At 37.5% G+C, this 72089-nt stretch overlaps 3 protein-coding genes across 3 annotated transcripts; 1 reads left to right on the top strand and 2 right to left on the bottom strand.

Annotated features, from left to right (window-relative positions):
* The first annotated feature begins 43260 nt into the window (after positions 1 to 43260).
* On the top strand, positions 43261 to 45153 carry LOC141648842 (uncharacterized). Its single transcript, XM_074457554.1, has one exon. The coding sequence runs from the start codon at positions 43261 to 43263 to the stop codon at positions 45151 to 45153; it is 1893 nt and encodes a 630-aa protein (XP_074313655.1).
* Positions 45154 to 53829: 8676 nt separating this feature from the next.
* LOC141647410 (4,5-DOPA dioxygenase extradiol-like) lies at positions 53830 to 68594 on the bottom strand. Its single transcript, XM_074455562.1, has 3 exons — positions 68309 to 68594; positions 54331 to 54701; positions 53830 to 54245 (listed from the first exon to the last, which is right to left on the bottom strand). Exons 1-3 carry the CDS (start codon positions 68543 to 68545, stop codon positions 54050 to 54052), a joined length of 804 nt encoding a protein of 267 aa, XP_074311663.1. The 5' UTR covers positions 68546 to 68594; the 3' UTR covers positions 53830 to 54049.
* Positions 68595 to 69619: 1025 nt separating this feature from the next.
* On the bottom strand, positions 69620 to 71287 carry LOC141647411 (4,5-DOPA dioxygenase extradiol-like). Its single transcript, XM_074455564.1, has 3 exons — positions 71027 to 71287; positions 70410 to 70780; positions 69620 to 70322 (listed from the first exon to the last, which is right to left on the bottom strand). Exons 1-3 carry the CDS (start codon positions 71261 to 71263, stop codon positions 70127 to 70129), a joined length of 804 nt encoding a protein of 267 aa, XP_074311665.1. The 5' UTR covers positions 71264 to 71287; the 3' UTR covers positions 69620 to 70126.
* Between the last annotated feature and the right edge of the window lie 802 nt (positions 71288 to 72089).

The following is a 72089-nucleotide window of genomic DNA, read 5'->3' as shown; positions in this document are numbered from 1 at the left end:
AATATCAACATAGGTTGAGGAGGTTATTCATTTAGATGAAAGTGGAATTACTGTGATAGAGTCATAGTCATTCACTGAACCCCATGAGTTGTTGATCACATGAAATCAATTGCTAATGTTTTCGCCATTAGAACGATCATGTATGCCAATGTATTCACATGCCATGATGAATAATATCCTTGGAGCATAATGAGTCAATGAGAAGTTATTTCGTATTAAAAGTCATTTGAAAGCCTTCAAGAACATCCACTATAATTCCTGAGAAGAACCGAGGATCCGTTCTTGTGTTTGGAAGACATACTAAGTTGTGTGTTAAAGGGTTACACAAACATTAGTTTTCAAACCTATAAGAATTTAACGAAATCCTAGGCTATTTTTATTGACTCAGGAGTAAGTTACTAGAAAAATGTTTTAGAATCAATCATTGCAAATTTTACAAATGAAGTCTGAGTACATTGTGATAAGGTGGTTCATAAAGGGACTATAGGTAGCTCCTTCCACAAAGTAGTTTATCACAAGTTATATGATGACAGTGGAAGCATCTTTCAAGTTAAAGAGCTCAAGTCTAAGAAGAAGTCTAGACATGTACTTAAAAAAGTTCATGATATTAGAAATGACATTGAATAGAAAGAAATAGCAATTCATAAAGTTGGAATGAATGGATACATGATATATCCACTAACCAAGCTTCTATTTCACCTTGACAAGTGTAAAAGGTATACTTTAGATTATAAAATGTGAAGTAGTAATATGGTATTGACTATTTATATGTGATAATCGCATTTATCGTTTGAGTTTCTTAAACTCATCTATTACCTTGTTATATCCAAATAGGTTGTTGAGACAACATTGAACCCTGTTAAAGTGAACTGGATTAACATATTAATTGCCCCTGGTCACTCATATGAGGTGAAGTCTCTAAGTGACTAGATTGTGAGTTGATTGGTGGCAAGTTCAAGTGCCATAGGGTCATAAGAGATGACCAGTCAATCACATAGACAGACTGTAAGAGATACTTTGTCGGGCTGTGACCAATTATAGAGTTCTGGTAATTCATATAGCCTGGTCGTGGCGAGAGCTACTATAATATTCTTTTGAGTCAATTCTATGACTAAAGACTATTCACCCAAGTTGGCACAGTTTCTGAGTGACTTTAAATTGTGCTCTACGATTTTCGTAAATGAGGTCTAATGGGCATCTTTTGGGTCATGATGAGCTATGGCTAAACAAAGAGAATAGTGTGATAGGAATTGTCCACCCCCTTGTCAGGGTTATTTAATAATCTCAGGGCCACTCGAGGAGTAGTTAACTGAAAATGTGTGACCACACTTGAAAGGTATCTATGGTAGATAATTCCGGTCAGATAGTTACTCTCCAGATCGAGGAAACCACTCTTGATATGATCACTCGCAAGAACGATCTGAAAGACACCTTGTATTGAGTGGGAGATTGTAATAGGACAAGAGAATTAGTGACGCACACTTGTCTCGGACATGTGGGAGATTGTTGGAGTATGTGTCCTCGACAATAGTGGGATCACATTATTAAAACTCATAATAAGAATACATAAAGGGATGATTCATTTTTATACGTCAATTCATCAATATTAATCGATAATGACTGGCTAACTAGAGTTTGATATTACTGTCGTTTGACGGTGGTGATCAGTTGATCCCTTAAGGTCACACCTAAAGGACAATTCCCTTATTAGATAAATTAATTAATTGTATAATGATACAGATTAATTAATTCCTTAAAATTGAATAATTTACATATGTGAGTAAGAATATGAATCTTGTTGTAATTCTATTAAATGAGATTCGTTTTAGTAATTAAGATGTTATATTACTAAAACTTTGTTTTATGAAACAGTTAAATTAAGAATGAACTGTTATTTATAATTGCAATATGTTGTAGATTATATTAACATGGACCATTTTATATACTTGTAATTGTGAATTACTAGTCAATTGTTGTATATAATTAAATTAATATATGTAATGATATTTAATTGTTAAATATGCATTGATATTATTAATAACATGTTATATGTCACATGTCACACATTAAATGACATAATGACAAAAATAAAATGGACTCAATATTACATGAGGTAACAGTTTTATGAGAGGTAATGGGTGATTTGTTTAAATTGTTTTATTAAATGGAAAACATAATGATTACAGTTTATAACATATCTACACCCTAGCATCTTTGAGAAGAACAATTGAAAAAGCATTTTTGCATGCATTGGCTCTCTTCCCTCCTCCTCTCTTCACCGTTTTTTCCACCCCCATATGATAATAATTGTTATTATTTTTTTGTACATTCATTCTTACACATTCTCACTTTTTACTCTTTTCTCTCTTTCTTTCTAAAATTAAGTTTTAGAAAAGAAAATAAAATTGTTCAAAATCTTATATTACTAAAAGTAGCAATAGAAATAATAATAATAAGATTAATTTTAAGGTCACTAATTATATATATCTAGCTAATATGTTAATTAGTATTAAGGGTTTTGTCTTGGTGCAATTGAAAGGGGGTTCTCACAATATTGAGACAAGGAGGATCATCCATTTACTTTGAGCTCAAGAACAAGTAAGAAAGGTGTTCTTACTTGTGCCCTTAAACCAATTTCATCAATGTAAGGCGCATTTTCTATATTTATTTATTTATATTTTGTTATGCATGCATAAGATCATCATATTTAATTAATGAGTATTTAGATATAAAATTAAAGAGTTTAATTTAAGGGTTAACGAATCCTTTCATTGGTGGTGCAGAAAAGTTATGTCCTACACCATTAACTATGCAATATTCTATAAAGGCTTGATTATCAAATTCGGTGCCATGATTCGTACGATTAGAAACAAGGTTAGTCTTATATTTATTTTGAACAAGTTTCATAAGATAAACAAACTCATCAAAAGTCTCATCTTTTGAATGAAGAAAGATAAGCCATACATACCTTGAGTAGTCATCTACAAGGACAAAGATGTACTTGGATCCTTCTCTACTCCTTACCTTCAGGGGACCACATAAGTCTATGTGTATCAATTCCAAGGCTTGATTCGTGCTTACCACTCTTTTAGTTTTGAATGATGACCTTACATGCTTGCAACGTGCACAAGTGTCACACATCTTCTCTTGATCGAACCTTATTTTGGGTAGTCCTTCAACCAAGTCCCATCTTTTGAGTTTATTCAAAATAGGTGAGCTAAATGTGACCAAAACGTTTGAGCCACAAACAAGAATCATCAAGTGTAACTTTCATGCACGAAAAGGAGTTAGTAGGCACAACATTTAAATTAACCATATAAATGTTTCTTTTCCTATGGCCTTCAAGAATGACACTACTAGTACCTTCAATTATAATGCGACAAACATCTGAGTGAAACACAACCTTGTTACCTTTGTCGCATAGTTGTGATATGCTAAGTAGATTATGCTTGAGACCATCCACTAGATAAACACCACTGATTTCATGGGATTTAGAGATTCCAACTTTGCCCACACTAATCACTTTACCCTTCTTGTCGTCCCCAAAAGTCACCTTTCCTCCATTGAAAGGTTTGAGTGAAAGAAACATATTCTCATCTCCAGTCATGTGTCTTGATCATCCACTATCAAGATACCATTGGATGTTTTCTTTCACCATTACCTGCAAAAGAATTAGATACAGTTTTTAGGTACCCAAGCTAAGTTGGGTCCTTTATGGTTAGTTACTCTATATACCATATCCTTACGTACCCAAACTTGTCTAATACTTGTATTTCTAAATCTTCGGTAGTTTCTTTTAGGAGGAGTTCTAGGTCTAGGGAACTCCCTGGGTCTCACATATCTAGTCTCCTTGTGTTTAGGTTTACTTTGATTAGGTTGACGAGGAGTTTGTGAGGTACTGGGCCTTTTAGTATAGTCAAAGGCCATGTCATAAAACCAGCGAAAGTTGTTATTTTTTTCTTCCTTAGGTTCATCTATAGGGGATTCATCATCATCAACTACTGCGTCAACCGTTTTAACAAATTGAGTACTCTTTCGTATATCTTGTACACGTTTAACACAATTGTGTTGGATGTGACCCGTATGACCACAATAATTGCAAATTAGATATTCAGGAAGATCAACATATTTTCTTTTTTCTGAACTCGTGATCAGAAGGTGTTGATTTGCAATTAGAGTGATCTCTACGGCTGTAGCACTCATGTCCTAAACCCATCTTCATATTATTGTCAGATTATTCGGTTAGGAAGTTTAGAACTTTTGTGCTACCTTCCCACTTATCATGGACTTTCCCTGCGTGTAGGAGTAAGTCCTTTAGGGTTTTAATTTCCTCAAGACATTTCGTGTGATCTACGTTATTATCCTTTTTGAAAGTGTCACGAAAGTCTTGACTTGGAACCTTTTGTTAAGAATAAATACAACATCCGAGTGTTGTTTCTTAACATTGATCATGTCAGTTTTAGATTCCTTCAATTTATTTGTGAGAGAATCTATTTCTTTCTTTTGATCTAAAATCAATGCTTCATTAGATGTGACTTTAGACTCTAAAAGTTCTTTGGTTTTTTGAAATTCTAAAGTTATAGCTTCATTAGCTATAACTTTGGCTTGAAAGTGCTTAATATTAAGCTTTAAGTCTGAGGTTATAGCATTATTAGCTATAACTGTAGACTCTAGTTCCTTCTTATCAGCATTAGCAGTATCTAATGTTGTGGCTTTATCAGCCGTAACTTTAGATTTCAACTTCCTAGCTTCCGCCTTTAAAATATGATTCTCCTCAACAATATCAAGAATCTGTTCTAATACCGTCGTCAGGTACCAAAAATAAATACCTAAGTATAACTAACAGAAGGTAGTGATAAGTAGGGTCGATCTCCACAGGGAGGCTAAGTATATATCTGTAAGTCCATCTATCTAGTCACATTTGGGTGGGGGGGGGGGGGTGGTTAATTTGTTTACTAAACTACTGAAGGCAAAGGTCAAGAGAAGTAAATATAAGAGCAATAAAGCGAGAAAATAAAAGATATGTGATCAGATAAAAGAGATATGTCAGGATTTCGGTTCACCATGGCAGTTTATCGACTCAGTCATAAATAGTCTAGACAATTTACTGTGAGAAGGGCAAGGGAAAGGTCCTTCCGGTCTGCTATCCACCCTAGATTACAACTAACTTAACTTCCGTCCTCATTAGGGTAGTCTATTGTTCATAGTAGGTATGTTCATTCCAATCTTCCGATCCAAGAACGAAATTAACCAGATTAAAGTTATTTAGAAGCGTGCACTCAACTAAACATGTTACAATTATATTGCTATGGTCACAGATTCTCACAGTTAATCATCTAGCCTATTCACAACATCGTCACTTTACTACCATGGCTCCCCTAGTCCTAACATAAGGAGATTAGCTACTCATGCTATCGATGCAATCAACAACAATAAACATAAACATGCTAAGAGAAGATATAATAGAGAGAATTAAAGGATGAATTATACTAGCAATAATTAAGAGACAATGAAATAAGAATAGAACAATAATTAAAGCAAGCAAAAGATTAGATTGAGATTAAGAGTAGAGAAAGATTACAATCAAGCGAATCCGGCGTAAATAAAAAGTAGCAACCGTAATTAAGAGCAAAGTTCTAGATCTAAAGTGTAATTCAGAGAGTAAAAAGAGATGATAAGAGATGATCCGAGATATTTATGACCTAATCTCGACTTTCCTTATATAGGGAAGTGAAAATTAACAAAAGATAAACCTAAACACAGATTAATTAACCCGTGTACTATAGCTAGTTACTCGATCGAGGCTTTTTATTCCTCTCGATCGAGTACTTCTCCAGCAAAACCGTTCGATCGAGCAACTGAGGCTCTCAATCGAACACTTCCAAATTAGCCACCTTCGATCGAGTATAGAAACTACTCGATCGAACTCCTGCATTTGCCAAACTACTCGATCGACCATCAAATCTCCTCGATCGAGTGTCTTCCACAGAGAACAACATCAAACTCGTTTGGTTAGCCTTTCAAGGACCTCCCTTCACGCTTCCCGAGGTATGACTCCTGCTCTAAATCTCCGTCTCCTTATAATGCATGCAAAGTGGGACGACTAAAGCACGATTCCACTACTTTTAAGTCCATTTCTGCAATTAAGACAAAACAAACAAAAGTAGCCAATTCGGGGCATTTTGCAATACAAAGCAATGAAAATGGCATATAAATGCGTGCAATAAGAGGCTAAAAAGTCTATATAAATTGCACGTATCATGTTCTTTTAGATCCTTTAGTTCTATATCCTGTTCATGACATTTGTCGAGGGATTGCTCAAAGAATTCAATTAGGGCATTTCTAGATAGTTTCTTAACGCGCTTTTTGAGTTCAAGATAACTAACCTCATCATCGTCATCTTCATCTGATTCTCCTAGGAAGCAGTAATTTGAGTGAGAATCCATGTTATCATCGTCGCTGTCAAAGATTAGGTCAAGACCGACGTTGCTGAGACAAAGATTTGCTACTTCGTCATCTTCAGATCCTTCATCATCTTCTGAGTCAAGATCTCCCTAACACGAAGCCATCATTACTTGCTTGAACTCCTTCTTTGTCTTCTTACGTTTTGTCTTGTCTTTAGACTCCGTTGCTTTCTTATTGAAAGACTTATTGTTATTAGCAGAAGATTTTGTTTGCCTGTTTTGAAAGATTTTATTTTTAAAGCGACGAGCAAAGAGTACGGTTTCATCCTCTATGTCGGAGCTGACATCCTCGCTTTTCAAAGCCATATTTTTTACCTCTACTCGGTTCTGCTTCATCAGCATTTAAAGTGAGTTCATGGGCCATGAGGGCACCAATGAGTTCTTAATAGAATAGGTTCGCAAGATCTCTCGATTCCTCCATTACAGTGACCTTGGCACGCCACTTTTTAGTTAGGCTCCTAAGAACCTTTCTTGCAATGTCCCTGGTATCGAATTTTCTTCCTAGGTTTTTCAATTCGTTTATGATGCTTTAAAAACGTGCAGACATACTATCCAAGGACTCATTTGGCTCCATACCGAATAGCTCGTATTTCTGTATTAACAGATGTATGCGGTCCTTCCTAACAATGGAAGTACCTTGATAAGATAGTTCAAGGCTGTCCCATATTTCCTTGGACGTTGAGTAAGAAGAGAAGCGATCAAATTCCGTAGTAGTCATGCCATTCTGCAATAGACTTTTTGCTTTAGAATTCTTTTTGGCCTTCTTGTAGTCAGCCTCGACATAATCCTCTTCCTTTTTCTCATAGGTAGTGTCTTCAGCGGATGCAACCGGAATTTTATGCGGCCAGTTTTGGATAATCCTCCAGCACTCCCAATCATGACCTTCACATAGTGAGTCATCATGTTTTTCCATAACCCATAATTCTTCCCATCAAAGACGAGACACTTGAGGTATTTGGAATCCATTTATCACGTGATAGGTAGCGGAATATAAAATGATAAGATAAATAAAGATAGACAGATCAGCCTCTTTGCGGTTAGGTAATCAAGAGCACGAGGCTCTGATCCCAATTGAAGAGTCTATCAATAGCCGAAATACTTAGGGGGGGGGGGTGAATTGAGGATTAAATATAAAAAACTTAACCAACTTTTTGGATTGTATGTAATTAATTATTTAAAGTTTTTTAATTAAACTTTAACTAATAAACTAACTAACGAATAAAAACAAGGCGTAAATAAAAACTAAACAAACGAAAGGGAAGAGAGACAGACACGAATTTTGAAGTGGTTCAATTTCACAAATCGAAACCTACGTCCGCTATTCTCGATTAATAAATTTAGTACCTTTCTACGGATTACAAATTTACTAACGCAACTCGTACAACTAACCCTAGTTGTAACTCAAATGGTATCGTTAAATACTCGAGTGACTAACGAAAGAACGAATGCACAAGTTTATAAAAAGAAAGCACTAATGATTCTTCTAAAAGTTCACGTTAATGAACGAGTAAGAAATCAATAAAGCACTATTATCTTATATCGATAACGAAAGAACGAATGTACAAATTTATAAAACACACGACCTTTTTCGAAAAATAACAAAACGGTTTTCTAGCTTGAAAAACACGGTTTTTGCTTTTGAAAAATATATCAAAGTTATGCTCAAATGTCTTACTTTTAAATGTTTCAAAGTGCAAAGTATCTATAGTACAAGAGAAGGCAAGGCACACGGTTTCATCAAAACCCTAGTGGCCGAAATATAAGATATGTAAACAAATCATATCTTATTATTTCTATCCTTAAAATCATAGGAAATGATAGAGAATAACTAAAAGATAATTTTATCAATTATTCTTCTATTATCGTTTTCTTAAATCTTAAGCTATGATAGGTTTTCCGTAATAAAAATATCTTATCGTATATAACCATATCATGCTAAATATAAAAGATATGTTAAGATAATCCTAGAGAATAAAATCTTAACAATAATCAACTTATAGTATTAGGTTTTCACGAGAGCAACACGGCTCATACACTACGCCAAATAATCGGTGCAACAACAATTAGATAAGGTGATATACCGTTGTAATACAAAATACGAAACCGTTATTACATCAACCGTTGTTATTTCGTGACCACGGTTGTTAAAAAGGCGGAACCGTTATGAAATGTAAATAACGGGTTCAGATAACCGTATTACAATATTAAGAACGGTTCAAAAACCGTTGTCTATAATATTGAAACCGTGATAGTATTAGTCTGAATGCTCTACGAAAACTTATGACAACGGTTTTACTGAAACACAACCGTTGTAAAATAGTAAATATGACAACGGTTTATACTTATTAAACCGTTTTAAATGTCATGAATTCGACATCGGTTTGTGATTATTAAACCGTTATATTATGGATGAATATGTCAACGGGTTTCTATTTAAATGCGACCGTTTTCAACAGATTTATTGACCACGGTTTTATTTTTAACCGTAATCGAATTTATAAATATTTTTTTAAAAAAATTGTTTTAGCAGGTTTTAGCAGCTGATGAAATGCTAATTTTTGCAGTAGCAGGTTCCGCTGAAATGCTACTGCAAAATATCATTTCAGCAGCTGCGCATTGCAAAATTTTAATCGTGCAATATCAGAATATTACACAGATTGATCTATTCAACCCAGCATCAAAATATTATAAAGAGGGTAACCGAAACTAATTACACATGGCTTTATATACACACACATAAATAATGAGCAAACTATTGACCATCCGCTAATGAAAGAAAATAAGTGGCCCACTTATTTTTCATGTCGGCGATGTCTTTCTTTGAATAGGTTGGGTCTTTGTTGTTGAGTGAAGGTGGGAACTACAAATCAAAATATACTTAATCAAAATAGACAGAATAAGTGGAATATTACACAAAATTAAACCCAAGTTACGTTTGAAATAGTTATTAAAACACACTAACCGGTGACTCTATGTTGATATACTTTCGGGTGATAATCTTCCACATGGACCGACAACAGAAAAAGGCGCATTGGAGACTGTTTGGTTGTATTGGAGACTATTATATAAATTACATATAAATAAGCTAAATTAGATCAACCTCTCGCATAAACATAAATTAAATTATAGGAGTAATTATTAAGAATACACTTACTTTTATCGTGAAAAAAGTTGGACTTGATGCTCCAATTGTTTGAAACACACTAATTCATAAATATATACAGGAAATTATAATTAGGATTTGGCTCAGTAATACTGATGTGACATTAAAAGGAGCCTAGTCTTCAAATGTCATACACTAACAATTGACATTATAATGTTAGGTTGTAAACTTACTTTGTCATCATCTTTACAAATTTCTCAGTGGGAGTATGTCCGCAAGAGTCAATCCAGTACACTATGCCTTCTTTCACACTGATTGCCGTTAGCAGCCAATGCTTGCTATGAAATATTGAAAATTGAACTGTTAGTTCATATACATGCATGTAAGTGTGTAATAAATGAATAGAATCGTGATTCATTATAATAAACTACTATACATACTGATTCTCATTGTAAGGAGCAAACCATAGGCTTTTGGACGTCATCAATCGTTCAGCAATTCTACCGTTGTACTCTTTGTATGTGTATCCAAAGGACTTATGAGAGAACAATTCAGGTGACACGAATCTGTAGTCATGAGAAACATAGTTCCTCTCAGCCATGTGTGTACACAGGTACCTATTACGTCAAATTGAACGAAGAATGTTATTTTCATTGATGACTTAAATACATCAGTATTCGTAAAATCAAATGCCAAGTTTTAATTAAAAAACTTACTTCATCCAAATTACAATGTGCATAGCATCTAACTCGTCAAGGTCGAGAAACTGACACAGTGATTCTCCATCCATATAAATAGTTGTACCGAAACCCATAACATCATCTTCGATGTCAATCATGAGTACTTCCCCGACAGCTAGCTTTCTTTCAGCCAACTGGTGCAAAGCTACGAACGTTGGAGTATTCAATTTTTTCTTATAAATACCGGTCTGATATCTAGGTTTAAGAGGAACACCAACGTTGTGTGCAGCAAGAGTAGATTTAACTCCGGTCTACAATTTAGGAAAAAAAATATATACATTACACGAGACGTTATATATAATTTAAATAACCAAAAAAAAGGAAAAACTCACAATCTATTTTTCAAATTATTACTACCTCTTGAATTTTGGGTGGAGAGGCAGTCGAATCAGTGACTTTGGGTGTTGACGTAGTAGTCCTAATTTCAGCCATAATGGCTTCGTGTAACTCCTGAAAATGTAAAAATTCAAATACTTACTATATGTTAGATAAGGTTACCCTAATAAATTTAAAGGCGTTCATTATATAAAATGCGTTCCCTTTAGCATAACTACCACTGAGATGTCAACAGTAATGAATGCTTCAGACCATTGCACAATAGAACCCACAACATCTTGTAAAAGCCAATTTTCACTACATGGTACTATTGGAGTACCATACTTCTCCAGATATAACTTGGCCACTTCCACTTACCTCCATCCCTCACAGAGGGCAATGCCTTGATTGCCTTCAACCTCAACTCCCCTAGCAACAACAATTCTGCCCGATGCCACTGTAGGGGTTTTGTAGTATAGAACACAAGGCTTCTTGCAAACGACCTTCACATTTTTAATTAATTAGTATATATACATGCACTACTTTAAATAATAAATTTAATTAATTAGTATATATACAACAATTATAAACTAATCGTAGTAGCTAATACCTCGTCAAAAGCCGGAATTGGAGATGATAAGATCGTGTCTTCGGCTCCCCCCTCCACCTCCTTCTCCCCTGCCTTCATGGCTTCCTCTTCATCTACTCCATCTTGATCCTTTGCCATGTCTTTCTCACTTCACATGCCCGCTTTTTTCTTCTTCTCCCCTGCTTCCTTTATGACTTGCCGAACCATAACCAACTCCTCTTCAGATGGCTTATCCCCTATTTTCACTATTCTGAGTATCAACCTGGCCATTGTTTGTATCTCTGTAGCAGAAACGAATATGATTAAAATTAGTATAATTTCAGCATATATATATAAATTATGTTGAATAAAATACAGTATTTATATACCCTATCATCACCACTCATTGTCCTTCGAGTATTTTTCCCAAAATACTTAGTGATACCAACATGCGTCGATACCCCTCTCACACGACTTGGATGCTCTGCTTTGCCGATTACCCTAGCAAGAATGTCATCGCGTCCTTCAGGCTTTCATTTTCCTTCATGTACCTCCTTCTCACAGATCCTCTACATACACATAAAACCATTATGCAACTAAATTTTATTTAAAATCACAATTATATAACCGACCACCCACTACTACAAATACAGGCTATAAAAACGGTCAAAAACCGTTGTTATATAAAAAAGCGGACATTGTTAAAGCGTCCGTTGTAAAAGGTTTTAACAACGGTTGGTTTTCTTAAGGAAACCGTTGTTAAAAATATTAACAACGGTTTTGAAGTATAAAAACCCGTTGTGGAAAGTGTGACTCAATTTTGGGGGGAAAGTTAACAACGGGTTTTAATATACAAAACCGCTGTTATAACTAAAGACAACGGGTTGTTTGTAAATAACCGTTGTTGTTTGTTCTTAAAAAATAAAAAAAAATTAAATTAAATATTACTAGATGCATGCATAATTACGGCCCGTTATAATTCCGATGCATGCATTATTACTGACATCACTGTGCATATGAACGGACAATATGGAATGAGAAGGGTTAATAATAAGATTTGAAGCAGCATTGAGAGATATGATGATGATGATTATGCATGGCACAACTTCCTAACATATATATTAATTAAAAAACAACTCAACCCACACATTGCTTAGTATAAATACATTGCATTATCTCAACTAACATTTCCATTATCTCAATATATACATCTCCAAACCCTAACTGCTAAAACAAACTCCAAATAGATAACCCTACTTAATCTTTCAAAACAAACTCCAAACTCCAAACTCCAACAAAATGAATGATTTCATCCTTAAGACTCTTACTATGATCGAGAACAACAAAAGTTTCATCCGCCGGTTGCTCCATATTGAGGAAATTTTCAAGAGCTACCTTGCGGATGCTCGATCCGTACTGAAGGACGCCAAAGAAGATGGCTTGACGGAGCAGCAGCAGTGGCAGCTATATGACGATATAACAACTGCTGAACAGAATCTCCAAATAGCCAAGGAGGAGAGGAACGATATGATAGAGGAGAATAAGATCCTCTATGAAAATATAAGAATTGCATTTTCATTAATGTAATTTTTTTTTAATTTATGTATTTATAAATAATTATGTTTATCTTGCTTCTTCATCTTGCTTCTTCATTGTTTTACTAACTAATTATGCGAACAATACTTAAACAAATAACATAATGTTCGATAAAAACACATACATGCAAAAGAAATAATTAGAAAAAGAAAATAATGATGATGAAACTAACAGTGACGGCGAGATTTACCTGATAAATACAGAACGTAAGAGACGATGAAATCAACAGTGACGGCGAGAAGATAAAGCGACGATGAGAAAGAGAGAAAGAGAGAAAGAGACGATGAGAAAGTGTGTGTTTTGTGTTTGTGTTTGTCTGCTGTGTTTGTGTTTGTGTTTGTGTATTAAGGGTTGTGTTTTGTGGTTGCAGCAGACTTGTGTTTGTGTGGTTTATAGTATGGAAGGTATTGACAACGGTTATTAAACAACAACCGTTGTCAAATATGTTTTAACAACGGTTGTAAAAAACACCCGTTGTCAAATATATTTTAACAACGGGTTACAAAAGTAACCGTTGTGATTACTTTTCACTAACTTTGCGCCAAATTATTAACAACGGTTGTGCATGTGTGACCCGTTGTTAAAACTAATAACAACGATTTTTATAACCATACCCGTTGTAATTAAGTTTAGTAAAATTCGCGCCATACATTCTACAACGTCTATTGTGATTTTCGTGAATAATCGTTGTTAAAGGGGCGTTGTAGTTGCCTGGATTTGTAGTAGTGACCAGTGATAGGAGTGACATATTTATTCAAACTTACAATTTTCTCTTTGATGGCCTTATCATATGGAATTTCTAACTTTCCATTCTTAGGAGTGTGACCGGCCACCCAAGCGTCGTGACGATTAACAGTTCCAAGCTTCTTCTTAATCAATCTATAACCACCTCTGGAACCATGAAAGACGCTCTCTTTCTTTGAAATATTCTCTTGGTTCTACCTACTTATAGTCTTCATAAAATGAATTGTATCGAGTAACGTAAGCATATTTCATTACTGATTAAGTGTTTACTAATAAAGTGATCCCAATGAGTTGCAGATAAATTACCTTAAACTTGCCAGGCTGCCTATAAGCAACAAAGTCATACCAATCTTGCTGGCTGACACGCCGATAGTTCTTCGATGGTGATTTCTTGTTTATCGCCCCGGTCTTCTTGTCGAACAAGTGGTTCTGAGCAACCTTTAAATTCCATGCTCTGAAGGAATCTCCTATCTATTTTTTAGGTAACCATCATGTTCTTGGGGGACAGTATAAGCTGTCTCGTGAGCATATTTGGTTAGTTTCGGCTTATAGCACATATCGAATACTAAGATAATTTCATCTCACTGCATTTATTATTTTATATACATACCTTTATTCTCCCCCATAGCTTTTCCTCCTTGTCTTTACTCAACTGATCGATACGCGGTAAACCGAGAGGCACGTACTCTCTTACACAACAACCAATCCAAGTCGCGAATTTTGAACCAAAGAAACCATCTGGTAGCCCCGTTGATTTATCCCATTCAAGTTTATTAGGTATCCCTCTATCTATTGCTTCTAGGGAAACCCTATGGGTCCTTCACTCAGTATCCGATTCCAAATTATTCTTATCACCTGAATCTTCTTCGTTTGACCTTTTCCCATCATTTCTTTTCTGCTTTCCACCCGTATCTAAACCAGAAATTAACAAACTACTAACTTTAAGCATTAAGTCGACATAGCAGGAGCACCGTCTCAAATAAATGATCACACTATATACCTAAAAATATAGATTTGTTTAACACACAATATACATAAAACGGAAAATTCACATGGTACCCTTGAACTTTGCCATTTTTCACGTGGTACCTAACTTTTTAAGTTTGTGCACATGATATACTTGAAATTTGATTTTTAAGCACAACATGTCCTTTTTATTGTTTTTAAAATTTTCAATTGAGCATAAATTATAGACCAGATTCCGTAATTGACTAATTTTTTTTTCCAAATTGATTAACTCTTCGAGATCTATAAATTGATAAAACAAAATTGGTCATTCGGAAATTTATGATCGAAGATATGTTTGATTTGAGGTTTTCGTTAAAAAAAACCCTATAAAATGTCAGTCAGCAATTTTTTTCCTTAAATCGTAGATTATGACGAGATAATCATTAAACGAAAAAAAAATTGGCCGATTTTGAATTCCTATCTAGGAGTTATGCGCAATTGAGTTTTCTTACAGCGACAAAAAGGATATGTTGTGCATGAAAATCAAACATGGAGGGTATAATGTACACAAAATTAAAAAATTGGGTACCATGTGCAAAATGGCAAAGTTCAAGGGTACCACGTGAATTTTCCGTACATAAAATAATAGGTGTTGTTTAACACACAATAAACCTAAGATAATTAGGGGATAATATCACAACTAAGAAAATAAAGAAATGAAGTTAATGAGACGAAAGAGTAGGGTTTATTATTACTTCTTTAAAGAGGAGAAGCCGGCCCCGGTATGGCAATGGCGGAAGGTACGCCAGAGGCAATGGGGATGGCAACGGTAGAGGCGACGATGACGGCGACGACGAATGCAAAGACGTCGGCGACGGAGAATAGTAGTGGTTCTAGGGAAACTCAGTGTTCAAGGGTTTTAAGTGAGCAAGGAGAAGCTTTGCATGTGTTTGTTTGAATATTTGATTGAAACTAATAAACACGGGTTAAGCGAAACCATATTATGTATTTTGCAATATGACCACGGCTGACTATGAACCCGTAATTGTTTTCATTATATTACATCGGTTGGTGCCTAACTGTTGTCATTTATCTTTCATCGTGTCAAGTTTTTCCCGCAAAAAAAGCATCTTCCATATTTGGTAATCCGTATTAAGTTAGTACAAACTTCTTTCCTGAATTAGGCAACTGGGATAACAAGTGGGGGAAAATGGAAATTCAAGACTAAATTATACACAACCCAATGTAACTTCTTTCCTCAATTAGTTTCCTAAATACAACCCAATGAGCAATTAATAAACATATATTGTTCCTTTAACTTTTCTCATAACGCATCCATTTTCTTCTCGCTTTCAATATAGGTCGGTTGACGCCGCAATTCCCTTAATCTTTTATTTTCTGCTTCTTCTGACAACTTACGATCCCTCTGCACCCATGAACTCACAATATTTGTATCTTGGTTCAATAAAAAATAACTGAACCGTTTGTGCATTGGTCAAATCAAGAATAATGAGAAATATTAGCCACTGGCACACGACATAAAAAATACCGTATAGTCAAACAATTAATTATTTTTTAATATAATGAGTTGTATCGTCCTATCTTACATTTATTTATTTTTTAATATATTGGGTCGTATGGTCAAACAATTAATAAATGGTGCACGTTGAAGTTATAACGTCACGATTGACAACGGTTGTAGGTGAACCGTTGTTAATGAACAAATTCACAACGGTTGTAGTTGTAGGTTAACCGTTTTTAATGAACCAATTTAGAGCTGTTGTAGGTGAACTGTTGTTGATGAACCAATTGACAATGGTTGCAGGTGAACCGTTGTTGATGAGTATTACGTAGCAGCAATCTGGATTTTGATTACTGACTGATCTATGGAGTTAAAAAAATGGAAGCAAATCAAAGAAGCATAACTCAACACTTTCAAAATGATCATTTCATTTAATTTTAAACCAAATACATTACAACATTTATCAGAAATAAAAGGTGTATAATAAGCCGGAATAACCCCGGTTAAGCGTAAAAAGCGCTTCTTAACTTGCCACCAATCACGCCACTCTGGTATACCGTTAACTTCCGGGTCATTGGCTTCATATTTTGCAATAACAGATTGAATATATGCAAGGACACGACTTGCATGTGGAGATAAGGTTGGAAGAGTACAATTCAACATATCTCTGGCTGCAGCCAAGTTGCGAGTAACAAGCCGACGAGGGCATGAAGATGATGATGATGATGATGATGAGGCTTTGTTGACAAGCCAGACTGCTTCACGCCTCTTAATCCAATAATTTCGTTGATGTTCAAGGGATGCTTTGATTAATGGGTGTTGATCGGCGGGAAGCCCGGCGAAAACCTTCCCATCATCTTCAATCATTTGTGTAAGCCATTTTTCGTTGTTAATAAAATTAGGGTTCATTGCCATGTTGTTTCAAATTTGTGTAATGGGGATGAAATATTGTGATTTGATTAATGAATGTTAGTAAAGGATGCTTTAACATTTATAGTCACATTTATATGTTTTTTCAAAACTGTTGGTAATTAATTTAATATAAAAGTTGACTTATTAATAAATATTTTAAACCTACGTAACTTGCAATAAATAATTAGAAAATAAAATACTCTACCGCGCATATATTATTCAAGAAAAACACATACATAACAAGAAATTAAAAGACGTGCGGTTTTAAAACCATTAATTAGAATAATAATAATAATTAATTAACATAATCATCTTGTAATTCCCCTGGGATTGCGATAAATATTGGGAATTTAATATGTGGATTATTAAGAGGCACTTGTTCTGCCTCTTAGAACGAGGCATAGTGTCAATATAGTGCTGCTATGTTATTAATAGATTAATGTCACAATCGGTTGCAATTCATAAATATTGCGCTTTTAACACATCATACGTATAATAATTTTTCTCTCCAGCATCATGATCTTTGTATCTTGCCTGGAGTTTTCTCGCTTGACGAAAATATTCAAGCTTCTTCCCAAAACCTTCAAACTCGATCATTGCGTAACCAAGAAAACCATGAACTTTAGTCCAAGCTGAGTAGACCTTTTTAACGTTCGTATAACCACCTTGACGAAGCATATCTCTCATCCAAGTAAAAATTCTAGAAAAAGCCTTGTCATTGTCATCATATTTGATTGGAAGGTTGTGCATAATACATGTAATAGGATGGACATAGCGCGTATTTGATTGTGATTCGGCGGGTGTAGAAGACGACGATGACATGGTGATCGAAGTGTAATATTTTTAATTAAATTATAGGCTATGATTAATTGAACTTTGAATTGGTGAATATGGTTAATTGATCACATTATAAGTGATATTTATAGGAAAATATGTATGCATATGTGGATATAATAATGCACGGATAGTAAATAATGGTCAAACAAAACAATGCATGCAACGGTTCATTATTTATCATACATGCATCGGTTGAATATTTTACATTGAAAAGAGTATATAACGGTTATTTTTTACCCGTAAATGATAAATGACAACGGGTACAGAGGAACCGTTATATCATAATAGCAAATGATAACGGTTATAAGAAACACGTAGCTATAACATTACAACGGGTACCAAAAACCGTTGCTAGTGTTAATTTAGTAACGGTTTTCGAAACGCCGTTTTCTTAAACTGATAACGGTTGTCTAATAATCATTGATAAGGGTGATTATATAACAAGTATATGGAAACCGTTAAACGTTTTTTATAACGGTTTGTTAAACAACCGTTGTCACATTATAATAAGAACGATTTTTGACGGAAACCGTTATTCTTATTAGCGCGGTCTAGGTTTCCGCCAATATTTGAAAACGGTAATCTAAGTGTCGTTATTAAATGCATTAAACCGTTGTGATACGCTCCTTATTGATGGTCCGATTTGGCGTAGTGATAGACCTCGTTTTTCGTGAAAATCCTAGCTTGACATTAGGTTAGATTTAGGGTTTAAGAGTGTGTAGTATTAGAAACCCTAATTAGTAATATGACTCAACTCATAAGTTGATTCAACATAATTACTAATTATAAGCTTAAAATAAAACCACACTCAATATAAAAATAAGTTCCCTTGTAAAATAAACACTTCTAGTAAAAACATTTAAAAGAATAAAAACAGTTTTTTTTTTTTTTTAAAAAAAACTATTTTTATCGTGTATTATATAAACTTCACATATCAATGTTATAGTAGAAGAGCTATAATATTGAGGTCTTATATAAGCAATGTTATAGCTGTGAGGCTATTACTTTACCAATCTAAGAAGTGTATTCTTACGTTACCATTACGAGATAATCACCTACACTATTCTAATCTTCTTAGGAGATCTTCGAATGTAGTTTTCTTCGTTATTCAAGCTTTATCAATCTTTAAATGAGCTTCATCTTCTCATGAATGCTTGAATAATACTTCAATAGCTTGTAGAATCTTGATCCTTGATTGAGAACTTGATCATAATATGTTCTTATACATTTCCATCACAATTCTTTAATGCTTGCATTTAATAAGTCCAATCTAAAAGACTAAACAAACAATTACGCGCAACGAGTATATAAAATATTAAGTACTCTTGACATCATCAAAACATAAACGTATATATCTATATGGTTCAACAAATTCCCCCCTTTTGATGATGGCAAGTTTCCTAAAATTATGACTAAGTGTATAGTTCCCCCTCTATATATAATACCGGCATCTTTATAGATAAAGATTAACGCAAGATCAAACAATTATGTACTAGACCGAAACTTTAAGGATTTTAAGAGACAACTGGTCTTAACAAGGAGCAAGCTTAGGAAAATGCTTACCATGGTCGTTCTTTCCCCATCTTGACATCATCGAAAAGATAAGAACAAACACAAAATGACTAGAATAATATATGATGAGACAAGAGATAAGAACGATTAATAAAAACAGATAAACTGTAAATAGCCATAAGCACTTACGAAATTATAGTAGCATACAAACCAAAAGAACATGTTTTAAAGCCAAATGGACCGAATGAGATAACATGTTTAGAACTACCGGGCCGAACGACAAATAGTATGCCAAAATGAGCCGAATAGCAAGCTAGTTTATAAAGGCAAAATACACCAAAGGAAAACAAAATAATGCAAGGAAAATAATGAAGGGCGAAAACAGGGGAGAGGCATGACTGGACTAAGGGTGGCGGATTTTGTGAGGATTAACATAGTCGGGACGAGTACGGAATTCCAAAGAATCAAGACGATCAAAACAACTCCGAACATGAGTATCTTGGGCGTTAAGGCTTGTCTCAAAGTTGAGAACCATCAAAGACAAAGTCTTTGTAGCCGCCAATGTCATTGCTTGATCCACCTTCATACCTTTCCTGTCTTTTACCAAAGCACCTCCTTGACTAGTAAGAAAAGAAAGACGATCGCCATGTTGAAAGACTTCCTCACAGATGATCACTAATCCCCTTTCTAAACCCTTAAGCCTTTTGTTGATATCCTCCATCTAAGCACAAACCCGACCATCCTTCTCACCTCCAACCGAGGACCCCGACTGCCCAACACTAGACACAACCGTAGCTAAAGCCGTGGTTTGCTGCTCTAACTTGGCCATAATAGACCCCATAAATGCTTCGACCTTTGCTTCTATAACCGACATCACAACCTCATTGACACCCTTATCATTACCCTTAGCAAACACGAACTCGGGTCCTTCAAAACCGAGCCCCATTAACTTCATAACACGGTCACACATACCGTCCTTAGCACTCACACCATAACTTTCCCGACTCACAACCCGCTTAATTTCCAATAACCTTGAAATCCACATTCCATAAGGAAGATCAAGAGTAGTACAATACTTCTCTTTTGTGATGGTAATGCTTGTTTGAACAATACGATTAAACACAAGACTAGCCAAACTTACTTTCCGACTATATAACCAGAAATACAAGATAATAGCTTCATAGCTTGACACCTTGTCCTGTCCTCCCCTCTTGGAACAATTGTGTTCCATAAAAAGTTAAAAAGAACTTGAGTTTCGGGGAGAGAGGACGAACCAAGACGTTGCTATTTTCGGAAGCTACCTCATCAAAATACCTCTTAATTATCAATTGTTGATCATCACCCACATTAGACCATTCTTTACTCGGGTTGATCTCGGCTCCATCATAAGGAACCTTGAAAGCAGAGCAAAAGTCGGCAATTGTGACAGTGATGTCGACACCATTAACGACTGCATGCAACAATCCCTCTTTAGCTTTAACCTAAGCAAAAAACTGAATAACTTCAATCGGGTATGTAGGACCCGAGAACCGACTAACATAATTCCACCCTTGGAAATCAAGAAAATCCACAAAGAATTTTAATGACGGAATTTGAGACAACCAATATTTTGGATAATACCTTCCACCATGAATAGAGTATTGTAAGACACGAGAAACTAAGATGCTCTCATTCTTTGTCATGTGAACACGGTTTAAACCGGCTTTGGTTGCGCTCTTTGAAGGCTCGCGAAACAGAGTCCTTGAAATCCCGTCTCGTATAACAACCTCGGGTTCACTATATTCCCCAATGTCTGGTACAACCTTATTTTTCCCTTTATTCAACCGTCTTCGTTTTCCCTCGGAGACCGGCTCATCCCGGGGATGAAACAAGGAGGATGGTGATGATGGATGTTGGTTAGTTGGAGTGAAAGTAGAGAAAACGAGTTGATGGGACGATGGTGGTTGTGGTGGATTGCATGGTCATGGTTGGTGTTGGTTTCGGGTGGAGGAGCGAGTATTTGCATGTGGATGGGACATGGTTTGAGAGATGAATGATGATGATGGAGATGGAGTTTTGAATTCGGAAAGTTAAAAAGCAAAAGAGCAAGTGGGACATTGACCAAGCACACGGTTTGGGGGTAGCTATATAGGATATATGCGGGAATCTAGGGTAAGGTTTAGAGGTAGATGTTTACACAAATTAGGAAAGTAGTTTGGTAAAAGATTTATGTTAAGATTTAGAAAATAAAAGATGCTTTGCATATGGTAACTAGGATATGGACGAGATATTGGCACAAAAGAATTATAGAAAAGATTTTGGATAGAATTTGGTAAATAAGAAATTTGGTGTATCTTAATTGTTAAGAAAATAAGTTTGTATGGACCATAAAAACTGAAATACAGACAGAATATATACGATAAATTTTTATAAACCAAAAATATTCATGCAACGAAATATACGGACGCAGTCATACAATCTTATCTCATACTAATCAATCATTGAGAGATTTTGTTTATGGGTTGAACTTCGGAGACGAAGTTCTTTTTAAGGAGGGAAGACTGTAATACTACGATTTTATGTGTCTATGGGTACTTTATCGATTGGGGCTTACTCTGTCGAGTATGTAGTTTTTGACGCAAAACAGTAGACTGCCTGTAGGGTACTCGATCGAGTAAGCGTGGCACTCGATCGAGTAAGGATCACTCGATCGAGTTAGTGAGTTTTACGGGCTGAGTTTGACGCGTTTTGTTAATGACGCGAGATTAATTATGGAACATATGAGAAGTATCATTATTATTATTATTATTATTATTATTATTATTATTATTATTATTATTATTATTATTATTATTATTATTATTATTATTATTATTATTATTATTATTATTATTATTATTATTATTATTATTATTATTATTATTATTATTATTATTATTATTATTATTATTATTATTATTATTATTATTATTATTATTATTATTATTATTATTATTATTATTATTATTATTATTATTATTATTATTATTATTATTATTATTATTATTATTATTATTATTATTATTATTATTATTATTATTATTATTATTATTATTATTATTATTATTATTATTATTATTATTATTATTATTATTATTATTATTATTATTATTATTATTATTATTATTATTATTATTATTATTATTATTATTATTATTATTATTATTATTATTATTATTATTATTATTATTATTATTATTATTATTATTATTATTATTATTATTTTAAAAGAAGGATGCGCGCAGCTTTCATTAAAATAAAAATAAAAGTTTACATGAAATTTGTGGGGAGCCGAGAAACAATCTGGGCTCCCACACCCTTAGCAATAGCAAAGCTAAGTCTAGTAAAAATGTAAGCGGCTACCCGAGCCCCCGCATCCTGAGATACCGAGAATTTCTGGATCCGCTTGAGCAAGGAAACAGCATCCGAACCCAGCTCCCCAAGTGAAGAGAAAGAGAAAGGATGGAAACCATAACCCGCTACCGCGCACAAATCCCCATACTTAGCACACTTTCGCTGAGCAGCATCAGCGACAACCCGGCCATGCACAAAATCCGTCATCCCAGTCTGAGTCAAAGGAGAAGAACTGTCAAGTCAACGCACACATCACGCCCCCTGTCCCAAGAATAAAGCAATAAATCCGCAGGACGAAGATAGCCGCCATATCCATCAACCAAACCGATATGAACCTCCTTTCCCGCAGTAATACCAGATCTATAGCAGATGTCGAAAAGAGTGTCCCGGACAAGGTTATGTCGATGTTTAACGCTCACAGTACCAGTACAAGAAACAGCGTGGTCCCCAAAAACATCCTCAGCAAAAACCCGAGAGCAAGCCGGACAGGGCCTAGAGATCGTGAATAACGGAACACCAAGACGATACCCCAGCACACTACGGTAAGTCCTCCCGTTCATAGTCTGGCCCAACCCCGAGATAGAAACCGCACGTAACCAATCAGAGGAGTGAGAACCCTGCTGGGACTGCCATAAAGCAAGCTGGCGTGGTGTCAAAGAGAAAACATACTGAGGCGGCGAAAAGAACCGTCAAAATAAATGTCGCCAATTTCTTCATAAGTTTGGGGCGGCAATTTCACTAGGGTTACCTAAAATACCGGATCATGTAGTCCCGATAAACACCGCGCGACATCATCAAAAGCGGGGCCAGCAGCTACAATACCGGAAGGGCGAGGAGCTTAGCTCCGCAAAAACCAAATAGACGCAAACGGGACGCAATAAAAGCATAAAATAAAACATCTCCCGCCGCATAAACACCAAGACCACCAAGCTGAAAAGGGAATGTAGCAAGGCGCCACTGCCAATCCCCAAAACCCGGCCCTGACGCTGTGACAATACGTTCCAAGCTAGAACGAAGAGCGGCATCAAAAGGAAGATGGATAGATCCAAAAACATTAGGAGAGCAAGTACGAAGTGAGAAGTAGAGCTTGGAAATACCAGTACAAGCTCGAAGAAGAAGCAACTCACATTGCGGGTCCTCAATCCTCGCAACCAACTCCATTAACTCAATGGTCTTGGTAACTCTCTTCGCCACAATCCCACTGCTAAAATCCGAACAAGCACTGACAGGTCCACCCAAAACCGTAACACCACGCAATGGCCGAGAAATAGAAGAGGGGAAAATCCCAGGAAGCCAACTCCGAGGATCCTCAACAGGCCAAAAGACCTCCGTCTTGGAGACATTAAGATGCAATCCAAAACGTGGACCATCCACCATAATCAAATCCAAGACCTTCCCCACCTCCAAAGTATCACCCACGATGGTGCCATCATCTAAGTACCATACCTGCAAAGTGAGGTCAAAAGTGTCCCGGATCTTGCAAACTAATGGATGCAAAACCAAAGCGAAAAGCAAAGGGCCCAACGGATCACCCTACTGAACACCCTGACAAGACCACAAGCAGTGCTCCCCATAAAAAAGACGGGCCGGGCTGGAATAACAAAACCCCACCCAACGGGAGAGAGCCAGGCAACGACGGCGGACCTCCTGATGCATGGTCGAACGATCAACAAGGTGGAACGCATTCTGGAAATCAACCAGCAACATAGAAAGCCCCACCTGATCCCCCCGATCCTCAATGAGCAGGTTCAAGGCATGCAAGATAGCCTCTCCTCCACCGGACACACCCACCCCGAACTGAAGCCCATCAAAATAAGAAGATAAAGATGGACCAACCATAGAAGCACCAACCTTAGAGACAAGCCGTCTCCAAACCGTACCAACAGCAATAGGACGAACCCCACCACCCGGTTTAACGAGTAACGTGAGAGGGGCGCTGGCAATGTACTCACCCAGAGGAAGAGGACACCGGCCCTCAAGAAAAAGATTAACCACCCTAGTAATAGAAGTGATAAAATCGTCAGAGATAGCCACAACAGCGCCACTAAAACAGTCCATAAGGTGCTGGGCACGAAAACCATCCCTTCCACAAGAAGTACCACGTGGGAAACTCCGAATCATATCTAAGACCACCGTCGAAGAGGCAACCAGAGGATGATGATCCCCAGACAACGGAGGCAATATAGGAGGCGGGGCGACAGGATGCTTCTCACGCAGGGCCACAAGAGTGGCATCGGAGTAGGGGGCAACCCCAGAGGAAGAAAGCACCCAGACAGCAGCAGTATAGTGGCCATCACAAATCTTCCGCCGACATTGGCGGAGGTTAAGCTCACTCAGATCCAGATCCTCATCTACAGAAAAAGAAGAAGGACCCTCATCAAAACACTCCCGTGTAAAAAAACTCGCAACCCCCCCCCCCCGCCCCCAAGCAAGGATAGCCTTGGCAATACTCTTCTCCTGTTGCTGACGCCGAATAGCAGACCGACATTCATGATTACTCCGAGGAGCAAATGCCCGAAGCAAACAAAGAGGTAGAACAAGCAAACGAACCCAGCGGGAGAGATCACTAGGGGCATCAAATACCGCATCCAAGGCCTCCTTCACAGCCCTAGCAAACCCAAGACGACACTTAGGAGGGATGGATTTCACTGGGCGAAGGCCTAAAGACAATAAACGATCCAGCGAAGATATAGACCATTGAACGAGCTTGACACTATCATCAGAAGAAACCGAAGTAGAAGGAGCCAAGGGTCTCGGAATACCATGAATACTGAAGGTGTAGAGGCCATCAACACACTCCGGATGCATCACAAAATCACCCCGACTATGCCGACATCTAGCTCTAATAGTACGGGTTTTAAAACACACCCCACACAACCAGAGCCCCATCCGTCTCAAAGAACTCTCGGCATTGGAATAAACAGTCAAACTATCAGTAAGAGTCTGACGCGTAAGGTCCAACGCACCGTCATGACAATGTCGGACCTGGAAATGTTTATGCCAAGCTGCCTTAGTAAGGCCCTTACCAAAACCATCCCGACACCCATGAAGACCCAAAAAAGGACAATGGTACCGCACAAGTTCAGGCATGAAGGAAGAAGCAACCCCACACCCAACCTGCACAAAAACCAATATAGCCACCAAAACAACCACCCGCACGAAAACCACCACACAGTCAACCGCTTGAGCAAAGAGAGGCAGGATCCACTCCTGGTCGAGTTAACCACCAACACATCACCCACTCCGGCGATGGTCAACGATCAACACAAACGACCCTAGTATCCACACGACACTAGCAAACCGCAACACCCACTATATACCACAACCACAATCTGGCAGCGGCAGCATAAAGTGGCCGGATACAGTACCAGCAAACACCACGGTCACAACCAGCAGAAACTACGTAGAAAAAAAACGCAGCAGAAAACCGAACCCGAAAAACGCACAAGAAACAAAGAAAAACGCAACAGACAAGGAACTCACCGGAGGGAAACACAGGGTTGGGCCGTCAGCCACCACAGTCTTGACAGGCGACTTGAGGTCTAAAAGCCAAAGGGTGGTGGTGTTGGTGTTCACCAGCTGCAAGGAGATGGCAGTGACCCTCAATTACAGCCGCAACATAAAATCCCTGCAAACAGCAGCACTACCGCACACACAGCCACCAACAATCACCCCTGACCGGCGACGTGAGGTCGAAAAGTCGATGTGGGTGGTGGTTGGCTGTCAACGGTGGCTGCAAGACTGGAAAAGCCGATGCCCTAACAGAACCCGATATGAAAAACCACACGCAACTCCCCAGCCAATTGAACCCGACCCAACACTGAAACGGCCGTCAACAAAATGTCGGAGAAGGCGTGATCGGCGGTGAAGGGGCGGCAGGGATGAGAGTAACGGCAGGAATTGCAGGCAGTGCAATGGCGATCGGTGCAAATCGCACGTTCAAACACCACAACCTAGAAAACCGACACCCACAACCACAACCGTTGCCGACGAGGTGATGGCCGGCCTGAGACGACGGTGGTGAAAATGTAGGTGACGGAGAAACAGTGGTGGCAGCCGGCAGACCTGAGATCGCACCATAATCGCACTCCCCTCTCCCTCTCATTATTATTATTATTATTATTATTATTATTATTATTATTATTATTATTATTATTATTATTATTATTATTATTATTATTATTATTATTATTATTATTATTATTATTATTATTATTATTATTATTATTATTATTATTGTTATTATTGTTGTTATTATTATTATTATTATTATTATTATTATTATTATTATTATTATTATTATTATTATTATTGTTGTTGTTGTTGTTATTATTGTTATTATTATTATTATTATTATTATTATTATTATTATTATTATTATTATTATTATTATTATTATTATTATTATTATTATTATTATTATTATTATTATTATTATTATTATTATTATTATTATTATTATTATTATTACTATTATTATTACTATTATTATTATTACTATTATTATTATTACTATTATTATTATTATTATTATTATTATTATTATTATTATTATTATTATTATTATTATTATTATTATTATTATTATTATTATTATTATTATTATTATTATTACTCCACCAACTCGAGCCATGTAGCCGACCCAACACCTTTATGGCACACGACCCAATGCCCTTATCACATAATCCAATTTCCCGTCGTCACTTATCTATTTATTATTTTAATTACCGTATCAATTGCAATTATTATTATAAATGCTATTAAATTAATTATGAATTACATAATTATTCCTATAAATACTTATCAAATTACAAGGTATTACATAAAGGGCGTTTAAGAGATCTGTCAGCCATCTACAAGGTCATGTTAGTAATACGTAGTTGACCAATATTTAACTTTTGACAAATTGAATACGGCATAACACTAACGCTATCCTCAAAATCGCAAAGGGCTTTGTAGATACCCAATACCTGCACCTTCCAAAAACCACCCGATGATGATCGGACTATAACGTGTTTTTGGTATGCGTGCGTGGATTGGCTATTCATGAGACAGTTTAATGCACTACTCGAATATGAAAAATAATTTCATAAAAAGTTTTCTAACTTCATTTTCATTAAAACAACACTATTTAGAGTTAAAACCGTCTTCGGACCCAAAACCGACTCAAAAACCCGCAACTCGAGTCAATCTGAGTCAACCCGAGTCAACCAAAATCTCGAATGTCGGAAATAATGCCATGAATGTCTTTATCATGTCATCTCCATTAAAATGACCCTATTTAGAGTCTAAACCGACACCGGGCCAAAAACTGACTCGAATTTCAAATCCCGACTCACACGGATCAAAGTCGAGTCAAGAGCACAAAATACCTACCCCAAATAACACCCAAGAGCATGCTTACACGGCTAAGCAACCATCAAAGACCACAAATCATGACCAACAAAACATTGGTTAGAACAAATGGAAAATCCAAATTTCTGAAAGGGAAAGTACTCCCCTTTCAGTCACTAGGTGCCTCGCCCCTCAATGGGGTGTCTGCTTAGCCTCCAAGTAAACTCAACCGACCTACCATCCCACATTTCTCTATAAATACCAACCTTCACACACCATAATCTCCACGCGAGCGCCGCCCCCTTACATCTCTCTTAAACTTTTAGACTCGACTTCCTAAGTCAAAAAAGAGACACGTGTTTTCGACCTACCGATCGAAAACACAAGCCTTACACATTTTGTTTGGTACCGTCGCCGTGCATTTGACCGACCTATTTGAACAACTCAATTCATCAATCAACATGTTTTAATTAACATATTTTCAAAACAAAATCCTTTTTAAGGCACTCTTTTAAACTTCTTTGATCGTGAGTAGTCGCTACGAGAAAACCGTCTCTAAAGTCGTCTACCTTGCAAACATAAATACACGTAAGTTTGAGGGTGTAAATATCTCACTTATTTCATGACTCTTTTGTTTTTATGAGTTTATGAGCATGAACAATGCATAACACGATTCAAACATAGGTTAGACGAGCCAAAATCGAGTTTTGGCCTGAGACAGAAGCTCCTTGCTATGCAAGGAGGCTCGCGCCTCTTGTGGGTGTCCAGGTCCGACTCAAATGTGTTTGAGTTCGCCTTCCTTCAACACTTTCTTTTATTTTTACTTCTTTTCTTTTACGGTTTTTACCATTCTAATTCATTTTTATGACAAATGTTTTGACCATTACAAAAATCATCCTTGGTTCCTTATATCATGACGGGTTATTCCGTGACTCGATGATATTATTGGTTAATTACATTTTAATGGGTATTTTAACACCCTTTTCTTTTATTTTTCATTTTTCTCATTTATTTACACTTGCAAACATATTAGTCATAATTCTTAATCATCCTTGGTTCTACATACCATGTCGGATTTTAACCCGAGTACGATGTTAAACTTGACTAATTATAAAGAAATGAACTTAACATAATTAGTTCAAATCAATTTCACTTTTATTTCATTTTATTTCATCTTTGTCTTGATCATATCATAAGTTATCCTTGGCTAATATATATGCCATGTCGATTTAATTCGATTGCGGTGGCAAAACGGTTAAGCACACACATTTTACATTTTTATTTGTAAACTATGCTTTTCAAACTTGCAAATCCGACAACGAATATTACTAACATAATAGTAATTATTCCGAGTCATGCAAACAATATTTGCAAATCTTTAAACACAAATACGGTTTTAAACAACCTTTTTAACAACCAAGAGGAACCTCTTGGCTCGCCCCATGGCTCGCTCCTCAAGAGCCTGCCTATTTCCATCTTTCAAAACCTGGGCAGAGTTGTTTCCCTCGCCAATAAGCTCGCGCCCCAATGGGGCTGCCTGGCACTGTTCTGTCCCGTTTTTAGCACTTGTCTAAGACGGTCCCGACTACGGTTAATCCATATACATGATGGATCAGATTGACAATTTTACGTGTTTTTACACTTTGTCATTCAACACCCCTTTTCAAATAAATGGATCGTGTTAAACATCATGAACCGAATTTGGTAAATGGATGTTTAATTTCCGTTTTCACATGAAAATCAATCTAAATCCAACTTTGACATCAGTTTCATGCTATGTGGATAAACAAACTGGCTTAGCAAACTTTCACACGTTAGGTTAAACTTTTGGATGCGCATTCATGCATTTAAACCGTTTTATCAACTCTTACACTTAAACAACTACGATTGGTCAGTAGAGGCTGCTAACGTGGGCGGGATTGGGTGTCCGATTAAAGGGCTTCCCAATACATACCCTCACCCCTTACTCGGAACCTTTGGATAGTGGATGGCCTTATCCAGGGCGTACGAGAGTCATTTAAGGCATAAAATACTAAAAGGGGACGAGTCCTTATCTTTAGTACCTATGTCAAGCACCGCTTTTTGCCTTGATTGACCTAGGTATAAAGTAGATTCGAACGTGTTTTAGGCATCCCATAATTGCTTGGTGGAGACTCTTAACATCTTAAACATCGTTTCGAGACCTTTGCCGAGACGAAACCGACCGATTTAAAGCGATCCGGTCGAAAGCATTTTTACGTCACCGAGCGTGGTTTTCAAAAGACCGCTGCATGTCCACAATTTGGCTTAGCGTTCAGGCCCGTGACTACGGACCAGTAGGCGGCTCTCACCCACAGACCGGCTTGTGGGCCATGTCCACAGGCTTTACCAATAATAACACTACCAATATGATAAGGAGTAGAGAAACTCCCTCGATCCTTAAGTTTAGGAGGTAAATTTGCTTGCAATGCTGCGTTGCACTCTGCAGTGAACGCGACTGTCTTCACTTCATTGAAAGTCCTCTTCTTTGTCAATATCACTTTTAAAAACTTTGCATAAACTGGCGCTTGAGTGACCAATTCAGAAAAGGGTTATTTAATGAGAATACTCCAAACTATTAGAGCGCTTCTCAAAATACTCTAACCTATAACTTAACTACCAATATACCCAATTATTACACCCCTTCTCTTTTTACAAAATTAACCCTTTATTAACCTGTAATAACAGGAAAAATCAAGTATGGGTCCCACCCTTTATAATATTTTCATCTTCTTCCTCTTCTCTTCTATAACTGCAACTTTTAAACAAAAAAAAAAGTAACAAAATGAAATGTAGCTTTCCCTGCCATTTGAATGCTCCTCTCCTCCAACATAAACTAATAAGCCTAAACCTTCTTATTCCCCAAACTTCCCCTAATCACAAATCTTTAAACCAACTAATTTCAAAACCCTAATTTCTCCATTTTCCCCAAATTCGTAGGAAATGTCACCGTCGGCGGCTTCTGTAGATACCCGATCCTATTTTTCGTCTGCAATTTCAATCACGAGCGTTGCAGGTTTAACTATGGCGCTAAATCATATTTTCCTACTATTAATTAAATTGTATAGTGATTTCGGGGTAAACCCGTTTCGTTCAATGTTATTGTGCTCCTCTAATGCTCACCTGAATGATTTTTGTTAATTGTTGATACGTGCAATTTATATTGTCTTTTTAGTCTATTATTGCACACATTTCTATGCCTTTTATATCGTTATGTATTGCAAAATGCACCGAATTTGCTACTTAGGTTTGTTTTGTCTAATTTTCAGAGATGAACCTGAAAGTGGTGGAACCGTGCTCTATTCGTCCTATTTAACATGCATAATAAGGCGATGGAAATGTTAGAGCGAGATTTATCCCTTGGAGTGCGTGAAGGAAGGTCAAGGAAGCGGTCGAAGACGAGTTAGAGGCTGACTTGAAGGAGAAGCACTCGATCGAGAAGATTTATGGTTCGATCGAGTGGTTTGGCTGACACGAGAGGTCGATCGAGTAACTCTGTATGCTCGATCGAAATGCTGATTTGGAGCGTTCCTCGATCGAGAAGGTTATTTACTCGATCGACAGGAAATGTTGTAGAAGACCTCGATCGAGTGGTCTGAATTCACTCGATCGAGTGATTTGCTTTTCTATGTGGGCTTTAGTGACCCGTGCTAGTTTTATTTTGCTAAGTTTTTATTTCCCTATTTAAGCAAACGTTAATTAGGTCATTAGTACGTTTTGAATACTTAGCGACTCTTATAATCTTTTACACTTTTCACTGCAAAACTCTTAATTACTCTTCCTCTTTCCTTTAATCTCTTGCTTTGCTTTAGTGGATTGATCTTTACGCCGGATTGCTATAGATTGTAATCATTCTTTCTTCCTTAATCTAATACTATTTACTTTGTTTGCTTTAATCTTAGTTTTCTCTCTATTATTTCTGCCCTAATCTCTTTATGCTTATTTGTTATTATTTCATCATGTCTTTCACCAGTTTACTTAATATTATTATTGTTGACACCATTAATATTATGAGTAGCTAATACCTTTTATGTCGGGATTAGGGAATCCATGGTAGGATTGTCGAGATAACAATTTAACTATGACGTCAATTTAGTTGAGTGCATGCTTCTAAATTACATTAATCCGGTTAACTTTAGTCCTAGATCGGAAGATTGGATTAAATAGACCTGCTATAAACAGTAGACTACCCTAATGAGGACGGAAGTTAAATTAGTGGAATTCTTTGCTAGAAAGTGGACCGGAAGGACCTTTCCTGTATCCTTCTCACAGTATATTGTCTAGGCTATTTGCAGATGACTCGATAGACTGTCATGGTGAACCGAAATCCTGGCATACTTTCTCTATTTGATCATCTTTATCACATTTTCTACTATTATTGCTCTTACTTAATTTCTCTTTCTCTTAAGCCTTTAGTAGTTTAGAAATTAAATAAAAAACCCCATATTGTGACCTAGATAGACGGACCTCTAGACAGATATCTTGCCTCTCTGTGGAGATCGACCCTGCTTATCACTAGCTTCTTTGTTAGTTTTAATTAGGTTTATTTTTGGTACACAAAGGACAATATCAAATTTTACCTCTGTCTCTCGCTAAGAGACTTGGTTTGACCAAATTTAATTGCACTAACATGACCGTTCAGATGGCCGACCGTAGTATATCACGGCCACTAGGAGTCATAGAGGACATACCTATCAAGATCAGGAGATTCTTTATTCCCGTAGACTTTGTAGTGCTTGACATCCCCGAGGACGCTCACACCCCTATTATTTTAGGGAGACCATTTTTATTCACTGCTCGTGCAGTGATCGATGTCGGGGGTAAGACACTTACATTTCAGGTAGGAGATGAAGAATTGATTTTTCATCAATCTAAATCTCGTAGGGATCCCATGCAAGCTCAACCTTGCAATGCCCTATCCTCTACTGACTCAGATATAGACACTCCAGCTGAGAGTGTTGAATTTTGTGCTGCTATTGTAACCCCTCCGCCTCAGACTGAGAGCGAAAAGGAGGAACATTCTTCTGTTTTCCTTGTTGCAGGTACAAATAGAATAGATGCTGGCGTTGCCAATGGTCAAAGTGTGGTTGAAGTCAATCAAAGCGGTAGTGATGTTAAAGCTGATGGGAGAGACAGAAGGACGAGGAAAGTTCGTGTATATGTAGATATCAACTACTCTCCCTCTACCATTTCAAACTCAAGCTTATGGAGATCGAAAAGGACGGTCCGAGATGCTGAAGGGACCTCCTCTAGTCACAAGCCCTCCTTTGGGCTACTGAAATGTTTTGGGAATTTAGCGGGGAATGCCCCATTATAACAAATTGTAAAACTTTAAATTTCCGTCGAACTTCTTTATTGCATTTTTTAGAACTGCTAGACTTTAGACTATTTAGCGTAGCTAGAAAAGACTATAGACTGCGTATTGTGTGATTTGGTATTGTTGGGATATGTTTTTGCGTTTTTTTATGCAGGTTTGAGTAATTTATATCGCATTGGGATGAGTTACACGAGAAAAGAACTCGATCGAGGAATGCCAAAGAGAACAGCTCGATCGAGTGGTTTCAGTTACTCGATCGAAATGGCAAAAATGAAGAGTACTCGATCGAGAGGAATTTCATTCGATTGAGCAGAATGGAAGCCAGAGTTCTCGATCAAGTGATTTTAAATCATTCGATCGAGTGAAATTTCTTATTACACGCAGGGAGCTAACCTTTTAACTACTATTTTTCATACTTTTATTTCATTCTTCATTTCTTCTTCTTATTTTGTGCGATAAATCCCAAATTCCTCCATAATTCTTGCCCAAATACCAAATCCAACACCCACATTATTTACCTTGCTAATAAATCGACCAATGCCCTGTTTCACCCCCTTCAAATTCGTTCTTCTTTGTGGTTAATTGTGGGAACTAGGGTTTGCGGGTTTTCGATCGAAATTACGTCTTTTGCTGCTTTTTGTGTCGATTTTTCTTGCTTAATTTATGGGATTATTCATTAAGTAAGTATTCCTTTTACTCTTTTGTTGTTAATTGCTTAATTTCGACATTGTGAAGTAATTAGGGTTTAGGGTTTACCAATTCAATTCGAAAATCCGAATGTTTTGGGGATTTTCATGTTTAATTTGTTTAATTGATTGTTTTCCCCCATTGCTTACTTGATTAGGATGAAAAGTAGTACATTTCCCTCGACAAGTTCGACCATTATTCCATCCTCGACCGAGACGGTGGTCCCTGCTGTTACCACCGTCGTTCCGACTGTTAGTACCACTGTTACGTCCCCTGTTTTACCTGATGTTGCTACTGGTACTACCACTGCTACCGTTGCTAGAATCGTCTCTATCACAGCTATCTCTGTTTCCGCCTCTGTGTCAGCCTCCATCTCAGCTAGCACTGCTGCTAGCTCTGCCTCTGCTTCTTCTACTAGTTCAGCTACTGCTTCCACTTCTGGTACGGTGACCACCGCTGCTGCGTGGTCACCAGCTGTCACAGCTGCTTACCGGGCGGCCTTAGTACTTCGTTCCGTCAGAGGACGAGCTTCTTCCTCAGGTACTAGAGGCCGGGGTCGCGGACGAGCCACACCTGCTGCTGGCCCTTTCACGATCCGAGTTGATGACTCACTTGACCCGCACCCCGACTACCCTGAGGTACGTTTCATTAATGGTATGCATCGTACTCGTTTCATTGCTTTAGAGAGCTGTGATTTTGCTTCTACAAAGTTTTTGTGTCGTAAGTCGCTTGATAGGTTAGGTATTTACGCGCCCGTAGTTGAGATTTTGAACGGGACGGGGATGTCAGGACTGATTACCATGTGTGCCTTGACCTACAAGGAGCTGACCCTCTAGTTTTTCAGCTCCTTTACCTTTTTTGCTGGCGCCTACGCCACTAACTAAACTTGTGCTTCTGTTTCTTTCCAGTTATTTAACCGGGCTATTTCTTGAACCCTAGAGGAGTTTTGCAGTAGGTTAGGTTTGTCTTCTACCGGTGACACCGACCCTCCTAGGAAGGTCATCCGCCAGTTGTGGAGGACCTTGGCACAAACTAGTTACGAGGACCGTATTTGGCCGTCAAGAACCTAACAATGTAAACAACATTGAACTGTCCATTCTTGGAGGTTACCTGAACATTGATAGTGAGGAACCTTTTGTGCTTAACACTGCTTACTTGACTGCTCAGTATTTTCATAGTGTAGGGCAGAAGATGACAGGCACCATTATTTGCGGTGGCATAGCCACTTTTCTTGCGCGTTCTATCTTCCCCACCTTTCCTCGTGACTTACATCACCTAGACACTGATAGGTAACTTGACGTTGCTACTATGTTGTCTATGTTTTGGCTTGCTTCCGACCAGTAGACATGGAAGATTTGTGGTTCCTTGTCTGTATCATTATCTTGCACCACTTTGCCTCATCTTGTTCCCCTGCCCATTGTTAAAGGCAGGCTACCTCCACCACTACCCATGTACCACCTCCCACTTGCTCCACCTCCTACCATTTCCGCATCTAAGAAGCGGAAGAGACCTGAGACCGGAGAGGGATCCACACCTTCTACGGGTGGCCAAACTTCCACGGCCATTCCTACCTCGATCCCTACTCCTACTCCTACCCATGCGCCTGACCAGACACAGCCGGTCTACCCGGCTAATTTTATTCCTCCTCCACCTTTTTAGGCGTCCACGGTCATGGACCAAGGGCGCCGTGACAGTTTGCTTCTTGAGCTTCTTAGCAGGCAGGCTCGTATGGAGAGGGACATAACTCTTACTTTGTTCCCTCTATACGAGTATCACATGATGAGGCGACGTCCCATACCTGAGGGTTGGCCATACCCGTCTTTATACCGGTACCCGGCTGAGGGGTACCCACAGCCAGCCAGTGACGAGGACACAGCTGAGGAGGCGGCGAGGACTCAGGCCGAGGAGGTGAGGAGGAGGGAGCAGCAGGTGGAACCAGACTTCACGGTGGAGGACGTGGAGGACGAGGCTGACGAGTAGCTACTGGTCTACTCACTTCCCCGGTTTTCAGGCTGGTTTTGGGAAGTTCATGTTTTGTATGTACATTCTTGCTCTCTTCTTTCTTTTTGTCTCCTTTTCGTTTATTGTTTTTCATGCATTTCCCGGTTGTATTTTCCCGTTCCCCTGTATTTATCTGCTGGTGTATGCTGGAGGACAACGAGGGCGTTGTCCGTTTTGGTTTGGAGAGGGTAATGCATCCTTTGAGTCTGCATTTGCATTTGTTTTTGCATTCACGTTTCCCTTTTTCTGCTTGCATTGTATTTATTTATTTCAAAATTTATAAAAAAAAATCAAAAAAAAAATAATTAGAAAAATTTCAAAAAATCAAAAAAAATATATTCGCGTTTCATTTTGCATATAGATTGAGTCGGAACGGTCGATTTCCGTGATGATATTGCACTGTAATTCGTTATTTTTACTTGAGCCTTGCATTTTATTAACAGTTATTAGCCGAGTCTTGCGCATATCTACGAGTTTTTGTTCAAATTTAGCTGACCGTGTAGACTTGACCTGATAAATTGGCAACCTACTTTACAATTTCTGAGTTTTAGTACCTTATAACTGGTGACATTCATGACCAGTTTACATAGGAATTGAGAGTAGTACTCCTTGCATAACATGTTTATCATTTTTGCACATTTATGAAATTCGGTTTCTTGTCAAATGCATACATTCGGATTTGTGGTCGGAGTCACATGCAGGGAGGTGCTTGCAAATTTTCCCTTTCTTTCATTTTTAACTCATTTAGCTCCACTTAAGCCAAATTTAGCCTTTTTGACCCATTAGCTACACCCCTAATTAAGCCTGCCTTGTCAAGCTACTTTAGTGTGACTTTTGCGGTATTTTGATTCATGTTGTGAGTTTGGCTCGTATGTTCATTTGATTGGAGTTGGTAGGAAAATGAGGAAGGATGAGAAAAGGAAAAAAAAAAACATGAAAAAAAAAGAAAAGAACGTGTGATTGAAAAAAAAAAGAAAAAAAAAGATGGGAAAAAAAAGAAGTTGAATTCACGGTGAGCAGAGGAAGAAAAAAGAGAAAAAAGTTGAGTTGTTTGAAGAAATAGGACCGTATTAAAAAAGGGAAGTTTGTGACGGTCTACTCCTTTGTTCTTATTCATATATTTTTGAGGAGATAGTGTAATTGGTTAGTGAGATATGTGCCAATGAAGGGCACTTGTGCTTCATTTTATAGTTAGTTGAGATTCGGATGATTTCATATGGTCTTGTTTAGGAACTCGCTTGACGCTTTACCTTCACATTCCCATAATTTATTTTGCCCTTTCTTACCTGAGCCTCATTTTCCCATACTATTTGTAAGCCCTCGGCTGTGACGGATATTGTTGGTTGGAGTGTATCCATAGTACTTGAATCGTCTATCATTTTTGTTGTATGCATGTTATGTAGGTCGCAGTTTAGGTGAGTGACTGTTCCTCTTTCTCTCTTACATATGTATTTCACCCTTTGATTCATGAGAGAAGAGTGACCACGTGAGAGTCCGATTTTGTTGGTCTTGCAAGGTCGATAGGTCAGCTCTATTTATGGACAACTTATAACCGTTTGCGTATTGACTGTTGTAGCTATGACTGTAAATTTTTGTTTGCAATAAATTGGTTCAAGTAGACAAGGTTATAGCTAGCTCTGAGTTTCATTTTCGTTCCATTAGTTTGCATTTAGTTTACTCGAGGACGAGTAAAGATTCGGTTTGGGGAGATTTGATACGTGCAATTTATATAGTCTTTTTAGTCTTTTATTGCACGCATTTCTATGTCTTTTGTATCGTTATGTATTGCAAAATGCCTCGAATTGGCTACTTTGGTTTGTTTTGTCTAATTTGTAGAGATGAATCTGAAAGTGGTGGAACCGTGCTCTATTCGTCGTATTTAGCTGCATAATGAGGAGACGGAAATATTAGAGCGAGAGTTATGCCTTGGAGTGCGTGAAGGAAGGTCAAGGAAGCGGTCGAAGACGAGTTAGAGGCTGACTTGAAGGAAAAGCACTCGATCGAGAAGATTTATGGTTCGATCGAGTGGTGTGGCTGACACGAGAGGTCGATCGAGTAACTCTGTATGCTCGATCGAAATGCTGATTTGGAGAGTTCCTCGATCGAGAAGGTTATTACTCGATCGAGAGGAAATGCTGGAGAAGACCTCGATCCAGTGGTCTGAATTCACTCGATCGAGTGATTTGTTTTTCTATGCGGGCTTTAGTGACCCGTGCTAGTTTTATTTTGCTAAGTTTTTATTTCCCTATTTAAGCAAACGTTAATTAGGTCATTAGTACTTTTTGAATACTTAGTGACTCTTATAATCTTTTACACTTTTCACTGCAAAACTCTTAATTACTCTTCCTCTTTCCTTTAATCTCTTGCTTTGCTTTAGTGGATTGATTTTTACGCCGGATTGCTATAGATTGTAATCATTCTTTCTTCCTTAATCTAATACTATTTACTTTGTTTGCTTTAATCTTTGTTTTCTCTCTATTATTTCTGCCCTAATCTCTTTATGCTTATTTGTTATTATTTCATCATGCCTTTCACCAGTTTACTTAATATTATTATTGTTGACACCATTAATATTATGAGTAGCTAATTGCTTTTATGTCGGGATTAGGGAATCCATGGTAGGATTGTGACGATGTAGCGAATAGACTAGATAATTTACATGTGAGAATCTGTCCCCATAGCAATTTAACTGTGACATCAATTTAGTTGAGTGCACGCTTCTAAATTACATTAATCCGGTTAACTTTAGTCCTAGATAGGAAGATTGGATTAAATAGACCTGCTATGAATAGTAGACTATCCTAATGAGGACGGAAGTTAAATTAGTGGAATTCTAGGATAGAAAGTGGACCGGAAGGACCTTTCCTGTATCCTTCTCACAGTAGATTGTCTAGGCTATTTGCAGCTAAGTCGATAGACTACCATGGTGAACCGAAATCTTTTAGTAGTTTAGAAATTAAATCAAAACCCCCCATATTGTGACCTAGATAGACGGACGTCTAGTCAGATATCTTGCCTCCCTGTGGAGATTGACCCCGCTTATCACTAGCTTCTTTGTTATTTTTAATTAAGTTTATTTTTGGTACACAAACGACAATATCAATTGTAGTGATGACAATGCTTTTTAATGGAGGAATTTAGGGTGGGGTTTTATGGTGGTAAATGGTAATGGAGGGGAAAACGAAAAGAAGAATGAACATTGAATATCTAGGCAAGGTTAATGGTTTTACTCTAATGGATGTGAATGAAGATTATAGGAGATGGGTCATGTTAAAAATGGCGATTGGGAGCATACCTTGATGAAGCTGAAGTTTAAAAAAGAAAAAAAATGAAATCTTTGGATATGAAAACTTTTCTAGCTCGTGTGAGAATAGGAGAAGAAAGAAAAGGGTAAAAAAGAGGGGAAAAAAATAAACTGGTTTAATAGGCAGCCCATCCACAAGTTTTAGTAGGAGGGAAGAGGTGTATTAGTTGGTAGCATTGCTAGTTAAACGAAGGTATAGAGTATTTTGAGAAGGAGTGCAATAGATTAGAGTATTTCCATTAAATAACCCTTCAGAAAATGACACACTAACTTGAAGATTCTTCATTACCTCCATGAACCTCCCAAGCTGCTGATCAAGCTTGGATTTCTGCAATCGGTGTGGAAAAGGTAGTGCAATGGCAATGGGCTCAGGTTCTTTTGCTTTAGTAGTAGTTTTGGAAGCACCGTCGTCAGTTACGGGGGTTACTCGATCGAGTACAGGGGTCACTCGATCGAGTAACTTATTGTCACCAAAAGACGTAGCTGAAAACGAGAAATATTAGGTTCTGGGGTGGATACTTGATCGAGACCTGGCATACTCGATCTAGTACACACTGTTTTCTTCACTTTTTCGTCTTTTTTCTTATCCCGTGTTTTATCTTTGGTTATTTCTTTCCCATCATCACTCAACTCCAAGTTACCCAACCCCTTAGGATGCATGTAGGGGACCTCATATTCATCAATGGGCGTCTCCGGACTTTGATAAGTGGTACAACTCCTCAGTTAAATAGCATTAACTTGTTCATGTGCTTGTTTTCCTTGAGGAGGAAGATTTCCAGGCTGTTTTGAGGGATTTTGAACCGCCAGTTGAGCAACTTGAGTTTCCAACATCTTGTTATGAGCTATAAGTTCAGAAATTTAAGCCGTCTGCTTTTGTTGTATCATCAAAGTTTGTTGCAACAAAGCCTTCATTTCTGCGATATCATTACTAGGAGCTTGTTCAGGAGGTTGTATCTGCTGAAAACCTCCTTAATTTTGTCAAACAAAATTTCCTTGTTGTTGATTACCACGATTTTGGGGAATAACATAGGCATTCTGCTACGGGGCTTGATTGAATACGTTCTGACTTCTTTCAGGGAAGAAGTTAGAATATAGTGTACCTTGCTTAAAAGACTGAAAAGCATGAACCTGTTAAATTGTATTCATACATTTGGCCGCAGTGTGGCCATCAATCCCACATCTTTCACATGACACTTCTTGTTGAACCATGGCATGAACCGTTTGCTGCTTCCCCAAAGACTAAGATGTCTTTAATTCGGCTATTTGAGCAGTTAAGGCCTCCAACTGTGCCGTAACAACATTATCCAATCCACCCCCCCTCTTACTACCTCTGGAGTTACCATACTCGGCAGTGTGAGTAGCTATTCGATCGATCATCTTCCATGCAGTATCATCATTGGTATTATCCTGGAATCTCTCATTAGCTGAAGATTCAAGTAAAGCTCGATGATCATCACACAACCCGTTGTAAAACTGGTTGCAAAGAAACCACTTTTGAAAACCACAATGGGGGATTGAAGGAACTAGTCTCGTGAAGCGAACCCATGCCTCATTCAAATCTTCAGTGGGACTTTGTTTGTAGCTGGTGATTTGACTTCTCAAGGTGTTAGTCTTCTGCGGCAAAAAGTATCTCTTGTAGAATGCAAGAGCTAAAGTATTCCAGTTAGTAACCCAATGATCCTCCATATCTAAATCACGGAGCCATTCGGCTGCCCCCATCTCGCAAGGAAAAAGTGTGATACCCCATATAAAATTATCTTATTTGAGAAAAATAGTTATTCGAAACGGGAAAGATTTTTTATCTAGTAAAGTCGAAAAAGGTACACAAATGAAATGAATCCGTACTAGACCTATCTCAAAGAAAATAACCCATAAGTTAAAATATCTAGATATTTTAAGAAATTTATAATATTTTACTAACTTTTTAACACATGTAAAAATTGAAATAAAAAAAAAGGGGGTAGAATGCATGGTTGCCATGCACCACACATAAACATGTAGGGGAAATTGTAGGTTTCATTTGGATGGGGTAAAATACACGTAGAAGTATAGGTATTAGATAGGTTACTATTGTAACCGACTTAGTTTTACTATAAAAGGACGTGAAGTCCATTGCATAAGGCATGCACACACAAATAACAACCAGTTAGAGAAAGCATAAGTACGGGTATTCCGAATAGTGAAACAATTGAGGTATATTTCCTACCCCTTCGTCTTAAGTTAATATAATGAGTAAGTATATTATCGTTATAATTACGCAACTGATATTATAATGTACGTGAATTATTGTTTATGTGATAAAGTTATGTTATACTTGTATATTTTACGTAATGCGGTTTACGTGAAATATGACTGTGGTACTGTTTGTATTAATAATTGACGTTATAATGCTCACGTGATGATGGTAATGTTAAAATATCATTGCTAAGATGTACATTTGGCCAATGTATCATCCGGGACATTATTATTGGAAGGGACCGGACCACATTATTATTTTATCCCATGTACATGGATGTGAGCTCTGAAGAGGGCTCGGCAAGGGGCTCGTCAATTGGCTCCGCCCCGTTATATCCGGATAAAAAGAAAGAAAAAGAGAAAAAGAGGAAAAGATTGTTATCCTGTGTACACGGAGGAGGGCATAGCCTAAGGGAGTCTCGGCTCCGTAATATGGCCCTGTTCAATAATAATGACCCGAGTTATATTAATTTGAGTTGGAGGTTATGGGAAATATACTCAACCTATGGTTGGTTGACCCTTTATTTTATTAATCTTTTTCAGGTACAGGAAACAGGGAAGGGCATGAGTGAGATTGACGAAAGAAAATGGAATGAGAATAATGTATCATAATAATATAATCTTATCAATAAGACTTGTTTCTAGTTATTTGGTTGTACTAAAGAATAATGTAAGCCTTGTATTTCTCTGTATGGGGAAATACGGCGGTAATGCTCTGTAATTTCCGTTGCTATTAATAAAATATACCATTTTGTACTCCTGTTGTCTACGGGGCGTTACAAAAGTGGTATCAGAGCCAGGCTTAAAAAAAAAAAAACGGGTCAATAATACATAAAACTTGAGAGGGAGATGGGTAGACGCCCTAGGATTAACGGGTAGCTTAGACGATTTTATCTTGCCTACTTATTTGTTTTCTTACGTGGATGCATATGCTTGATCTAATTATGTGATTACTTGTGTATTGTGTTGATTTGAGATCATGGCAGCACCCTTTCCGAACCCACACGAAATTGCTATGAACCCCAATGACAGAGTGAGCGACCACATAGAACGCCTAAGAGTAGCCATGACAACCTACAACTATGCGTTTCCCCATTTTGGTCTTACTGTTCCGTTCCAAGCACAATGTCTCGTAGAGACGTTACCCAACGTTATCCCATGGACCGGAATCAAGGAAAAATATTCTGATTTAATTGTTAATGGGTTTCCAAACCATGAGAAATATCTATATATTGGAGGGAGACTGAATTGTCTATGGTATCCCACATTTGAAAGACATAACTGCAGAGTTAATTACATTAGAAATAAACAATGTGATTTACTTATCAGATGCTGACTCCGCAAACGGGGATAATAATGAGAATGGTGATGCCGATGACGAAAGTGATGATGAAAGTACAGTGTCAGAGTACACACCCGACTCCGGCGAGGATGACAACTAAAATGTTCGCAATGAATGCCAGGATGTAACATATGTAATATAAGTGTGAAAAAAAGGGGGTGTGTGAAATAAATAAGCGTAGAATAACAACTATGATAATGAACTACCCGACCCTTTCTCGGTATCCCACTAATATAAAGTAGGTGTGATGTAATGTATAATAAGATGCTGTGAGATAAGAATGTTGTATGATAAGTTTGATATGATGCATAACTACTATGTAAGTAATTACTTGGGCCTATGCGGAATTATGTAGAAAGTACCTAACTTTTTTTCATTCATACGGTAGGATGTCTAACCCCGAAAGCTCGGAGGTGAATCAACCAATAACCCAAGACCAGTCAGATACCAGAACCCTTGTCGCCATGATAGCTGAAGATGTGAAGGGAAATAAGTCTAATGGTGAAGATGAGGGTATGAAATATTTTAGGAAAATGGCTAGCTATAACCCAAGAACTTACGACGGAAAAATTGACCCTGTGGTCTTTGAGGATTGGGTAAGGGGTATGGACAAACCTTTTGAGGCTGTAAACTGCCCTGACAAATGGAAGGTCGGGTTTGCTGTTTACTACCTGGTCGGCCAAGCTGACCTTTGGTGGGAAACAGTCAAGGAAAAGAAAAATGAGGAAGGTTTTGGATGGGCCGAGTTTAAGGAACTCCTGAGGTCAAACTTTTACCCCGTGTCTCTTAGGAGACATAAGGAAGAGGAATTTAATAGTTTAAGACAGGGGTCAATGTCTGTTATGGAATATGCAGCAAAATTCATGGAATTGTCTCGATTCGCACCGCACGTGGTGGCGACTGAGGAATTGAGAATGAATCGTTTTGAAAGGAGGCTTAATTGGAGTCTTCGTGACAGGTTGTCAACCCATACCTGTTTGAACTACCAAGAGATGTATGACAAGGCTACCAATGCAGAAAGGATAATGAAGGAGCGTGAGGGTGAACAAACCAAACCAAAAAGAAAGTTTGAGGGAGGCGGTGCGTTAGGTCAAAATTATCAGAATAAGCAGCTTAATTTGGCAGGAGGAAGGTTTCCCTCAAACATGTTTCAGGGAAGAAACCAGATGCCCCGATGTGCAAAATGTGGATTAACCAATCACCACACAAACCAATGTAGGTACCCCATCCTGCGATGCTTTGAGTGTGGGAGCCCTGATCATAAAAGGGTAAACTGCCCGATAGCAAGGAGCAAGCCGCCTGGAGTAGGCACCAACACTAACAACAACAACCCCCTTAGGATTCCCCCAGGGTCGCAAGGAAACATGGTACAAAGACAAGGCCCTGTACCTGGTCGAGTGTACGTGATGAATGCCCAGGAGGCAGAACATTCAAATGATGTGGTCACGGGTAACATTCTATTTAACTCTACTCCTGTTAGTGTACTGTTTTATACCGGAGAAACTCACTCTTTTATATCACATTCACTAAGTAAGAAATTGAAATTAGTGCCCAGTAACCCGGATATAGGACTCCTGATAGGATTACCCACCGGAGAAACAATCCCGTGTTCTGTTGTATACAAGGATTGTACCATAACCATAGAAGAAAACCCTTTCCTAGTTGATCTGGTCCAACTTGACCTACACGATTTTGATATCATTCTAGGGATGGATTGGCTTATAGCAAATCATGTTCTTATAGATTGTCATAAGAAAATAGTAACTATTTTGAAACCAAACCGGGACAAAATAAATTTTCAGGGGGTGAAAAACAACGAAATCAATAGGATCATATCCCTTGTTAAAACCTTAAAGTTACTACGACAGGGATGTGAAGGGTTCCTGTGTGAAGTTCACCAAATCCCAGAGTCTGAACCCTGTGTATCTAACATACCTGTAGTTAGAGAGTTTGCAGACGTATTCCCAGAAGAAATACCAGGGATGCCCCCACATCGTGAGGTGGATTTTACCATTGAACTAGTACCCGGTGTAGGACCTATCTCTAAGGCACCTTATAGGATGGCTCCTGCGGAGCTGAAGGAACTCAAAGATCAACTTGATGAACTATTAGAGAAAGGGTACATTAGGCCAAGTTCATCACCATGGGGTGCACCCGTACTCTTTGTGAAAAAGAAGGATGGAAGTTTGATATTGTGCATAGATTATCGTGAACTTAATAAAGTAACCATTAAAAATAAGTATCCTTTACCCCGTATAGATGACTTGTTTGACCAATTGTAAGGCTCGACCGTATTCTCCAAAATTGACCTGCGATCAGGATACCACCAATTGAGGATAAAACCCGAAGATATTTCAAAAACAGCCTTTAGGACTCGATAGGGGCATTATGAGTTTGTAGTTATGCCTTTTGGTCTTACCAATGCCCCCGCGGTCTTCATGGATCTCATGAATAGAGTCTTCAGGCCATACTTGGACAAATTTGTGGTTGTTTTCATTGATGACATCCTGGTCTATTCCAAAACCAGAGAGGAGCATGGTAAACACCTGAGAATAGTCTTGGAAACGTTGCGGGAGAATAAGCTATATGCTAAGCTGAAGAAATGCGAGTTTTGGTTAGACAAAGTTGTTTTCTTAGGGCACGTTATCTCAGAGGAAGGTGTGCAAGTGGATCCCCAAAAGGTTGAGGCAATTATAAACTGGCCTAAACCCAAAAACGTTACAGAATTACGTAGCTTCTTGGGATTAGCGGGGTATTATCGCCGCTTTGTGGAGGATTTTTCAAAGATCACCCAACCACTCACAAACCTTATAAAGAAGAGTACCAAGTTTGAATGAAGTGAGAAATGTGAAAAAGCATTTAGTGAACTTAAGAAACAACTTACCTCGGCACCTGTTCTTACCCTTCCAAATGGCACGGACGGGTTTGAAATTTTCAGCGATGCTTCAAAACAGGGATTGGGTTGTGTTTTAAAGCAAAATGGGAAAGTGATTGCCTATGCATCAAGACAACTAAAACCTTACGAACAAAATTACCCAACCCGTGATTTGGAGTTAGCTGCTGTGGTCTTTGCCCTAAAAATTTGGAGACACTATCTTTATGGAGTTTCTTGTCGTATCTACACAGACCACAAGAGTTTGAAATACCTCTTCACCTAAAAGGAGCTTAACATGAGGCAACGCGGGTGGCTTGAGTTTCTCAAGGATTATGAAATAGACATCCAATACCACCCAGGTAGAGCAAACGTGGTTGCGGATGCACTTAGCCGTAAACGACTTACTGTTAACTCGGTTATGGGTGATCAAATCAGCATCCAAGAAGGCAATAAAAATCTGTGTACCTACATGGATGACGGGGTTTGTGTCGGGCAGCTAAGAGCCTTAGAGGTGAGACCAAACTTAATGGAGGAAATAAAAGAGACCCAAAAGATGGACCCCCAATTAGAAAAGATTCGTAGGAACGTAGAGATAGGGAAATCCCATGGGTTCATCATCCAAAATGACGGGTCACTTTGGTTTCAAGATCGGTTGTGTGTACCTAATAATGAAACCCTTAAGAAAAAGATTTTAGAGGAAGCTCACAACACGCGATATTCGATTCATCCAGGGGGGAACAAAATGTACAAGGACCTCCGCAAAATGTTTTGGTGGAATAATATGAAACAGGAGGTTGCCGAATTTGTCGCAAAATGTCTAACCTGTCAACAAGTAAAAATCGAACATCAAAGGCCAGGGGGACTTTTGCAGCCTTTAGATGTTCCCACCCGGAAATGGGAGTCAATAGAAATGGATTTTGTGACAGGACTACCTTCAACAGCCCAGGGAATGAATGAGATATGGGTAATTGTGGCCCGATTAACCAAGAGCGCACACTTTTTAGCAACAAAAACAACATGGAACTCAGAACAGTTGGCAAAGAAATACATAAAGAAAATTGTTAGATTACACGGAGTTCCCGAAACCATTGTGTCGGATCATGACACAAACGTTTTAGCAAAATTTTGGAAAAGTTTTCAAAATGCCCTAGGAACTCATTTGAACTTTAGCACGGCTTTCCATCTACAAACCGATGGGCAGACAGAGAGAACAATTCAAACCCTAGAGGATTTGTTGAGGGCATGTGTCCTAGAATTTCAGGGGTCTTGGGAACAACATTTGGCCTTGATAGAGTTCTCTTATAATAATAGTTACCATGCTAGCATTAGAATGGCACTTTTTGAGGCCTTGTATGGGAGAAAATGTAGATCTCCAATATGTTGGAGCGATATTGACGAGTCGAGGATCATTGGACCAGATCTGATTCAAGAGACCATAGAAAAGATAAAATTCATACAAGGGAAAATGAGAACTGCTCAGAGTCGTCAAAAGAGTTATGCTGACCCTAAGAGACGACAAGTGGAATTCAAAGTAGGAGATTCGGTTTTCCTCAAGATATCACCTACAAAGGGGGTTATTAGATTCGGGAAACAGAGAAAATTGAGTCCAAGATATATAGGACCATTTGAGATAGTGGAGCGAGTTGGAGATGTTACCTATAGATTATCCCTTCCGATAGAACTTTCTAGAATCCATGACGTTTTCATGTGTCACTCCTAAGAAAGTATATCCCCGACCCGAGTCACGTCATTAACTTACCTCCAGTGCGAGTTAGGGATGACTTAACCTACGAGGAGAAACCGATTCAAATTTTAGATCACAAGGAAAAGGCTCTTCGAAACAAAGTTATTCCACTAGTAAAGGTTTTGCGGTCACATCATGATGACACAGAAGCAACTTGGGAAACAGAACAAGAAATGCGAATCCGATACCTTTATTTGTTCCAATAAGGTAATGATCTAAGTTTCGAGTACGAAACTTATTTTAAGGGGGGTAGAATGTGATACCCCAAATAAAATTATCTTATTTGAGAAAAATAGTTATTCGAAAAGGGAAAGAATTTTTATCTAGTAAATTCGAAAAAGGTACACAAATGAAATGAATCCGTCCTAGAGGGAGATATTGACCCAATAAAATTCGGAAGACGTAGTAACCTAGTATAGGTAAGACCCTAGAATAAGAATAAATTAGTTCGATTGAAATCCGACTTAGTAATAACTTCACCCGTAGAATTTTTACTAGACCTATCTCAAAGAAAATAACCCATAAATTAAAATATCTAGATATTTTAAGAAATTTATAATATTTTACTAACTTTTTAACACATGTAAAAATTTAAATAAAAAAAAGGGGGTAGAATGCATGGTTGCCATGCACCACACGTAAACATGTAGGGGAAATTGTAGGTTTCATTTGGATGGGGTAAAATACACGTAGAAGTATAGGTATTAGCTAGGTTACTATTGTAACCGACTTAGTTTTACTATAAAAATACGTGAAGTCCATTGCATAAGGCATGCACACACAAATAACAACCAGTTAGAGAAAGCATAAGTACGGGTATTCCGAATAGTGAAACAATTGAGATATATTTCCTACCCCTTCGTCTTAAGTTAATATAATGAGTAACTATATTATCGTTATAATTACGCAACTAATATTATAATGTACGTGAATTATTGTTTATGTGATAAAGTTATGTTATACTTTTATATTTTACGTAATGTGGTTTACGTAGAATATGACTGTGGTACTGTTTGTGTTAATAATTGACGTTATAATGCTCACGTGATAATGGTAATGTTAAAATATCATTGTTAAGATGTACATTTGGCCAATGTATCATCCGGGACATTATTATTGGAAGGGACCAGACCACATTATTATTTTATCCCGTGTACATGGATGTGAGCTCTGAAGTGGGCTCGGCAGGGGGCTCGGCAATTGGCTCCGCCCCGTTATATCCGGATAAAAAGAAAAAAAAGAGAAAAAGGAAAAAAAAGAGAAAAGGAGAAAAAGAGGAAAAGATTGTTATCCTGTGTACACGGAGGAGGGCATAGCCTAAGGGAGTCTCGGCTCCGTAATGTGGCCCTGTTCAATAATAATGACCCGAGTTATATTAATTTGAGTTGGAGGTTATGGGAAATATACTCAACCTGTGGTTGGTTGACCCTTTATTTTATTAATCTTTTTCAGGTACAGGAAACAGGGAAGGGCATGAGTGAGATTGACGCAAGAAAATGGAATGAGAATAATGTATCATAATAATATAATCTTATCAATAAGACTTGTTTCTAGTTATTTGGTTGTACTAAAGAATAATGTAAGCCTTGTATTTCTCTGTATGGGGAAATACGGCGGTAACGCTCTGTAAGTTCCGCTGCTATTAATAAAATATACCATTTTGTACTCCTGTTGTCTACGGGGCGTTACAAAAAGGAAAGAGAACATGCTTCACCTGATCTTGAGTTATTCTAGCAGTCAGTGGAATGGAGCAACAATAATCAGTAAACTTCTCCATATGCTTGGCAGGATCCTCATTAGCTCCTTCGCCAAACAAGTTTCACTCCACCAAATTAATCTATGATGGGCGAATCTCAAAAGTATCCTTGTCAGTAGTAGGAAGCTTGAATGTTTTCGGGATAGAAGCCAAAGTAGGCTCAGAATGACTGGAAAGAGTAGGCATCTTTATTGATATAAGAGTAGGGACTGGGGTGTCAGAAATAGGCGTGTCCTCTTTGTAGAACGGTTCTGCTAACGCAAATATGTGTTATTTATCACTGTCGAGTATACTCAAGTCTTCTACTTTACCTTTTTTTCTTTGAAATTTTCGTCTGTACCGGAAAGTCCTCTCTGGCTCGGGATCAAAAGGTACAATCTCCGACTTTTCAGACCTGGACATACACAAAAATAATAAGAAAAATATCAAACTGTCTCAAGGAACTGATGCTCCTTGAGACAAAAGACAAAAATAAACAAAAACAAATAGAAAAATTGTTGCCTCCCCGAAAACGACGCCAAATTTGATAAGGATTTAGCCGTGTGGCCTATATTAAAATAATCCTATAATTACTACTAACTGGTAGCTAGTGGTAAGAAATGGTCGAATCCACAGGGAGGCGATAATTGTTCAGTTTGCTAATATTTAATTTCGTCTTAAAGTAACAATTCTGGGGTTTGTTTTTGAGTTGATTACTAAAACTAATTGCGAAAGTAAATAAGACAAATTCAATAATATTAAAGAGTCTAGGGATCAAGTTCACTAGGTAGTTATCCGGGGGTGTGATTTAACTAATTGATAGAGCAATTTATGTTGTTTAAGATCATATGATCAGTCGATTCTAATATGTCTTTTAGATCTAAACTTAACATGTGGTCGCTATCAATAAGGCAGCCTATTCAATTGTCGTAGCCTATATTAGTCTTAATCCGGTCGGTAATAATCCTAATTCATAATGCTACTTAAGTAATCCCAACCAGTAATTAATCAATTAGGTTTAAGAAAACAATTGAACAACAAACAAAAAAATTTAACTATCAGTTCATTAATAAAACTCCCTTCTAATAACCTAAATCCCCATTCACCCTAGAAAAGGATATTAGCTACTCATGATAAGGGAATTAATAACAACAACAACAACAACAACAACAACAACAACAACAACAACAACAACAACAACAACAACAACAACAACAACAACAACAACAACAACAACAACAACAACAACAACAACAACAACAACAACAACAACAACAACAACAACAACAACAACAATAATAATAATAGAAGACATAATTAAAAGCATGTAATACGAATAATAAAGCAATAGAATAACTTGATTAAATAACAATTGAAGAATGATTGAAATACCGTAGCAAATAATTGTAGAACGAGTTGTAGATCCAAAATAACAATAGCCGACTAAACTTAGGATTTTTTAGGAGTTCTAAAAGTAAATTATAATAGGGCACTAATTAGGTATTTATAGAAAACATAAACCGACTTTAAGAAATTTTGCGGAAGTCATCATATCGGGGTATACTCGATCGAGTCATATGCAACTCGATCGAGTACACACTCATGTACTCCCACTCGATGGGGTCCTTGTGAACTTGATCGAGTATTTCTTATTTCGGCTCATTTCTTCGTGTAGTCTTCTTCACTTCTCTTTATTTTTCTAGATTTTCGTGCCATGCTTCGTGTATTCCTTCGTGCCATCTACGCGGTGCTACATTTCATTATTTTGCTCCATAAATGCATCATTCCTGCATTAAACACCAAATAGAAGAAGTAACGACATTCTAATATAAATGGAATATAAACAATGTAATTTAGCACGAAAACCGTATCAAAAGTAACTAAGGGGAGGCATATAAATATGACTCATCATACATCACCCAAATGTGACACGGAATCCGATTTGACCCGACCCGGCCCGAACATGACCCGAAATTTCTTGACCCGTAACTGACCCAACCGATCCGATTCGAAACCACCTAACCCGAAAATGACCCGACAAAACATAACTCTAATTGAACCGAAAAGACTTGAAAGACTTTTTCTCTCTTATTCATTGACCCAAAAATGACTCAATCCGGCTGACCCGAAACAAAGCCGGCAAAAAAACCCGAAACAACCCGACCCGACCCGAATTAACCCAAAATAAAAGAAAGACCCGAGCTAACCCGACCCGAACTGGCCAAACTCAAACCTGACCTAATTGACCCATTTGCTAGGTCCACATGTATGTAAGGTCCTAAAAATCCACATAAAAAATAGGGTTATTTCATAAGAATAATCTATCCTCTGGGTGACCTTTTTAAATTACTTCATCCTTTAAGTAATCTGAATTTAATGCATCTTATCCCCTTTCTTCCCAGAACAAACTCACAAATTTTTTACTTGTATAAAGTCACCATTTCCTCTCTCTTAATTTAACTCCCAAATCTGACCCACTCCACACCTATATTGCCTCCCTCACCCTCAAATTCTCACATCATTAAATCCTATTATTACACACACCATCTACTACAATCACCTTCTATACTTGTTGGCCAGTAAACTCGCCAGTCACCGTCTCCCTATCTCTCTTTATGCGTCATACTCCTTCCCATAAGCTCCTTACGCCTTCTCATCTCGTCCACAACGCGTCACTTTTCACACTCTTAGATTTAGAGGTTGTGGTTTTCGGGTTTCAAAGGAGGTTGTCGTGGTCATTGCTTGCCTGATGGTGGTTGCTGCTGTCGGTGGACGACGGTGGTCGCTGCTTTGTAATGATCGGACGGCGTCAGCGCTAAGGAGTGAAGTTTAATGGTGGTCTGGTAAGTTTATGGTGAATTAGCGCGTGCAGAGGTGAGCACCAGGCTGGTGGTTAGAGGGAGTTAGCGTTGGGGAGTGACCGCATGAGGAGTGGTGCTCGGAGGGAGGACCGTTGGCGGTTGACAGAGGAGTAATGAACCGAGGGAGAAGAGATGAATTGTTTTTTTGGAATTAGGATAAGAATTAAGATGTCTTAACCCTTAAAAACATAAGGGTGATTGTTGTTCAGGTTATCCGTCGCCATATAATGTTATTGGAAGGTATGTTGTATAGGATGAATTAAATTAGAATTATTGATAGGATGAAGTAATTTAAGCAGGTCACCCATACGGATTATTCCTATGAAATAACCCTAAAAAATAAATGTAAAGAATCTGATAAATAAGAGGGAGTATCAGTAACGGAAATTGGTTTATCATCATACTTGTATGAATATTTTCCGTAGACCATATTTGGCCTAACTTTTCAAAGTGTTTTTTTTTTGCCAAAAAGCACAAATTGGCGGCCAAACACGCAATTATTCAAAAGTTAAGAATGACTTTTTAAAAGCTCAACAACAATCATTTTCCCATTAAAGGTAGAAGCATAAATTTGGTGCGTCTAGCTTTTATAAAACATTTGTAAAAAATTAAGCTTAACAAACAAAACCACAATTATAATAAATTCTGTCAAACATGCTCGTAGTTTATTTTCGCATTTTGCATTTAACTAAACAAAACTGTGAATCTAATTCTCTTAAATCTTAATCATAGAACATTTTGAATTAATCAAAATTCTTAAAATATGCATATGATAAGCTAAATGTAAATATGGACTATTAGATTCTTTAGGTGCAAATTATTAATAACTTAATTTTTTTTGGTATGTATTGTAAGATTTCTTTTTGTTTTATTTTAGGATTTTTGATTTTTTTTTTAAATAACTCTAGGTTTATGATGGAAAAGTAGGGTCTTTAATGTGGCCAGGCATAGAGAGGGGGGTAGGTTTGTCGAATGGAGGAGAAGAGGGTGGTGTGACCAGTCGAGGGAGAAGTGATGTCATGGTGAGGGATGACGGTGGGGTCACCGATGGATGGAGGGGCTGAGCTTGAAGGAGGGGAGGGAAAGGCTAGGGTTGGTCTGCCCAGGGGCATAAAAAGGAGGACTGGGGACGTGTTTTAGGGGCGAGGGAGGGGAATATGGGTTGCCAGCGGTGAGCTGGAATGAGATATATAATGATGATGATAGATGAAGTTGGTGTTTTCGAGAGGGTTGTTAGGGAAAGTTATTTTGAAAGTTTGTTTATTTTTCCTCCAAGGAATATTTTCACATTGGGGACATTAGGTTTTGGCCTAATTTCACTTTGAAATAGTGAATGTAGTGGTGTTGCCATATAGAGGAAAGAGGGATCTTGAAACCCCACAACTTTTCAGACAATAGTCATTTTCTCAATGTTAAATTTTTTTAATTAAAGTTTTGTATCTTTATAGATCCCTTAATAACAAAGAAACATAACAATTATATTAAATTTGACCTTATATTCTATTGATTCTTGCTATGACAGTATATGAAGAATGAAAGATATATTTAAAACAAGTAAATAATGAAAAATGAAATCGTTAAACGAAAAAAGTAAGTAATTAAGTGTCTTGTGTCTATTATAAGTTTTGTGAAAAATTTTATAATGATTACCCAGTACGTACTTTCTTAGATCCGAAAAGAGATTTACACTTATGCATTTATAAGAGGGCCTAAAATTATAATGTATCGTATATAGAGGCGGTATTTAGCTAATTGTTGTCGTTTACAACTATGGTAGGTACTATACTATACCATTGTCGGCCTTTTATTCATATATATAGTTTGAACAACAGTCCAAGTGTGCGTACAAGTTACAACTTTGCACTTAAGGCATCAGCAAAACAAGCATAACATTGTGATTTATTTTTATACAGATGTTACAATATATAACAAATAAGGAATAAAGCATGAAGTCTGGAGAAAGCTAGATGGGAGTATCTGTGAACTTGTAGGAGGCATAGGATACGGTGCCAAGTTCCCAGCTGCGATGTATGAGCTCTGCCTTGGCCTTTTCTCCGCCTGCACCAGCAGCAACATGTAATGGGTAGAAATGATCAGGTGAAGGGTGAGCCTTTTTCGCATGAGGTGCTTTGTTTTGGAAATCATTTACATCTTGGTACCTATAAGACGAAACTTAAAGGGGATTACGTATCAAAGTCATGACTAAGAGGTACTCTGTATGTAACAGTCTAAGCGAAAAGGTACCTTCCAGTAGTCAGAGCTTCTTCGAGCCACTGATCAAACTCCCGAGCCCATGTAATAATTTCTTTGGAGTTGAAGCGGAGGTCTCTCAAGTTGTGTGTAGCACTCCCAGAACCAATGATCATGACGCCTTCGTCCTTAAGAGGTGCAAGCGCCAGTCCCACATTATAATGGTGTGTACCATCCAAATGTAATTGAATTGAGAGCTGACAAACAGGGATATCAGCCTCGGGGTACATAAGCATCAACGGTACCCACGCACCAGAGTCAAGACTAGGTCTCTTTTCCACGTGCACTCGCTCGAACCCAGAGCCCTTGAGAAGTTCTTGAACTCGCTTTGCCAAATCTGGAGCTCCTGGAGCCGGATACTTAAGCTGTCAACCAATACCAATACTTTTCAGGTTATATGTGATTACTTGTAACCTGTTGGAGTTAAAGAGCTAAAGACCACAACACATCCTAAACCTAAATTACATACCAAACTTTACTTCCCAAATTTGAGGCACACTTTAAATGTTACTCGATCCATCTCAATCATTTATTTACTTTAGAGTAAAATTCACAAAAAAATATATACAAGATAAACAATAATTAATCGGGATTGAGGGAGTAATTTCATAAGTTAACAAATACGAGTACTAAATTCCCAAAATCTCAAAAACCAACTTTTTGCCCATAAAAATAGAAGCAACAATTTGGTGCTTCAAGCTTTTGAAACTTGAAGAAACCCAATTTGATTAAGTTAGTGTTGATGATACCTTAAGACAAATTAATCTCATTTGTTATTTAATTGTGTGCCTCTTAAGTTTAACCATGTAGCATGAAGGTGCAATTGTCAATTCAAGGTTATTAAGAATGTCATCATGAAGATCAAAGATGAAGATAGTCATTAGTGCTAATGTCATGTGTTGTAAGGTGATCGTTTAACACGAATATACGTTTAGGTGCAAAAATAACAGTTGAGTCAACAGTTAATTAAGGCTCGTCTTTGAAAGAAATATTTCGAAAATATTTGAATCTTTGTTAAAATGCTTTCAATGTTCACAAATGTTTTCTGGAAATATTTTGAACTCTTTTAAAGAAAATTAAGTTTTCAATGACTTGCTAAGGAGTTTGCTTGCACAATAAGACACTTACCATAAAAGGGTTGTTTGCTTTTACATTTATGGAAATGTTTATGGTTCCCATAAACACAACCATTTATACATGTTTCTTGTTGAAAAACCCAGCCCATTTTTGTGTGTGTGCACAATCTGATTTCTTGCAATCTTAGGCACCGATTTCTTGAGGAAGAATACTCGGTTTCTTGGTGAAGAATTCGGTTGGCTTTGCATGTTGCCCAAGCAAACTACTTACAATATTTTAATCACTTGTGCTTATGAGTGTAAGTTATTTTAATGTGTAAAGTATACTACTTGAACATTATAAATAGCTTGCTTAATTCATTTTTACAAGTGTGCAACAAACGAGTTTTAAACTGAAAAAGACTTAAGCTTTCAATCGAGTAAATTAAGTTTGTAAAACCGTTTATCATTTCAAAATCTTTGAAGCTTTTGCAAGTTTTTTTATTTATCTTTTGAGTCTTTTACTTGAGTTTGTTATTGCACCTAGTCGTTTTAATCGTGTTCAAGGATCCCGTGTTTTGTACTTAAACTTTATCTCCTCCGTTCAATTGAGTGAACAACATTGAGATAAGTGGTCTTGTAACAAACGGGTAGAACCAAAAAGTCTTAGGATAGAGTTATCCTTAAGCATGAAGTCTTCGAAGCGGAGTAGCTTTTGAGCATGAAGTCTTTCGGCGGAGTAGCCCAAAGCAAAAGTCTTATTGCGGAGTAGCTTTAAGCAAGGAGTCTTTCGGCGGAGTAGCCCAAAGCAAAAGTCTTGGAAGCGGAGTAGCTTTTAAGCATTAGCAATCGGAGTAGGCTGGGGAGTTGTTTTATTATTCGGGGTGGTCTTAGTTTGTATGAGTTTACTTCTGAGATGTTTAATAAAATAGCGCTGGACGTAGGTCGCGGAGTAGTGACCGAACCAGTTTTTAAAAACCTCGTTTGTCGTGTCTATTTCGTTTTATTTCCGCTGCACACTCTACTCAAGTTTTTATCTACAGAATCAACTGATGAGTACACTGTAACTTCTGCTTGCTGAATCGTTGTTGAATACTTCTAAATCTCTAGTTCTAAGTATTGACTTCTCCTTTCATCTAAGCATTGTTTAAAGTGTTTAACAATTTTAAAAGAAGCTTTCATTAAGCTTAAATTTTTAAATAGACACCTAATTCACCCCCTCTCCCTCTTAGGTGCCCTCGTCCGTGACTCTTCAATTGGTATCAGAGCCTTGTGCTCTTGATAACTGGTTAACTACCAGTGAGTTGATCCTATAGTCATGGACGGGAAACATACTAAGTACCCTATCTTCAAAGGGGATAATTACTCCTGGTGGAAGCACGGTATGGAACACTACGTCAAAAGTATGGATTATGAGTGTTGGGTCATTATTAAAAAAGGTCCCCTTGCTATAACGGTTACTGACTCTGATAGGAACAGTGCCGTAAAAAGCGAGGAAAGTTATGTCGAGGCTGACTATCGTAAAGTCGAGAAAAATTCTAAAGCCATGTCCATTCTTCAATATGGCATCGGTGAACAAGATATTAATCGCATCTCCGGATGTACCTCGGCTAAAGAGATTTGGGACACGTTAAATCTTGCTTATGAGGGAACGTCCCAAGTCAAGAAGCATCGTATATTGACCTTCTCATGCAACAATATGAGATGTTCAATATGATGAAAGATGAGTCAATCAATGGTCTTTATTCTAGCTTTTCTAGTATTGTTAATGAACTTAAAGGTCTAGGTAGAGAGTTTGAATCTGAGGATATAGTCCGAAAGATCCTTCGTAGCCTAAGTGACATATGGCAACCGAAGGTGTTGGCTATTGAGGAGGCTAAAGATCTGTCCAAGTTGTCCCTCAATGAGCTAATGGGTTCACTCATGGCACACGAGTTAAGTCTCGCAAAGCGCTCGTGTGAAAGTTCCAAAGCTAGAGGTTTCGCTCTCAAATCAACCTCAAGTGATGAAGAAGAAGATGGAGATGACGAGCAAGCCATGTACTCATGTAACATGGCGGATATGATCAATAGTCACAATCCTAAGAAGTTCAACAATGCTAACAAAAAACGTTTTCAAAAGAAGAGATCTTATTTCACGGTGGCTTGTTTCAAATGCGGTGAGAAAGGTCACCTTATCAAAGATTGCCCCAAGTGGAATGAGTTTAAATCTAGAGAAAAACGAGATTTTGTAAAGAAAGATTTTAAGCATAAAGTCATGTCTGCAATATGGGGTGTATCTGATTCCGATGAGGTTGAAGTCCTTGAGGAAGAATTAGATGCCAAAGTTTGTATGACAACTCGTCTTGATCTTGACGGACCCAAGTCTTCAAAGAAAGAATCCGCACTCTGCCTTATGGCTCATTCCGACGACTCTAGCAATGACTCCGACACCGAGGTAATGAATCTCAAGAACAAGGTGATAACTCTTTCCAAAGAAAAGCTTTGTTGATGTTTGATGATGTAATTGATAAGAGTCTTGCTAAAAATGATAAACTCTACGACTTGCAAACTCAAATTGAGGAAATTGCTGAAGAAAATGTTGGTCTTAGAGAGTGTCTAAACGAGATAAAAGAAAGTAACATCATTCCATCACTCAGAAAAGAAATTAAGAAATTGAGGAAAGAAAACCTTGTTCTCACGAATATTGCTAGCTCGTCAAAATCAACAGTTGCCTCAACTGTTATTTCTGATGTTGAAAAAGAAAACGAGTCTTTAATTATTCAAGTTGATATTTTGATTAAAGAACGAGACTCACTGCTAGCTGACCTTACCTCGTGTCGACATGATAATAAGCAACTTGAAAAAATTGCTATGTTGCTTAGTGATGAATGTAGTCATGCTAAATCCGCTTTCGATAAAGTAGGCAAACTAAATCTTGACCATCTTACTAAAATTGAAACATTGACCAAAGAATTGCATGATGCTAAAGAGTTTTACAGGAAATGGGAAGGTAGGCAAAACATTTTAGACTCCCTCATAAATCAGTCCCAAAAATCTGAAGAGAAAGCTGGACTTGGTTTCAAAAGTAACAGTTCAGTGAACTATAACTTCCAAAACCAGGAACCAAGCAAGACTGATTTTCGAAGGAGAAAATATGCAGGCCTTCCGGAGTATATTGTTTACAACTTTTGTGGTAAGACCGGTCATGTATTTAATGGTTGTCCTAACAGATTAAACGACTTAAATAGGAACATCAAGGTTACTAAAAAGGAGTGGGTTCGCAAAGATTTGATTAACAATGCAACTCACAAAAAGGGGTCCAAATTCGTTTGGATTCCTAAACTAACCTCTTGATTTCTTATAGGCATTAGTGAGAAGCAGCAGCAATTGGTACTTGGACAATGGATGTTCACGTCATATGACGGGAAGTAGAAACCAATTTCTCTCACTAGAAGCCTACAATGGTGGCACCGTGACGTTTGGTGACAATAAGAAAGGTGAAATTATTGCAATTGGAAAGTTTGGTAAGTCATTGTCACAATGTGTCGAGAAAGTGTTGCTTGTCAAAGATTTGAAGCATAATCTCCTTAGCATATCTCAATTGTGTGATAATGGTAATATTGTTGAATTGTGTGCTAGTGAATGTCGTGTCTTAGATGGTAATACAAGGGAAGTTGTTTTAGAAGGAAAACGTGTTAAAGATGTTTACTTGACTAATCTTTTTGCATTGTCTAGTCGTACCATGTCTTGTATGAGTGCTTTGAAAAAGAACGACCCGTGGCTTTGGCATAAGAGATTAGGTCACGTAAATGCTAGAACATTGAACACCCTTAAACGACTTCACTTAGTCGACGACATTCCTAATATGAAATTTGACTTTAATAGCTTGTGTGATGATTGTGCTAAGGGAAAGCAAGTAAGAAGCTCCTTTAAATCCAAAAAGTTCGTTAGTACATCTAAACCTCTTGAGTTACTTCATATTGATTTATGTGGTCCAATGCGTGTTAGAAGTAAAGGAGGTAGTCGTTTCTTATGTGTGATTGTTGACGATTTTTCACGATTTGTTTGGCTTCTCTACTTGAGTTCTAAAGATGAAGTATTTGATGAATTTTTAATTTGGTTGAAAAAGGTCCAAAACAAATTTGATAAAAAGCTCAAATCTTTGAGATCCGACCATGGAACCGAATTTGAAAATTCCTCATTTATTACTTATTGTGATGAGCATGGTATTAGCCATAATTTTTCCGCGCGTGCTACACCTCAACAAAATAGGGTTGTAGAGCGTATGAACCGTACACATGAAAACGTGGCTAGGACTATGCTCATTAGTAGTAAGTTGCCAAAGAATTTTTGGGCCGAAGCCGTCAACACATCATGTCACATTTATAACCGTGTTATGATCCGAAAATGCTTAACAAAACACCTTACGAGTTGCTTAAAGGAAGAAAGCCTAATTTATCCTATTTGAAATGCTTTGGAAGCAAATGTTTTGTTCACAACAATGGAAAGGATAATTTGGGTAAATTCGATGCTTTTAGTGATGAGGCCGTATTTTTCGGTTATTCGGATCGTAGCAAAGCTTATAAAGTGTATAATAAACGAACCATGAAAATGGAAGAAAGTGTGCATGTCATATTTAATGAGTCTAGTCTTTTACATTCTAATACACATGAAGAGGATGATGAAGATGATGAGGACTATGAGCTTGGAATGATCCGACATGACATGGATGATGTACACGAGGAGAACGAACAAGAGGAGCTGAATCAACAGTCGGATCAACTGTTGATTGAAGGAACTAGCCAAGAGACAGGGGGAACAGAACCACTTAAACCACAAAATGAGGCTACGACATCCAGGGGGAATGAGGGTACAGTTGAACAAAACGAACAAACAGAAATAAACCCTCAAACACAAAATGAACCAGAACCAACAGTTGAGCGAACTGTTGAGTCAGAACCCCAAGAAGCCTCACAATCCTTAATCGTACCAAAGAAGTGGAAACACCAAAAATCTCACCCCCTTTCTAACTTGACCAGTGACTTGAATTCGGGAAGGAAAACAAAGATCATCCCTCAATGATTTCTTTGCATCTCATGCGTTCCTCTCACAAATTGAACCGACGAACATCACCATGGGAGTTGAAGATCCGAGTTGGGTGATGGAAATGCAAGAGGAACTTAATCAATTCAAAAGGAATGAGGTAGGCATCTTGTCCCTCGACCTACTGGTTATACCGTGATTGGTACCAAATGGGTCTTTCACAATAAGCTAGATGATTCGGGCAATATCGTAAGGAATAAAGGTAGACTAGTGGTGCAAGGATTTAAACAACAAGAAGGCATTGATTATAATGAAACCTTCGCACAAGTAGCTAGGCTTGAAGCCATATGTATGCTCATAACTTTTGCAACTCACAAAGGCATCAAACTGTTTCAAATGGATTTCAAAATGGCTTTTCTAAATGGTTATTTAGAAGAAGAGGTCTTTGTGGAGCAACCACAGGGTTTTATAAACAATGAATTTCCAAACCATGTTTTTAAATTGGACAAGGCGCTTTATGGTTTAAAACAGGCTCCAAGAGCTTGGTATGATCGCTTGTCAAAATTTCTTTTGGAAAATGGTTTTGTACATGGATCGGTTGATAAGACATTGTTCATAAAGTCACAGTGTGGTGAACTGTTGATTGTACAGATTTATGTCGATGACATAATATTTGGTGCAACGAATGAACTCCTTTATTTGTACTTTTCGGAACTAATGAAATCTGAGTTTGAGATGAGTATTATGGGAGAACTAGGTTTCTTCCTTGGGCTTCAAATCAAGCAAACTCAAGATGGTGTGATGATTCATCAACAAAAGTACATAAAGGAGATGCTATGTAAGTTTGGTATGACTAACTCTAAACCCTTCTCTACACCTATCGTTTCTTCCACAAAGCTTGACATAGATGAGAATGGTAAGAAAGTTGATGAAACTATGTATTGAGGTATGATCGGTTCATTACTTTATTTGACCGCTAGTCGACCGGATATTTTATATAGTGTATGTCTATGTGCTCGTTTCCAAGCTAGTCCTAGAGAATCGCATTTCATTGCCGTAAAACGTATTCTTAGGTATTTAGTTGGAACGTCTAATTTGTATCTTTGGTATCCCTCATATTGTCCTTTTGAGCTTTTAGGATACTCGGATGCAGATTATGCCGGAAGCGTTGTTGATCGAAAGAGTACATCCGGGATGGCTACTTTCTTAGGTCTGTGTTTGATCTCATGGGCGTCTAAGAAACAAAACACCGTTGCTCTTTCCACCGCTGAAAGCGAGTACGTAAGTGCCGCATTGTGTTGCGCGCAAGTTCTTTGGGTTCGACAACAACTAAGGGACTATGGTATTATCTTTGATTCAACTCCTATTTTTTGTGATAATACTAGTGTCATTAACATTTCAAAGAACCCTATACAATACTCAAGGGCTAAGCATATTGACATAAGACATCATTTTTTACGTGATCATGTAGAAAAAGGTCAAATTCGTCTTAAATTTTGTAGAACGGAAGATCAAATAGCCGACATTTTCACAAAATCGCTTGAAAGAGAACAATTCGTAAAACTTCGGTTGAAAATTGGTTTGTTGGATTCCGCGTAAAAATTTTATGACGACTTGCCCTCAATGATTGACTAGAGTAGATGTTACATTTGTTTTTATAAGTGATTATGTGTTATTTTTACTCAATGAATTAAATGATTAATTTGCATGTAACTCCAATGGGTAAAGTAATTATTCACATGGAGCCACTAAACCATCATCTAGCCATCATATCTCACTTTCCCCATTACCCATATCCTTAGCCGCCTAAACCCACACCTAGCCGGCTACACCCACCTTCCTCTCAACCAATCAAAATAAAAAAGCCTAAAACACTATTCACCCACCTCATTTACTACATGTATAATTTTCAACTCTTAAATCATGTCATCCTTACTCAATTTCAAAATATTCAAAAAATTACATCTTCCCCAAATATTCTCCAAAACCGTCCTACACATCTCTCTACCAACTGTCACTTTTACTTTCACTATAAGAATTATGCCTCCAAAATCAACTAAGCGGAAAACATTGAAGGAAATCCGAGACTCCTACAAGCCGAAAACTACCTCGGTTGAACCACAAATCGAAAGTCTTGGATCAAAAACTGCCCAAAATCAAAAACCACCAAAGAAACCTAGAGTTTTTGTGCCAAATACCCCAATGACAAGGAAGAAATCAGTTGCTAATCGTCCTAAAACAGCTGCCGAGGCTAGGAGATTCTCAAGTCGGGTGTTCAATCAAAAATTCGATTTGAATATGCCGCATGCAACTGAAACCGAGGGTGAAGAAGGAAGCACACGGGTTGTTGGTGATGTTGATGATGATGGAAATCCAATCATTCAAGAAGTTGAGGAAGTTGATGTTGGTGTTGGTAAGGAAAGTGAAAAAGATGAGGAGATTGTTGATGAGGATGTCGAGAAGGAAGGAGAGAAAAACAGTGAGGAAAAGAAAGATGTTGAAAGTGAAGAGGAGAATGAAGAAAACAATGAGAATGAAAAAGAAAAGATTGTGGAAAAATCAATTGAAAAAAGTGAGGAAAAAGAAAAGAGTGTTGAGAAAGTTGTTGAGGAATCCGGTGAGAAGGGCAATGGGAAATCGAAACCGAAATCAAAATCGAAATCGAAGGGAAGTGTTGGTAGTGATGTGATGTTGAAGGATATGGTTGGTAATAAAAGGCCAAAAAGGAGAGGCAAACCCGTGAGTGAGGCAACGGTTGTGGAAACGGAAATTGACACGGAGAAATTGAATGCCGTCTTCAATGATGACGAGTTGTTCAAGGAGGAAACCGTTCCCAAACCGAAAGGCAAAGCAAAGAAGGTGTCCACTCGGTTGACCTCAAGGAAAAGAAAAGTGGAGGAAATGGCAAAGGAAGTTGATGATGAATCGAATAGTGTTATGATTGCTATTGAGCAACCTCTTGATGAGAACAAGTCCAAGGCACTCGAGATTCTTCATGGTTATCATTTTCCTAAGGTGATTTTTGATTGTTGCAAGCATGTCATCCAAGGGAACTTTAAATCGGACCGTCGCTATGAACTCGAATGGTATGATTCGTCCCCCGCTTTTACATTCTTTAAAGATGCAATTCATGCACAAAAGTGGGAGAGTCTTCTTAATCTCTATAACCGAGTTTATTTAGCGAAGATTGTTCAATTTTATACTACGGTCAAATTCGATGTCCAATCGGGTAGTCTTACCGCCGTTATCAATAACAAACCCTTGTGTCTCAATGTCGAAATTGTCGGGAAATTAACAACCAAGTTGTCCTCATTTCCTAAGGGTGGTTGGCCGACTATTGATGGTATAAGTTCTTTGACCATCACAAAGTTTCTAAGTCCCAAAACTACGTCCCCTATCACACTAAAACCGAGAGAAATCAAAATTAACCACCGGTTCTTTTTCAATTTCATTTTTAGAACCTTGATCCCATGTAATGAGAGCCGTGGTGTGTGTGGTGTGCTAGAGATGTGGTTGATCTATTATCTTGCTAAGCATCTACAAATTAACCTACCCGCTTTGATGTTCTTTCACATTGATCATCTTGCTAAGATTGTTGAAAAGCGTAAGGTTGATAGTTCCACCGTGTTAGCATATGGGATGTGGTTATCGGTCATTTTTGAGAAAATGGATATTGTGGACTCTAGTAGTTTCGGTGTGGATCACATGTGTGACACTATGACCTTGGGAGTTTTATCACAAATGTACTTGAAAATTGATGGTGATAAACTTGCTCGTATTTGGTCGGGTATGAAGGCCGCGGATGTCTCCTCCTCCTCTATGCAATCGTCTTATATGACACGTCTCACTAAGGATGTTAAAGCCTTGTTGGATCTCCAACATGCTCAAATGAGTGAGATTGCGGGTCTTCGTTTGGAAGTGTCGGGTTTGCGTAAGGAACTCAAGGAGGTTAAGGGTCAAAATGAAGAACTCTTGGAGATGGTTTACGGGTTGGTTGGAGAAGAGGAAACCGATGAAGTTGATGATTGATCTCTTGATCTATGCCGTGCCTAGCCTATGCCGTATGTCGTACCAAGCCCTTTGCCATAACCAAGCCTAATGCCTAATCAAAACAAAAGCCTTCTAATCCCTTTTTACCTTGGCTTTATGTTTGTGATAATTTACTAATCATTGGTTATGTTGTTAGTTGTCGAACAATTTGTTTTGTATAACTCTAATCCTTATTTAAACTTGTGTTCTTCCTACTTGATGATGTCAAGAGAGGGAAGTTGTTTAAAATTGCAGGTGGTGATTCAATGACTCATAGGCTTGCGTACACTGTATCTATGTTTACTTGGCGATTTAATGTTCTACCCAGGCTAACGAAAAATTGACTAATTTTCAATGACCATGTATTTATGCATCTTATTTTGATCATATTTTGACTTGTTAACCTTGACCCTGGATTAAGGGGGAATTGCACACTGAATTTTATTTGTCTTGCCATCATCAAAGGGAAAAATTGAAGAAACCCAATTTGATTAAGTTAGTGTTGATGATGCTTTAAGACAAATTAAACTCATTTGTTATTTAATTGTGTGCCTCTTAAGTTTAACCATGTAGCATGAAGCTGCAATTGTCAATTCAAGGTTATCAAGAATGTCATCATGAAGATCAAAGATGAAGATAGTCATTAGTGCTAATGTCATGTGTTGTAAGGTGATCGTTTAACACGAATTTACGTTTAGGTGCAAAAACAACAGTTGAGTCAACAGTTAATTAAGGCTCGTCTTTGAAAGAAATATTTCGAAAATATTTGAATCTTTGTTAAAATGCTTTCAATGTTCACAAATGTTTTCTGGAAATATTTTGAACTCTTTTAAAAAAAATTAAGCTTTCAATGACTTGCTAAGGAGTTTGCTTGCACAATAAGACACTTACCATAAAAGGGCTGTTGGCTTTTACATTTATGGAAATGTTTATGGTTCCCATAAACACAACCATTTATGCATGTTTCTTGTTGAAAAACCCAGCCCATTTTTGTGTGTGTGTACAATCTGATTTCTTGCAATCTTGGACATCGATTTCTTGAGGAAGAATACTCGGTTTATTGGTGAAGAATTCAATTGGCTTTGCATGTTGCCCAAGCAAACTACTTACAATATTTTAATCACTTGTGCTTATGAGTGTAAGATATTTTAATGTGTAAAGTATACTACTTGAACATTATAAATAGCTTGCTTAATTCATTTTTACAAGTGTGCAACAAACGAGTTTTAAACTGAAAAAGACTTAAGCTTTCAATCGAGTAAATTAACTTTGCAAAACCGTTTATCATTTCAAAATCTTTGAATCTTTTGCAAGTTTTTTTATTTATCTTTTGAGTCCTTTACTTGAGTTTGTTGTTGCACCTAGTCGTTTTAACCGTGTTCAAGGATCCCGTGTTTTGTACTTAAACTTTATCTCCTCCGTTCAATTGAGTGAACAACATTGAGATAAGTGGTCTTGTAACAAACGGGTAGAACCAAAAAGTCTTAGGATAGAGTTATCCTTAAGCATGAAGTCTTTGAAGCGGAGTAGCTTTTGAGCATGAAGTCTTTCGGCGGAGTAGCCCAAAGCAAAAGTCTTATTGTGGAGTGGCTTTAAGTAAGGAGTCTTTCGGCGGAGTAGCCCAAAGCAAAAGTCTTGGAAGCGGAGTAGCTTTTAAGCATTAGCAACCGGAGTAGGTTGGGGAGTTGTTTTATTATTCGGGGTGGTCTTAGTTTGTATGAGTTTACTTCTGAGACGTTTAATAAAATAGCGCTGGACGTAGGTCGCGGAGTAGTGACCGAACCAGTTTTTAAAAATATCGTTTGTCGTGTCTATTTCGTTTTATTTCCGATGCACACTCTACTCACGTTTTTATCTACCGAATCAACTGTTGAGTACACTGTAACTTCTGCTTGCTGAATCGTTGTTGAATACTTCTAAATCTCTAGTTCTAAGTATCGACTTCTACTTTCATCTAAGCATTGTTTAAAGTGTTTAAGAGTTTTAAAAGAAGCTTTCATTAAGCTTAAATTTTTAAATAGACACCTAATTCACCCCCCCCCCCCCCCTCTTAGGTGCCCTCGTCCGTGACTCTTCAAAACTAATTTTTAAAAATTAAGCTTAAGAAATAGAAACTCATTTTTAACCAATCCCCCTACTACTAAGAGAATAAAAATTATTTTAGATTTCCCTCCAAAAAGCATCTAGCTAAATTAGGTAATAAATAAAATTTTCTTTTATTACATTATTATCTTTTCAATGAATATATTCCTATGAATAAACTCTCATTTTTTAAATAAATTCATAATTATGATTTTTTCTTTAAAATAAAATAAAATTTATATTAAACTATAAAGTATAAGTTGTTAAATTTTTCTGTAATGTAATAATTATTACTGTAGAGAATAACTTGACACATTCTTACTATTGGCTTCGTGACAAAAAACATTCACTAAAAAAAATTCACAACTTAAATAAATTTTTTTATTAGTTTCCCATTTCAATTTTTTGTTTCATATCCAAATACAGTGGAGTGAACTGATAAATATTAATGAGATGCAAATTTAAAAAATATAAATCCTCCTATATATTAAGAGAATGCAACTTCTCTAAAGTTTTCCTCCAAAGAGCTCAAACTTATATATAGAAATAAATTATATTTTCATTTATTAAGCTAATTTTCCATTTAAAATAATGTATACATAACAACTGTATTCCTATTATTAACTTCGTGACGAAAAAATAGTTTTTTTTTTAAATAATTTGATGTAGTTAAAATATTTTCATAAAAAACACAATTCATGGAATTATTCAATTCTTTTGATTTATTTTAGTATTAGTTATTTTTTATAAAAATTCGTGCGATATTTATCTAAAATCTATAAATAATGCACTAAAAATGAAAATGCCTATATTTACCGCGCATTTGCGCGAGATCTAAACTAGTTAGGCCAAATATGCTATACCTGTTGACAGTTGACACTGATCAATGGTTGAACACAATCTTTTTCTTAAGATGGAAATATCTGTTTTGTATTTAAAACGGGGTCAAGTATTATTAGCCACTTGTATAAATTAAAGACAAACGAATAATAACCGGGGAATAACAAAACAATCTAGGGGTGATAATGAGCAGTTCGAGCTCGAGCTCGGCTCGATAATTTAACGTGTCAAGCCGAGCTAACGGTGGCGTGGCTCAAAAAGTTCGTGAGTGGCTAGAACTTATGTGAATAAATAATATCTTAGTCATATTCTTTAAAAAATATTTATCATGATTATATTTTTGTATAAACATATTAAATATTCTCATTAATTTCTCCAATATTTTTATATCTAACCTTCGAATTTTCTTATTCAAAATATCTAGAGGAAAAAATGATAATTTAACAATATACATAGGCTCGAATTGAGCTCGAGTACAGTTGTTAAATCTCGCGAGCTTGGTAATGAGCTCAATTTTTTCAAGCTCGGGTGAACTCGAGATCGGCTCGAGCTCGAATTTTGTTTTATGAGCTTTGTTTTATGAGCACAAGCTGAGCAAGACCAAGCTCGTGTTCGTCTTGTTATCACCCCTACTCCCATCTATCTAAATAGTTTAGTACTTATCCCGTTTTAGCTATAAAACCGTACTAAGGAGACAAACTGTAGATTTAATATCCTAATAGGTACACATGCTCACATGAAATACCACCAACAATTATATGAAACGACTCAACGACCTGTCGACCTCCAATAACAAAAACCATAAGATTGAATCAACTTGAAGTTTCCCAACTTGAATAATTGTAAAAATAACTACCTTTCTTCTAATTATTTGTTTACCTTAATTAAAATACTTTCAGGAAAAATACTCGAGGAAACAAATGAATGGAAAGCAAGTATTACCTTATACATAGAAGCAGGAAAGCCGTAGAAATCATGACTGGTATCTAAAATTCCATCAACCGAGCTAACGGTGGGTTCATCAGTTTGCCAATGACCAGAAATGACGAGAATTGCTTTGGGGATTTGCCCATAATCTTGCTTTTTCCAACCTTTTAAGAAATCCCTCGCCGGGTTCGAGTCGTCGATTGAAAGCGAGGGCGACCCGTGTGATATGAAGAACGTGTTGTTTATCTTCATGGCGCCGAGGGAGATTATTGAGAGGAAGATGAATGAGGAGAGCAAGAGTATATATAGGATTTTTATTGATTTTAGGTGGCAACTGTTTTGGTTGCTAATTGTTATTTTGGTTAAATACGTCGGCATAGTTGGAAAAAAGGGGTTGTGATGTGACAACTAGAGATGTCATGGCGGGTATGAGTGATACCGCACCGTAACCGTTCAAATTGGGGTGGGTGCGATGGCTACGGTCTAGATTTTCACATGTTGGGGTGGTTACGGGTATGTGTCTAAGTATTGCTTGGTGGATACGGTGCAGGGGAGACTACATCCACCACCGTCTCACCCCAACGACATCCCTAATGACGACTTGTGAGTTTACGACGTGTGATCTTAGTATTGTACCTGCACTTGGCTCACTTTTGTCAAACCTTTACTACATATAATCATTACGCCGTTGTATGATTTGTATCGGTGTTGATTGTGGATTTGTGGAGTATGTGTTGCTTAAAACCGTCTTAACTTAAGACATCTCATAAACTCCTTTTATTTCGCCCACTTATCACATTAGGTTAAAGGAAAGTCAATTCCATACTCTTGTCTCCACCAACTAGGCAGAGCAAAGATCGAATTTTCGATCCAAAGTCTTAGTTCGGATCGGATATCTATATTAGAAATTCTTGAAATCAGATATTCATATCCAAATCAAATGTTTCAGATATGCAAAATAATCGGATCAATGTGAATATCCATACTTTGGAATTTAATTTAAAGGTTGGGGTGATCTTTTGAGTTACAACAATAATAAGATACAAATATTAATCACGTAAATATGATTAGACATAGGATATAAACATTAAAGTCCTATCACATTTTTTTCCATTATAATTATAACTAAGTTAATTACTCGTTGTAACGTACGGGCTTTCGATAAAATGTATGAATTGATAATTGCGGAAGCTAATTGTGAACGAAGGATCATAATCTGCACGATTGATACCATGAAAAGCTTGACCTATGTGATAACCTCTATTGATGAGCTTGAGAGCTTCATAAAAGAATGAAGAACATAGGTAAATAAATGCACCTGTTATTAGAAGATATTTTGTGAGTTTGATTACAATGTGATAACTACCACGAATCCTAACTAACTAAATTGACATGTCAGCAATCCCTATAGTCACTTGTGATTAGTTGCTAGAGTGTCTTCATCATTTCCACACAATCCATGAACACAAGAACACGAACAAAAGGAGATAATGATCAAAGTAAATTAATAGTCCAATACGTGCATTCATGAATGGATTTTGCAACACCACAATCCCTCGACTTTTGATTGACAATCAACTTAGCTACCTTTATTTTTGGCTTTTTTTTCTGTAGAAGAGTAAAGTTATTATTCTAAAGATCTCGCCGGTGAGCGTCATAATTTTTCGCCCACCGGCAATAAAGCGGAAGCAATTTATGTAGAGTCCTCAAGAAAGAGACTTTAATACATGACAAATTAACCATTTCAACCAAAACCTTAAAGTTAAGATTGAGGCTCAACTATTATATTTATATCCTATTAAGCTCCTTACCTCGAATGAAGTCTGGAGAAAGCTAAATGATGGTATCTGTGAACTTGTAGGAGGCATAGGATACGGTGCCAAGGCCCCAGCTGCGATGTATGAGCTTCGCTTTGGCCTTTTCTCCGGCAAAACCAATGGCTACATTTAATGGGTAGAAATGATCAGGGGAAGGGTGAGCCTTTTCCGCTTGAGGTGCTTTCTTTTGGAAATCATTCACATCTTGGTACCTATAAGACAAAACTTGAAGTAAATTACGTATCAAAGTCATGAGATACAAGTGACTAAGAATTACAATAGTCTAAGCGAAAAGGTACCTTCCAGTAGTCAGAGCTTGTTCAAGCCAACGATCAAACTCGCGTGCCCATGGGACAACTTCTTTAGCATTGAAGCGAAGGTCTCTCAAGTTGTGTGTAGCATTCCCGGAACCAATGATCAGGACACCTTCGTCCTTAAGAGGTGCAAGCGCCCGTCCCACATTATAGTGGTGTGTGCCATCCAAATGTGATTGAACCGAGAGTTGACAAACAGGGATATCTGCCTCGGGGTACATGAGCATCAATGGCATCCACGCACCATGGTCAAGACCACGTTTGTTGTCCATGTGCACTCGCTCGAACCCAGACCCCTTGAGAAGTTCTTGAACTCGCTTTGCCAAATCTGGAGCTCCTGGAGCCGGATACTTGAGCTGTGAACCAATACCGATAACTCAGGTTTATTATGATATACGGAGTAATTTCTTGAAGAAAATGAGTTAGCGCCACCCGATGTCACCCAATCTCGGAGCCATTATCCTAATTATACTAGACTTCAATGCAACAAAAAATTCATACTAAAATACCAATAATTCAGGTTAAATGTGATTAACTGTAAGCTCTTGGAGTTTAGTACAACAACACATCCTAAACCTAAATCAATGGAATGCAAGTATTACCTTATACATAGAAGCAGGAAAACCGTAGAAATCATGAATGGTATCGAAAATTCCATCAACCGCGCTAACGGTGGGTTCAGCAGTTTCCCAATGACCAGAAATGACGAGAATTGCTCTGGGAATTTGCCCATAATCCTGCTTTTTCCAACCTTTTAAGAAATCCCTTGCCGGGATCGAGTCGTCGATGGAAAGCCTGGGCGACCCGTGTGATATGAAGAACGTGTTGTTTATCTTCATGGCGTCGAGGGAGATTTTTGAGAAGAAGATGAATGAGGAGAGCAAGACTGCAAGAGTATATATAGGATTTTATTGCCCAGAACAGTTTTGGTTGCTGTTGGGTTATTTCGGTTAAATACGTCGGAATAGTAGGAAAAAAGGGGTTGTGGTGTGACGAGTACCAGGGATGTCAATGTGGCGGGTAGGCCATGTTGTTTCCGGCTTAATTTTCTCTCATTTCAGTTTGGCTCAGCTCTATTTAGTCAGTTTGGTTTAGTTTCAATCAGTTCTGTTTATTTCATTTCTTCACAATTTTAACTCTTACTTCAGCTCCATTTATTTCATCTCAACTTCATTCAGTTTAGTTCAATTCAGCTCAGCTCAGCTCATCTCCATTCAATTCAGCTCGTTTTAGCCGAAAAGAACGTAGCTTAAGTGGTGTCGGAAAATATAGGGGGAAAGTAGCAATTTGCTCCCAAATGGAGGTAGGTGCAATTTAGTCCCATTTTAAAATAATTTACCCTCAAACGTTTGAGACTATGTGCACATTGACCCTATTTTAAAATTCCGACAATTTTACACCTATCACCATCCACCCAGGCCCGGTCCTAGAAGTGGCTTTAGGGGCATTTGCCTAGGGCCCAAAGTTAAAAAGGGCCCAATCTATTAGGTTCTAATATAGTAATTGTAAAAAAAAAAAATTATTTTATGAAACCTAAGCAAAAGCATTGACTCCTTACTTTCCTAATTCCAACCTTCTATTACCCTATTTTCTCTCTGACTCTTATTCTTCTTCTCTGACAAAAATCCATTAATCAATTTCCAATCTTCCAAACTCAAAATTCAC

Source organism: Silene latifolia, chromosome 3 (assembly GCF_048544455.1).
Source record: "Silene latifolia isolate original U9 population chromosome 3, ASM4854445v1, whole genome shotgun sequence".
In the NCBI taxonomy this organism is placed as follows: Eukaryota; Viridiplantae; Streptophyta; class Magnoliopsida; order Caryophyllales; family Caryophyllaceae; genus Silene; species Silene latifolia.
Note: the sequence above shows the minus strand (reverse complement) of the source record. Positions and strands in the feature narration are given on the sequence as shown.

Coding starts and splice junctions, on each gene's coding strand:
- LOC141648842 (XM_074457554.1), top strand. CDS start 43,261: ATGTCTAACCCCGAAAGCTCGGAGGTGAATCAACCAATAACCCAAGAC.
- LOC141647410 (XM_074455562.1), bottom strand. CDS start 68,545: ATGAAGATAAACAACACGTTCTTCATATCACACGGGTCGCCCTCGCTT. Junction 54,702..68,308: donor TTCCTGCTTCTATGTATAAG/GTAATACTTGCT, acceptor ATTGGTTGACAG/CTTAAGTATCCGGCTCCAGG. Junction 54,246..54,330: donor GAAGCTCTGACTACTGGAAG/GTACCTTTTCGC, acceptor TTCGTCTTATAG/GTACCAAGATGTAAATGATT.
- LOC141647411 (XM_074455564.1), bottom strand. CDS start 71,263: ATGAAGATAAACAACACGTTCTTCATATCACACGGGTCGCCCAGGCTT. Junction 70,781..71,026: donor TTCCTGCTTCTATGTATAAG/GTAATACTTGCA, acceptor ATTGGTTCACAG/CTCAAGTATCCGGCTCCAGG. Junction 70,323..70,409: donor CAAGCTCTGACTACTGGAAG/GTACCTTTTCGC, acceptor TTTGTCTTATAG/GTACCAAGATGTGAATGATT.